Source organism: Sycon ciliatum, chromosome 1 (genome assembly GCF_964019385.1).
Source record: "Sycon ciliatum chromosome 1, ocSycCili1.1, whole genome shotgun sequence".
In the NCBI taxonomy this organism is placed as follows: Eukaryota; Metazoa; Porifera; class Calcarea; order Leucosolenida; family Sycettidae; genus Sycon; species Sycon ciliatum.
This window is the reverse complement of record NC_088643.1, coordinates 13,065,278-13,126,240: the sequence shown is the minus strand read 5'-3', so window position 1 is coordinate 13,126,240 and position 60,963 is coordinate 13,065,278. Positions and strand designations below refer to the sequence as shown.

Sequence of the window (60,963 nt, the reverse complement as noted above, 5' to 3'; positions counted from 1 at the left end):
CATAGTATTCGCGTTCGGCAGACACCATGGACACCATACAACAATGCCTGCTTCAGTGTAGCTGCACGGTCTAACCCACCGAGCGTCGGCGCATGGTAATCCAGCCGATCGCTGAATCACTTGCCGGCCTACTCAAATCGAGCTCGGCTCGTGGCTGCAAACATTGCGCGCAGAACTGCTGAACGCCGACTAGCACCAGAAGACGGCCGTGTACAAGCCAGGCAATTTGACGTGTATAGTCCCACGAGGAATTCGTCCACGGCGCGTGGCTCGTCCAGAAACCAGCCGAAATAGATCAAAACAAGTCACTGGTAGTTGAGCCTTTCCATCTTATCTGCTTCCAGGCTGTCGTACACCTTTTTCAGTCGTGAACTACCCCGTGCTCGTTCGGCGTATCTCGACCGTCTGCCCACGCAAACACTGCAAAGTTACCTCCACTCGAAAACTCTGTGTGGGGCCGAGATACTAGTAGTCGATAGCAATACAATCATATACATGTATGCAGTTTTTCCATTACCGGTATGTGCTCCATGATGTCAAGGCCTAGCTTTGGTTGGCGTTACACAAGGTACACAATAATTATGTGGATGTCATTTGGCCCAGTACGTACATGTATGAAGACAGACAACGACTGGTGCAAACTCAGGACAATGGTGAATTGAGCCATAGACCCTCCCAAACTGTATCATGGTTATAATGGACTCTCTCTCTCTCTCTCTTTCTCTCTACCTCTCTCTCTCCTCTCTCTCTCTCTCTCTCTCTCTCTCTCTCTCTCTCTCTCTCTCTCTCTCTCTCTCTCTCTCTCTCTCTCTTCTTATAGCCCGGCCACTCCTTGGGCCACAGCCACATGTTTAGAAGATTGGGACATGAACCGAGTGGTTACCAACGATACGATCTTCGAAATCATGGTTGCCAGGAGGGAAGGGTGAGATAGAATGCGAGAGAGTAGGAGGCAGGATACAACAGTATCATGTACAACAATCTGCAGCGAGGAGGAGCCTTATGCACATCCGACTCACTTCCTGTCACTTTTCGATATCCGACACGCGCTCATCATCACAAGCAGAGGACGATAATTATTAATTTTCATCTGCTTCGTACAGTGTGCTTGATAATGTACCAGGACCAGCTTCAGCGCATGTTGACAGAGTGGTGTCAATGGGGTGGAAAGTGGTGCGCCGGAATACGGCCTGGTTGTATGGCATCGTGACAGGACTGATACTAACCATCCCCCTCCGGCACATCTGTTACACGATATCTTGCCATCGCTCGTATCCGTTCTCGGCTGCTTGCACAATACCTGATACCCAGTATTATGTACAAGAATGGCAGAATCTTCGCCCCATGGTACAGGCAGTACATAATGATTATGACTGAGTGGACATGATTTCTCTGCTCTTTTGTGTGTGCAGCAGCTGAATGAAGCCGGGTATTGCTATGGTTCTTCTTATGATGAGATGACTATAATTATGGTACCGTGGTTTTTGTATCAGCGTTTTCCATTTGAGACAATTTGTTATCGTTGTTGATTACTGAAGTATTTATTTTACATCGCATGTCAAGCGGGCAGTTCTGCCCAATATTTGAAAACGATGACAACTGGCAAGAAGACTAAGAAATGAAGAAAAAGAAACAAACGGAAGACAATTGACGATTGCTTTTGGATTTGCCAGCAACCCAACAGGGCAACGCGTGCTTGCGTAACATATGCAAACGTGTCTACCTTCTACGCTTTGCGCTGATTTTAGGAAGATGCTTTGTGGCTCGCTGGACTTCGTTGTGATCGGCTTGGGCAGTGCCATCACTCGGAGCTCCAGTGACGAGACCTAACAGGGCCGAAACAGCTAGTTGTCATGCAATTAACGTTTTTTCTTTATTTTACTATGATCACAGCCCAGAGGCAAAGACAAAAGGGTTGCATAATTGTTTAGCTGATGATTAAACAATGCAACACAATATGGAAAGGTCACAACACTAAGAGACAAGATCAAAAGGAAAGCTTTACAATAATAAACCAGTTAAAATAATAATAATAATAATAATAATAATAATAATAAAACGTAGCCTGTAAAATGTAAAGAGTCACTGAGTACAGTTTAATTCAATATCCATGTCCAGTATTTATAATAAAAATAATTTGCTGCAATTTATAAATTCTCACATGCGAGCAACATGGGCCTCAGCAACAACCAGCTCAGCAGACTCCGGATGCCGAACCGATCGAAAGGGTTGCATAATGGGAGCATAGTGATTCTTGAGGCGTGTTGCCCTCAGCCGACCTGGGACTAAAGTGAATGTAAGAATATTCAAAGTCGCCATTACCAATAGACGCCTGAAACTGAAAGGCAGCTACATGTACATGTATATGTACATGTATATGATTGTATAAGGCCATCATCGATCTGCAGCTCGACACGGACTCATGCACATGTGATGTGAGCATATGCTTCAAAGTACGTGTACATGTAGCCAGGCCACAGCTCATGTAAAAATGCAGTCGTTCCTATTCGAACGTAACTGTTCTGCCGCACTGCATAGCGGTGAGTAGCAATGTTAGTGTGTTCCTGTGGCTTGCGGGTACATGCGGCTCCCATCGGCGTAGACACTTGGCTAGCTAACACCTCGACTCGAGATCGCGCGGGTCTTCCTCTCCCCAACTTGTCACTATACACGGCTGTCTGACGGGCAAACAGGCACCATCTAGATTCAGATCCCTGATCTGCTCTCCAGCATGTCTCTTTGCCGTACTCTCTTCTATTTCGTCGTTAAACATACCGCCTTAGCCGACTGAGGAGCTAGGGGGTGGTGTGAGGTGCAGCAGGAGACGATGGGCATTGTCTTCAAGATGGCGGTGATGGAGCTAATGGTCGCTTCCCTGGTGTCACGACCAGCCGCGACGCAACGGCCGCGTAACAACAGCTGATTTCGATGTCACGCCGGTCGCCTGATGAGCCAGCAACTCTCCTTCTCTGAGCATGTCGTGGGGATCAGCTCACCTTCTCTGGGGACAGGAATCACGAACTAATGCGATGTCACCAGTGATCGAGTAGTACAATACCTGATCTCTAGATGTAACCGACGTTGCTTGTTTACCCATGCTTGATTTGCGCAGTACATTTCTTTTACAAGATAGCTACAAAGTATCATGGTGCAAACGCTGCCAAAAACACACACGGATACACATAGCGATGGCATCCAAAGCAGTGCAGCTCCGAAGGCGGGGCAAGAGCAGGACAGTCATGCATATGTCGGAGGCAGACTGCAGGCTAGCCTACTGTGGACTTTGTAAGGATACCGGTACATGCATTCATCCTACGCCTGACGTCACTGAGCTCAGAGAAGTCGGAATGGATGCACTGAAACCAGCATGAAAGTGTACATAATCCGAAACAGGCTAATGAGACCTAATAAGGTGTAAACAGCTACAGCTAGCTGTCTGGAGTAGAGGTTGAGTAGTCTAAGTACATGTATGGTAGGCTGAGTGGGCGGACATGTATACCCCCCCCCCCTCTCTCACTCTCTCTCTCTCTGCTTCTCTCCATCTATCTCTATCTTTCTCTCTCTCTGTCTATCTCTCTCTCTCTCCTTCTCTCTCTCTCTCTCTCTCTCTCTCGCTCTCTCTCTCTCTCTCTCTCTCTCTCGCTCTCTCTCTCTCTCTCTCTCTCTCTCTCTCTCTCTCTCTCTCTCTCTCTCTCTCTCTCTGTTGTTGTTGTTGTTGTTGTTTGAAATCTTTTATTCTCACGATGGCCTGTGGCCAATAAGAAGTTGTTGTTGTTGTTGTTGAAATCTTTATTCTCACGATAGCCAGTGGCCAATAAGAGATGAATAAGAGTGGCCAATGAGAGAGTTGTTGTTGTTGTTGTTGTTGTTGTTGTTGGTTGTTGTTGTTGTTGACTTTATTTAAGAGCAAATAATATTGGGCACGACTACTGCTCGTATCTGACTGACACAGGAGTGCGAAGACCGTCGTCGGATGGGGCTTTGCAAGCTCCTTGGGAACACTCGTGCTAGTCGTTGGATCGCTACCGGTTGTGAGTTCCTGCTTTGCATCTGCACCCTTCGCGTTCGTGTCCTTTCGCCATCATATCGACTATGACAGTGGCGTGTGGTCACAAGAAAGAGAGAGAGCGGCAACGACACGTAGCGGTGATAAGCGGATGCACGGCGGCCATAGCTCACCTCATGTGAGTCATGGGGAGGCCAAGGGGGGGGGGCTTATGCGGCGGTCGTAGCTCAGCTTATGGGCTTTAGCATGGTGGAGACACGGAAGAGCGGCGATTAGTGTAGCGAGCACATCTCCCGCTCCCGCTCTGCTTCCTGCTCGCTCCATGAGTCCATGTGCGCGAGTTGCTTGTGGTCAGGAAAACAGTTGATGCAATGATGGCAGCTGCGGGCGCTTGCATGCGATCATGATGTCTACAAAGCATTCATCACGCAAAGGTAGGAAGTCAGGAAAACACTGAATACAGCATGTACGTGCTTGCTGTTATCATGCGCAGATGCGATCCTCCCGACATCACAACACCATAAAGTCGCGGTTTTCTGTCACGCAGTTCGCGCGACTTTGACTTTTCTTTGTGTTGGATCCCTTTCGGAAAGCCTAGTCGTAGAGTGAGACTATCCTTTCACTCCTGATCCTGTAACTGCAACAGTCACTAGCCTAATTGTATGCCTAACGGGCTAGCATTGCAACAGTAGTTGATAGATAGGAAACAAGCTACATTGTCTATCAGCATACAAACATAGATCCCCTAATCATAGTAGTCTTTGTCCTGCACAAAAACGTCAGCTTTCACGTGCACATGCGTGCTGGGTCTTCCAAAACGTAATTTATAACAGTTTTAGGCCGATGGAAAGTGAAAAGTATGTTACAGTGTGTGCATACTGAGTGTTCTATACTGACCTTTGAACGGTTTCACTGTAGATCTGCATGTAGTTTGTTCAGCAATCCATGTCGCGCGTCTCATCAACGTACGTGATCAACACAAAGTGATCAACGCTAGTCTAGTGTAAAAGTGTGCTGTTGTGTGCTCAGTTGCTCACAAGATTGTGAAACAAGTGAAAGAAAACGGCTAGTTGCTAACGCCAGCAATCAAACAGGCAGGAGCTGCCTTCACATGCATTTACTTCGAAGAACAGTAGAACATGTATCTTATGTACATGTACACTCAAAGTCATCGCCGGATGCAGACAGCGTGAGAACCCTCATCGTATCACCCAGGGAACGAACCAGCAACCAGTGAGATTTTTTGGACCCCTCCACATCCGAATTTTCTCCACCTGTATAGAAACAGGAAAGGGGTTTGTTCCCCACACTGGAGCTCCCAATTTCCGCCGACTTGACAGTTGACACTTGACTGACTGGCGATTTATAGAAACAATAAAAGTAAAAATATCATGCAAAAGTGCCACGTCCAAGTCAGGAATGCCTCAAAAGCTTTTAAACTCCTTTTAAGAATAATGTTGTCCCACTTTCAGTCGCGGTGATAACTCTCCAGTCGGTGCGGCGGGCAACGCCATGGTGTGACAGAATGCCACTTCGGTAAACGCCCATGGGAATTCCCAACGGACGCCTCTTATACTAAGTCAGTGCGATAGTTACACCGCGCACAATGTCTATCTACATGTAAGTCAACCTTCACGTTGTAAGCGTTGCCCTGTCGTCACCTCCATCTTTAATCGGTGGTCTTAATTTCGCTGTACATGTACAAGCAACCTTTATGATTGTGTTCATGTGATTTGCCGCTGAGCTTGGAAGGTCGGTTCACCGCTTCTCTTGGGCCTGGCGAGACCTGTAAAGTGCAATGCCACCTCTTTTGGTCACTGCTCCCCTTCGCATGTACATGTACGGAGGCAGTGCATTGTCATGTGGGGCTTGGCCCAGGCTTCCGCGTTGCGCCTGTCATTTCCCAAGTGTGAAGCCGACAGCCCGTCATCGTCACCCAACCCTGCATGCCTGTCCACAACGGGGAGGTTAGGACACGACGGGGAGGTTAGGACACGACGGGGAGGTTAGGACACGACGGGTTGTTGGTTATACCCAGTTCACGCCCGACATACTTGTAGGACTTCTGCTGTTCGCCATGAACTACTTTGTATTCCTGTCATAAGGCATTGTTGGGGGAAGAACAACAGAGGTGCACGCGAGGTCGGCCCGCGTATTTCTATCCTCTTGCTGTTGTTATCTCTTCGGCTTCTTCTTCTTTAATTAAAAGCTGTTGACGGACACTCCCTTGCTAAATTAGGGCCTATGGAGAATACATATAAAAAGAATAGAATGGGATGCGGAGCTTGGGTTGGCTGTGACTCAGAGTTTCACGCCTGTGGCGATCATCAGACAGCAATGATTACAAAAACTCAATGAATGTTCTTGATATAGTGTGGTAAGATGCTAGTGGAATCGGAGAATTTAAGCGCAAATAAGGTCAAGCGGTGATTCTATGCATGTACTTGCAAGATCAGCGCCAGACATCAGGTGTAATCCTGGTTTTAAGTAACTGGAGGTGTGAAGTTAGATAGGTAGAATTTGTTCTCATGTCTGCACTTGGCCACTAGCTCCGATCGCTTGTTGATGTTCACCCTTCTGTCAGCATGCAGACAGAGAGGGCAGCGCTTGGTGGCATTGAAGTATGCTGGTGTTTGGACGACAACTGACCAACTGATGCTGTACCCGGCATTCTTGCGCTTCATGTCCCAGATGAGCTTCGACAACTCAGTACTCTTCTTCATTCTCTCATGCCTCATTGACGTCATGTGTCCGTCGTATCGCTTCGAGAAAGTCATTTCCATTAGGCCGAGGTACTCATTTCGTTCGTCTTTTCCGGTTTCTGTCACGCTGGCCTTGTATACAATTGACTGGATCTGTCAGTTTCCATGCATGGGGCAGTTAACTTTATCCCTGCAGTTGCATCTTTTCTCTGTTCTCTGTTGATCATCTTTCTGCTTCTTCCGCAAGACCGAATTGTTGTGCGCCTTTAGTACACCAGACATGTTCTGCATGCAGCTGTAACTTACTTTTACTGTGTTACTGTTGAATATTTTGTTTAGGCGTGAGCGAGGTGGGAAATGCTTCTCGACGAGGTGCAAGAATCTTTGCGCGACATTCGTGGCTACTGTTTTGCTGAACGGAGGATTGTACCAGATGATCTTTCGTCTGCGGCTTTTCTTCTTTTTCTCTCTCCTCCATGTACACGATCTGCTCGGCGTAACCGCAGGCCTTGAGCGCACTGTTGTACAGAGGTGCCGCCTCCTGGAAGATGTCTCTGTTGGACGAAATATCTGTCAATCGTCTGCTGATAGACTTGGGTATTTGTTGGATGATGGTTGGCGGGTGGTTGGATAGTGTGTGGACGTACATCGGCGTGTCATTTGGTTTTCGATAGGGGCGGTAAGTCTCGTCGGCTAGATTAAGTGTTACGTCGAGGTAGTTTACGACCTTCATGCCGGCATCCTTTTTTGTAATCATTGCTGTCTGATGATCGCCACAGGCGTGAAACTCTGAGTCACAGCCAACCCAAGCCCCGTATCCCATTCTATTCTTTTTGTATGAAGCTCTGCACCCCGGTGCATTGAGCACTCTTTCGAGGACCACACCCAACTTTCCGTGTGAGAATACATTATACGTACAGAGAACAAATACGTCACGTTGTTGCCTGTCCCCAAGATCGGGTGGAATGAGTACTGGCCGTCGTCTTGGATGTCCGAAGCAGCCTATCTGACTGCCAGAAGCTCTAGATATCCATCTGTCCGCGGAAAATGTCCCTGCGGTTGACGACGCTGTTCAAAATTGTTGGCAAAACAATTGCTAGGCGAAGACATTGTCATAGATTCCGCCCTCTCCTGGTCTCACCATGCTGATCATGTGTCGTCCAAAGTATGCCGATCTGTCGGCATAATGTCAAGTCACTTATCCCATTTGCCCAAAAATTGCCGGATTAATTTTTATAAATCATACATTCTTCCCCTCTTCACGTACGGCTTCCCTGCCTGGTCCACCATTAACAAAACGCACATAGGTAAATTAGAAGTTCTCCATCGCCGTATACTGCGCATCATATTTCGTACTGATCGTTATATCTCAAATCTAGACTTGTATGCTGCTGCATCCACTACCACTCTGCAACACTACCTTGATGCTTCCAAGTGCACCCTGGCACATTCAATTTTCCTTGACCAGCACCCTGCTCATTTACAGTCCCTTAATTGGTTCAATTCAGGTGGCACCACCCGAAACTGCGTTCGTCTCCCCCTAGCTAGGTCTACCCTATTCGTAAATTCCCCTTCCTTTTCCTCCTACTCCACGTGGCTCCAACTGCCTCCCGGTGTTAGACAAGCTCCAGATATGCCCAAATTCTGTACCCTCGTCAGACAGCACTTCAGTATCTCCCAGTAAACAAAGTCACAGTCACCACTTCCGCTGCATAGCTCGCTGAGCATCCCATTGCTTTGTAAGTTGCTAATCCCTTCCCACTTTGTGTACGTGCTCTTCATTTTCTTTTTTCTCTTCTTCCGTGGTTGGTCTCACCCTCTCTTCAATTCAATTGGCTGTCTTGACATGCCACGAGGTGCAGAAATAAATAAATAAATAAATAAATAAAGACGTATTTCAACTTCACCTCCAACGCTGACTAGTCTGAATGACGATGTCAACAGCAGTTCTTGCTATTCTGGTGATTAGTCTTTCTATCTGCCTGTCTCTCTCTCTTTCTCTCTCTCTTTCTCTCTCTCGCTCTTTCTCTCTCTCTTTCTCTCTCCTTCTCTCTCTCTCTCTCTCTCTCTCTCTCTCTCTCTCTCTCTCTCTCTCTCTCTCTCTCTCTCTCTCTCTCTCTCTCTCTCTCTTTCTGCGTCAGACAGTGAGTGCGAAATATAGACGACTGGATTTCGTTTGTGAAATATTGAGTGTTTTCTACAATTTCTGATCAAATTAGTATGCTGTCAGCTGTACCAGCCCACATCCCATCGTACTAAGCGAGCAGGCAAATCCTGATACTTGCCTTGGGATTTCATTATGTGTGATGAGAAGAGAACTCGATTCACTTCTGAGAAATTCAATTTGAAATGTGTACTAGGCTCGCCACCTTGGTGTATTCAGCACTCTCACGAGCCACCACAACTCCCTCCGAGTTTGCCTGGCTGCGCCGCTCTCCACCCTGGGTCGAGCTCTCTTTGTGTGCTGCCCGTATTCGAGAATGGATCGACCGAAGCCGTTTCACATTGACTATTCGATGAAGAACATCCCGCTGCCAAGCGACAGAAATTATCAGCCCGGATCATCCATTTCGCGCTATGATCCAAGCTTGCAGCGGCTGAGCCTATATCAATCTTATCTTCTGAAAATGGTAGTCAAGTTGCTGTCTGATGATCGGTTAAAACCGTGAAACTCAGAGTTACGGCAGAAACGCTTTTGATTCCTCTCAACGACTCAAGTGTGTGTACTACTACCTGACTACTAGTACTAGGCTCTGCACCTTCCTTGGTGTATTGAGCACTCTCACGAGCAACCACAACTCCCTCCGAGTTTATCATTGTACATGTATGTGCAGAGTGGTGTACAGAAAACAGTAAGCCATGACTCGGCATGAGTAAGGTAACGATGTTACGTCGTTACTGGTTACGATGTTACTGGGTACGGCGTTATTACTGGTTACGACGTTACTGGTTACGACGTTACTGGTTACGACGTTACTGTTTACGACGTTAATGGTTACGACGTTAGACTGTGGCCGAGTGTAGGCTGTCTTGTTATATCAGGCAGCATGTTGATCAACACGCCTGTAACTAATAATTATTACTTACTACTATACTACTGTAGTGTAAGGCTGTGGATCTACACTGAGACTAGTAGTAGTAGTACTAGTAGATCTACTAGTACTAGTAGTAGTACTAGTAGTACTAGTAGTACATGTACATGGAGTAGTAGATCTACGGGGGAAGCATAGTGCTACGTCACTGCTAGTGGTAACAATACATGTAGACTGCAGATCCGATGAACCGGTAACCAGGGGGAGGACGTATCGTACCGGCACGGAAATGCGACGACAAAACGAAGCACTCAGTGACTCTATTCTAACGATTAGAGGTGCTGGTGACTTCGTGTCACTGTCAAGCTCTCGACTTTGCTGTCCGCGTGCCGGTGATGTGCTTGGCTGGTAGCTTCTAGTAGCATCCGTAGCTAGTGACAGCTCAGCAGCTCTGACTGATGTCCTTCGCGGCTTCGGCGAGGATTCCGGCTGCTGTCCACATGATCAAGACGTACTGCGAGTTTGAATGGAAAAAATAGAACTCGACGCCTTCATTCTGATCGAGTTGCACCACTGCTTTCCTGGTTTGAGACTGACGATGCACAGGAACCCGCCATCATGTGCTCGACCTAGGCTATGGGGAACAGCTTGGGAGGGATGGAAGAACCGACCTGCCGGTGTGGTTACCACCAAGTAGACCAGTCAGCGACAGAACCGAGCTATCGGTTTAGTCTTGCCGCTTTCCCACAAGAACATTACTCATTAGCTCCGCCACTAGATATCGCTTGGACTTTCCTTGCAACAACTCCGGAGCTGATTCAACCGACAACGAGGACTCCCCAACGCCGATCGAAGCATATGCGCGCTGTGGAAACTGGTCTCGTAAAAAATGTTCGCACGGCACAAGGAGTGGAACTGAGCAATCGGCGTGTTACAACACCACGAAGTCGGCAAAACCGTGCCCTGGTCGATCTATCGTGACCATGCGACCACTGAGTCTAAATTTCGAGGGGCTGGCGTTGACGTTGGTGTTCAGTGTGGCCTTGTGTGGAACCTTACCGAGGGTTTCATCGGAAGGTGAGTTCACCCCTGACCGACTATGGCGAACTGCATGCAGCCATTCTTCAGTTGAGATCTCAGTACATGTACTCGTGTGAGCTGTGCAAAACTACTGCGGAGTAGCTGTGCAAAGCTGCTCTGGATAGCTGTACCAAGGTCCGTATCTATCATGGATAGCACCCGCACCAAGGTGTTTACCTATGGATAGCTGTGCCAATCTACTGATCCTATTAAGGAGGATTAGCAAGACGAAATTCGCGTTCGCGTTCGCACTCCAAGAAAAGTCAAACTCAGTAACGGAATTCACGTTATGAGAAGGATTAGCAAACAGAATTCGCACCTGCATGACGTTGACACGACGTACATTGTGTACATTGTGTACAGCGTGGTAAATTTATGACTGCCCTGACACGAATCCACGATTCGTGTTCCGACTACTTTTCCGAACGAATAATGCGAAAGTTCGCAATCCAGTTCGCGAACTGAAAAATGTTTGCGAACACGAACGCGAATTTCGTCTTGCTAATCCTCCGTAGTAATTATTATGACTGTGGGGAGCTCTCAGCTCTAGCTAGCCTATGGAACACTGACGGAGTAAAGCAGTATGCCGACCCCCGAAGCCTTCTTGATGATACCTGTGCCGCAGCTGCGTGGCAGGTCACAGCTCTGTGCGGACTGTAGGTAGTTCAAACATGGCTGTCTGATTTAGCATCCTATTGCCAGCATTGGCCAGCACTGTAAAAGTTTAGTACTGTATCAGATTCTAGGACCCATGGCTATGTGTATTCATGTAGATACCATGCATTAGATATCAGACATCAGTTGACAAACTTTGTATGGAGAAGGCAACTTGAGAATGCCAAGATGCTTCACAGCGATGGCACTTGTACTGGTGTTACACTCATCACTTAGGCCTGTGGGACTGCCCTTTCAAAATTTAATAATAATAATAATCACTTCGCCCCGTAAGCAAATCCGCAGACTGGCGATATATGCATCGTGCCCAAAAGTGAATCTGCTGACTCACCACCATGACATTACCCGTACTACAGTCTATACTCATTCAGTTCACTTGCGTCGTTTAGCAGCGTATAGCTGGCACCACACCCTGTATGGTACTCGGTTACTCAGCCAGTATCTACAGTGTACTGTAAATATACAAATTTTCGGCAGCTATTTAATTTCGGCTATATTCGGCACCGACCCAAAACGCCTAAATTAAAACGCCGATGAAAATTTTCACAGCATCTGTCGCACTATCATGCCCTCTACCCCACGCCGAAAATAAATCGCCGCCGAAATGTCAACAATCGTGAAGTGCCGAAATTTTGCAGCGCCGAAATTTTGTATATTTACAGTATTCAATCATGTGTATGTGTGTGTGTAAGAGGCAATCTGTGGGTGTACATCCAGTGCATTTGCAGCTTTGTGCACTTATCTTACTAAGGGTGTACATCGTGCATTGTACATGGTATACAATGTGCATGCATGATTGTGTGTGTTTTGTTTGTACAGGTGTCGACGAGGTTTGCGCTCACCCCCAGGCTCTGCTAGTCAGCGATGCAGTGTCCGCACACGCACACCTTACGTCGCTCTCGCATTCCAGAATCCGCCGCGTCGGCTCACGGGAAGCCGTGGCGTACACGGCGCGTCACGCACTGTTTAACTACACAGGAGTGCCGCCGGATGCGTGGGTTGCATCTTGTTTACAATACAAGGCACGGCCGCAGTTTCTTCAGATTACACTGCCACAGCCGCGCGTGATCGTGGCCATCGGCACGCGTGGCTGCGAGTCCCTGAAGTGTTGGGTGACATCTTACAAAATGTCTTTTGTACCGACCCAGACTAAAGTTGACTTGGCTTCTAAACTGTCCATGAGGAAAACCAGTGCCTTCACAGCACTGTTGTCGGCTAATGGCAGTACTGCATTCGCGGGCAACCTGGACAGCAGCACTCTCGCAGTGCGCAGGTTTCAGCGTGGCGTGTTTGCTAAGATTCTGCGTATCTACCCGAAGACCGTCAGCAGCAAGCTGATCTGCTTGCGCTTGGAGCTGTACGGGTGCGTGCCGGATCCAGGTGACTCACCAGGGCCCTCTGCCTCTATGGCAAGACCACAGAGTGCTAGCCGCAGAGTACAACCCGTAAGCATGCGTCACCCAGACACCACAGCTACAGGGGTCCAGTCCGAGAGAACTCAAACAATCCCCAGCATTACAGTCGATATTCCTCTGTACATAAGTGTGCCTACTGCCGTAGAGCCAATTACTACCGCTGCAGAGCTCCCCTTCGTCAAGACTGGTGCATCACTCGCTGACCCTGACGGTATGCTGTTTTTTTGTCTGTGTAACTCTCTTACTTTAGATATACCGAGCAGCAGGCGAGGAGTAGGAAAGGGTGTAGGCTGGTAGTGCATGGGATGTGGTAGTGCATGGGATGTTAATCTGCCCTGGCCAACACCAATGCCTTCAAATCGTTCTATAGTTTGGGGAATGCATATTATGCAACTCTGGCATTTCAAAAAACAAAAGAATTTGGCAGGTACTGGATTGCAGTTTGCCAAGCGCATTGCCACATTTCTAAAATCTACACAGGAAGCTGTGTCGCTCCGGGTCTTCAAAAAGACCAACACATTGGCAATCAAGCTTCTTTAAAATTGACTACTGTAGTCTTTCTTCTCTCTCCATCTCCCCCCCCCCCCCCTCCATGATAAAAATGACTCGTGTAACTTGTTTACCTACCTGTAAGGAAGATAGCGGTGGAGCTGACTTGCGTAGGCTTTCCCAGCAGCACGTTATCCGTGAAGCGTGGTGCAGGTCTCTGGGCACAAGTAAAAGTATGTGTTTGCAAACAGGTAGCAGAAAAGTTGAATAATGTCTATCCATGGTGTGTTAGTGCGCATGCTTGATTTTGAATTTGTATTTTATTATTTTTCTTGGGCATTCCCCACAGACCCTAAGCCAAGGTCTTCTTACAGGGTGCCCAAGATGAGTAAAGGCTGATGATGTTGTTGTCCTTGCAGGTGTGGAACAAGCGGACGCTCAATCTAAGGAAGTGCCTTACATGATGATTGCGGCGTTCAGCAGCTGCGCAGCATTCGTCCTTTGTGCAGTGATGGTGACGCTGTTGGTGCAAGTACGCAGTATGGTGCAACTTGGCTCTTGCATGTCTTCATCACAGGCATCTGGCAGCCCCCTGCAAAGTGATCGCGCTGCTTCAGGGTAAGCCAACTGTCGCAACATAAGATGTCAGTTACAATCCAGGCACGGTCATTCACCGTTGGCCACTGCTCGTGGCCTCTATTGCAGATGGATACCCAGCCTAGCTTCATTTCATTGCTTTTCTATGGTCTTGATCAACATAAAGGGTGATGGCATTCCTACAGATGTGGATAAGTCTGTCTGACTGACTCACTCAAACTGCAATTATTTGTAAATGATTTATGGCCAATGCAATCTATGCCGGATGGCAGGTATGTTTGATGTTTGGAGGTCGAAGCATGGGTACTATGCTTGGGTAATGAATGATTTCCCATGCAATTTTTGAGTTAAAGATGATTGTCGTCTAGTCATGCAGGTAATTCATAAAATAGTGAACCGCTGCCACCCCTGAACTTGGCCAGTTTGTCCTTTACCGCTCTAAAAGATGTCGAGTCTAAATGGTAGGTCATTCCAAGATTTGGGCATCATTGCCTATTTGGTCTGCGATACAAAATAAAATCTCAAAAACAACAACAACAACAACAACAACAACAACAACAACAACAACTTCTCTTTCTCTTATTGGCCACTGGCTATCGTGAGAATAAAGATTTCAAACAACAACAGCAACAACAACAACAACAACAACAACAACAACAACAACAACAACAACAACAACAACAACAACAACAACAACAACAACAACAACAACAACAACAACAGCAGCAGCAGCAACAGCACAACAATTGAGCATTACATTACCCTGTAAGTTGAGCAAGGCCATTGCTAAAGCAGTATCTTCAGGTTATAGTGGCACGTGCTTGTTGGGTAAAGAGCAGCATGATTGGGATCCAAATTTCCACTGCATCCACACCAGGTTCGAATTTTGAAGTGCGCAACCTATGTTGTGGAGTTTGGGGCCATGACTACTTATACACACACAACAGAGGCGAAAGGCTGTGTTAGCTGTAACTTAAAGTTTCACACATCGAGCGATCATCAGACAGCAGCATTCACCTCTGATGATCGCTCGATGCGTGAAACTTTAAGTTACAGCTAACACAGCCTTTCGCCTCTGTTGTGTGTGTATACTGCTCTGTACATTCGTACATTGAGCATTCTACCTCGAGCTTCCAGGACCGGCCTTGTTTGTGACTACTTATATGTACATACTGTTTACTACATCTGGTGAACGTCCAGTTACCAGGGGTACAGAACCCTCCCCCCCCCCCCCCCCCATATGTTGGGCACCCTGTAAGAAGACCTTAGGGTCTGTTGGGAATGCCCAAGTAAAATAATAAAATACAATACAAAAAATGTTCTTGCTGTTAACCCCCCCCCCCCCCCATGTGTTCTTGCTATTAACCCCCCATGTGTTCTTGTTGTTAACCCCCCATGTGTTCTTGTTGTTAACCCCCATATGTTCTTGCTGTTAACCCCCCATGTGTTCTTGTTGTTAACCCCCCATGTGTTCTTGTTGTTAACCCCCCCCCCCCATATGTTCTTTCTGTTATGTATTTCCCATAACTCCCCATGTAGGTTCTTAGCAAGACCAAAACAGCCTAGCTCAAAGGACTCTGAGAATGTGTACGCTGACCCAGCCATGTCCAGGACAGTGCTGGCTGCTGCAAGCAATGGTGGCGATGACACCGCTGATGACTACATGACTGTTAGACCGTGAGTGTGAATAGCAAGAATGACGTCATCATTTTTAAATACAGTGAAACTTGTCTAAGGCGACCCCTCAAGGGACGAGAAAAAGTGGTCGCCGTGGCCAGGTGGTCTTCTTATGCAGGTTCAGTGGGTCACGTGACCATATCCACATGTGATACTGTAAAAGCCATTATTCTAACGAGGCGCATACCGTATTTTCCCCAATAAATGTACAGTCCTTTTATTTTTTCAAAGGCGGAAAGATTGATTGCCTGGGTTGGGCGGTAAACTAGTGATAATGATACTGTAAAGCTGTAAATACATGCAACCATGGTAAGAATCAGTGTACAGAGACACAAACGGGTAACAAAAAAGAAGTAAGGTAGGCCCTAGTACCTGTACCCCAGTAATGCCCATCACACCATTCCGGCATGTACTATTATTAGAGACGTGTCCTTTTATAATTTTGATCCACACCCAACATGTACTACAATTGGAGACGTAATAGTAATGGAGACGTGTACGTTTAATGGGGAAAATACGGTATAATTATAACGATTTCCCAAAATTGACTGGTTTACGTGTATCAAATGTAACGATGCTCACTCATTCTCAACGCTCAATAGGACAGTATGACCTCTTCACTCCTGCTGTGGTCTTGCGCTACTGTCGCTATCGCCTTCGATGACTCGGTAACACTGCCCTGTTATCGCCTCTATTCTCACCTATATCCGTTAACTCTCACAAAACGACTCAATACCACTGTCCCAATGCCACGTCTTCACTTCGCACATATGCACTAACTTCCACACTAGCATCAAATGTCTAGGCCTGCTCGTAGAGAATTCGATAGTGAATGCTGCTGTCTGATGATCGCTCCGATGCATGAAACTTTAAGTTACAGCTAACACAGCCTTTCGCCTCTGTTGTGTGTGTAGGACAGTATATGTATCGATTTCTGTATAACGATTTCTATTTTAACGACAGATTTCTCCTCGTTAGAGTTACCACTTCGTTATATAAATTATATTATGGCTTTTACAGTACATCGCATGCTACTCTAGCATGACTCATGTGCCTGGGGTCCTCAGACCTGTCAAGTGTTGTGCATGCACCATGCACATCTACACTTCCTGCACTGATGTGTAGATCTACCATGCATGGTGCACCATGCCATGCATACATTTACACGTACCAGCACTGTGCAACGCGGTCGCAGGTGGGTGGTCGTCGGTCGCGTTCAGCGAGTGGTCGCCTTATCCGAGCTGTTTTGATTGTGAATGCGTCCGTGACAAGGAAAAGTGGTTGCCATGGTCAAGTGGTCGTCATATCCGAGTGGTTACCATTACAGGCTTTACTGTATTTAAAAAAAAAGCTAAAATTTGGTTTAGTTGGTGGACTTTTAATGCATAACTTGTGTCCCACTCTTTTCCATGTTTTCAACTAAAGCAATAACAATGATTGTTACCGCTTTCTAACCATTGGGCAGTACACATATAGCCGAGTGTAGTGAACTCCTGTTGCCGCAGGCACCCATTTTGCCCGTAAAATGTGTACAGACGACATCATTACGACACGGAGCATGACATCATAAGCATGACATGACTGGGCATGACGTCATAATGACATGACTGGGCATGACGTCACCATGACTCTGAGCAGTCTATTCACAGTATTCAGTCACTATACTTAGTCCTTCTGGTGGTGTGGTGGTGTTCTCTGCTCTTGGTTCTTGCAGACGTGCGTTGACAGAGTATGCGAGTATGGGCATGGCGCCAGCGCAGCGAGTCATCACGTCGGTACAGCCGGGCGTACACGACGAGCATGCAGCCTGGCGAAAAGCCAGTGTCCGTCAGGTCACGGCTATGCACTGCCTACAGCAGGCACACACTGCTCAGCAACACTGTGAATCACGGCCGATGGACGACAATGCCCTCTCCAGCAGCGGTGATGAGTGCGGGGAAGACAACGGCATTGAAGACTGATGTCATACAATTAAATAGCTGGCTTATCCTTAAACTGAACAAGGTATCATTTTGTATCCTTTCGTCACAACTCATACAAACACAAGTATTGAGTAATTGTATTTTTTTTAGGCTCATTCCCCAAGCTATGCGAAAGGGGTTCCTTCAGTTTAGTAGCATCTGGCGCTAGCCACGGTCCACAGCGCTTCAATTACGTGTGTATTTGTGCATGGCATAGGGCTGTCGTCACGTGACATGCCATGCCGGGCACACTACCCCGTACATGCCCCGCGCAGTACCGTCAAAGCCAGCTCAGTGGCCACCATGTTCGAATAGGTCTTTCAAGGGTAGAATCGTAACGTGAAGCAACTTGGTAGAAACCACTAGAATGTGTATGTATGCGAAGCGTATCGAGGAAATGCATGCAGGACGATAGTGGGGGTTAGAATCCCATGTTATGTGTGTATGGAAAAGATCAAAAAAGTAAATAGACTAGGACGATGGCGTATTATAATAAATACAGTCAGACCTCGCTTATCCGCTCCTCTTTTATCCGGATCCCTCGCCATCCAGAAGAAAATCGTTGGTTACTGATTTACAGCATGTGTCATGCATACATACAGTATGTGTGTTCGATTATCCGGTTCCCTCGCCTATCCGGATATTTTTGTGGAAAACAGATGTGTGCGGCTAAGCGAGGTCTGATTGTATTTATTATATCTACTTGGTAGAATGTACCTATCTGAGAGTTAGAGTTTGGAGTTATGATTGTATGTGTGTATGTTTATGAGCTAAACTTTATTTATTTTTTAAAATTGAAAAAGGAACGAGAGGGCTTAAAGAGCCCAGAGTCCTCGCTATGTTTTGTTTTTGCATAGGTCATCACGCGTGTTTTTCGAAATGATAGAATGCCTTTGCGATACGATTATCGGGTACATGTTTTTGTATTGCAAGAGATTTTCTATCATTTCGAATTACACGCATGATGACCTAGGTAAACTCAAAGCATAGCGAGGGCTCTGGGCTGTCAAGCCCTCTCGTTTCACACTGAAGGTGGACCATGCGGGGGAAATTCGGCGAGGATTAATAGAAAGACGTTCACAGCACAGGGAACATGTGTTTAGACTGAGAATGTGTATGCTGGCAGCGTGGAGTGTCGGAATTCTTAGAAGCATTTCTCCTTTCCTTGCGACCTGTATCATGTTTGTGTGTGGGGGGGTCCTTATGAAGATGACTTACTTGATTTACATGTAGAACGAGTTCTATCTCGTCGTCTATGAGACAACCAATGTGAAATAAAGATAATAATAATAACAATGATGATGATGACTGCATCATAGCTCAGTGGTTAGAGCATCGCTGGCTACAAGCGAGGGTCCCTGGTTTGAGTCCTGGTGGTGACAGTCAATTTTTTCTTGAGACGTTTCCCGTTTGTGTCTTTTCCCTAAAACCAGTTACTAATAATAATAACAATATTCACTGGTTTCAGGGAAAGACATAAACGGGAAAAGTCTGAAGAAAAATTGACTGTCACAGCCAGGACTCGAACCAGGGACCTTCGCTTGTAGCCAGCGATGCTCTAACCACTGGAGCTATGGTGTAGTCGTCATCCCAGCAGAGACCATTCAGCCGGCATTTTCTTCAGACTTCGTAACTCACCCTTCCTGTGAATCCACACAGGCGGGTGGGACGCAGCCCTCACTGATAACAATGATAATAATCAGTGGAAAGTCGTGACTGAAGAGTAACCATGCTGAACAATGATTAAATATACATTCAATGATGTGTTGCGAGAACAAAAGTGTCTGCAGGTGTATGATGATTTTAGTTTTTCTGTTCTTTGTCGTGCACGGTATGCTAGTCAGTTGAAAGTACTTGAGGCTGTTTGTATTCGTTTGCATAAGCCTGATCTTTGTAAGCAGAAGAAACATGTAGTTGCGTTTAACTTGTTTTCGTAGGTGCACAGCATGATTGTTCGTCTCACTACACAGTTTTAGCGTTATAATTAGTTTCTCACCCGCCGTTGCACTTAGCTCTCACTTCACTTCTATTGTCTCACCTTCCCTCATTCTATTTTGGCACTGTATTTTGTTCTCGCAACACATCATTGAATGTATATTTAATCATTGTTCAGAATGATAATAATAATAACGTGCGACGTTCCCGTCAAGGGCATTATTAAAGCCCTCTGAATCGTAATTTCACTACTCTTTGATGATGCAATGTACTCCAAACAGATGCATACAGCTATGTGTGCTCATTATAGTACCAAGATTATAAGCCCCCAAGAGTGTGCAACTCTGCATATGGGGTCTACAATGGCAAAAACTCACATCACGCTGTCCCTGCGGGAATTTGCGGAAAAAACTCTCGAAAAGTGCGGAATGATGTAGAACTTGCCAGGAATTCGCGGAATTATTTGCAGAAAATTGCGGATTTGGGCCAAATCACGAAATTTGTTGCATCGTATACATGGTATCAACTCCGGAGTAGTACTAGTCATACTGTGCAAATAACCTACAGGATCATGGAAAGCACTGTGTGAAAAGTGCATGACACATGTGCGATATAGTGCAGAAAACAACAAAAAACGCGGGAAATAGCGGATTTTGCTGAAAATCGCGGGTTTGGGCCAAAATCGCGAAATTCGTTGCATCTGTGGAATCGCGATTTCCTGGAGGGACAGATCACGTGTCTGAGGTACGTTTTGTACTACGTACGACTAAGAATAGCGTGCGTGCAACCCGAAAATCTCCCATGATTATGCTGGCATACGCGCAGTGAGTTTCTGCCGGGCAGCACTTTTATTATTTCTCCGCTGCTCACTAGAATTTAGAAACGGCCTGCAAACGTACAACTAGTGGGACACTACACCACGTGATGTGAGTTTTCGCCGTTGGCAAACCCCATAGAAAGGGTATCAGGAGTTGGACACTCTTGGGGGCTTAATATACTCCTGATAGTACAGTGCAGGTATTGAACTGTCTGCAGCAGATGTGTGGTGTACAAGTAAAAGCTACGGATTTATTTACAGCAAAAAAATGTGTTGTACGAAAACTTGTTTGAATCCCTTTCTTTCTCTACACAATTTCTTCACATTTTTCATCGTTTTATTGCACATTGTCTCCACAGTTTTACAATACATGAATACAGTGTACACAAATGTCGATCCAGCTTGTATTACTGATTGCGGTTAAAAAATGTGTATATTATTATTATGTACAGTTGTGCTCAATGAAATCCAGTCGTGTCACTTCATCATTTGTGAGAACTAGACCTGGTCCAGTGAGAAGGCATTCCACTGCCTGTAATTCTGGTGAGGTAAAATAAAGTAACAACAACAACTCAAGTACGCCATGCCGGGCGTTGCGCAGCCCTAGGCCTGTGAACACTGGGCTGTGAAATGGTGCAAGGCACAAACCTGAGTGACACGACTCGACTGCATTGAGCAGCACTGTACTTTGATCTGTATGATAATTCTCCGGCCACGGCTAACAGACTGAACCCTACAAAACAACCAAGGTCAAAGTCAATAGCTACCAAAAAGGGACTCTCAAAGCCTCGAAATGTCTCCATAAAAGCTATCACTAGGAATGAAGTTCACAATAAGTGCCTAGCATACCATTTGCTTCAATTCTCTCTGCACACAAACCACAAAACTACCCAAATACATGTACAGTCCTGCCAGGCGCCGAAGAACGACCAGGCTAGAATTTCATTATGCACAGCATACCAATGCACGGTGACGTCACTCAACTGCGCATAGACTATAATACATGAGAATTGGAACCGTCTAGGCTAGGAGGCTGACCCCCCCCCCCCCCAGTTTTTCGCCGACCGACAGTATTGTATGAGGGTTTATCACTCTCTTGCTATTGACCGCCATAGAAGTTTGTCATCTCTGAGGCTGCAGCCACACAAAGTAGAAAACTGAGTCCATGTTTTGGTGAAAGAGTGCTCGGAAAATTTGCCGATTCTGCTTTTCATTCTGCTCTTAGTCATATTCTCCTCACTAAAGACCATTATTCGGCTCATTATTCTGCTCCTCTTGTATGACAAATCCGCATATACAATAATGCTATGCGCTCTGCTGGGCCTGATGAAGGCAGCAAAGTAAAAACAGGCTTAGCAAGATGTCGTCAGATTGGTACGAAATAGCTTCACCTGCTGCCTCAACCAATGAAGCCGGGTGCCGGTGGTCATATCATTAGCTAGTGAAAACATAAGGAAGCTCCTCGTTCAGGTCATGCATGGCAGCGGTAGCGTCGTTGTCGAGCAAAGAGTATGTCAGAGGTTCTGATCCTTCCAAATTCTCCAGTACTGGTCTGAGCTTGCCCACTTTGGCCAGTGGTATACGTGCTAGCAAGAAACTAGCAGCTTCTTGCTGAAATGCCAGGAATTGGCCCACAATGTAGGACAGTTTAGGCTGACCAAAAACTATGATATTTATCTAAGAAGCCGCTAAGTCAGTTCTTGCAAGCAGGTATCCCACTGGTCACTTAAAGTGGGCAAGCTCACACCAATACTGGAGATTTGGAAGGATCAGAACGTCTGGCATACCCTTTGCTCGAAAATGACGCTACCGCTGCCATCATGACTTGAATGATGAGCTTTCTTCGTATTTGCATTGGCCAATGATGTGACCACACCTAGCTTCACTTGTTGCAGCGGCAGGTGAAGCTACCAACCTGACGTCTTGCTCAACCTGTTTGTACTATGCTGCCTACATCAGCTCCACTAGAACGCACAGCATATGGATATAACGTTATCATGTGGATTTCTCGTACAAGAGGAGCAGAATAATGGTCTTTTGAGAGCAGAATAGAAGCAGAATGACTCTCGATAAAAAGCAGAATGTGGAAAACTTCCTAGCAGAATCCACTGACCCCTAGCTGCATCACGAATGGCAAATACCACTTCAGGCTACTATAGTAGTTATACATTCAACTGCACGTGAAAAGTATCTAGAAAGGGAAAAGTATTGGTGTGCAAGAGATAGGAGGAACTGGAGAGAACTGAATTGTCTCCCAGGCTGTGAATGACAGTGTTCTGTGAATGTGATTACATGCCCCATGGCATAGGTGGAACAGTGCTGTGAAGTTTATAGTCAGTGGTTCGCAGTGAACTGACCACTTGGGAGAGGGAAAGGAGAGGGGTGCGGGGGGGGGGGGGGGTGCGGGTACGTGAGAGAGAATTACATGTATGATTTATGTGTAACAAGCTGAATCTCCGCGACTAGGGAAACTGATAAAAGACGTATTCCAAGTGACAGCCAATTCTGCTAGATTAGTACGTACATGTAGTGGTATTTCTACCGATGATGTGCAGGTGCTGGTGTTGCTGCTGGTGTTGTTGCTGCTGTTGTTGCTGCTGCTGCTGCTGTTGCTGCTGCTGTTGTTGCTGCTGCTGGTGGCCGCTGCTGCTGTTGTTGCTGCTGCTGCTGGTGGCCGCTGCTGCTGCTGTTGTTGCTGCTGTTGCTGCTGCTGGTGCTGCTGTTCTTCTTGCTGCTGCTGCTGCTGCTGCTGCTGCTGTTGTTGCTGCTGCTGCTGTGGTTGTTCTTGCTGCTGCTGCTGCTGTTGTTGCTGCTGTTGCTGCTGCTGCTGCTGTCATTGCATCACGAAGGATATTCGTCCAAAAAGGAACATGAGCATAGATGTTGGCTGCTATGGAAGTGAGACGATAGTGACCTGCACTGCTCCATTGCCTTCCTTGGAATACACATAAAATGCGAGTGCATCACAGATACTAAGCTCTTTTGATGCTGTCCACGTTTTATCGGTTCGTAGATTAAAGAACGTCAGGACCTTACTCTTGCGATCGGCAGTAAGCTGGATAATATCTCCTTCGCTAAACTTCGCAGGCCATCCGTAAGTGGTTTCTTGGCGTACTTGTTTGGTTGTCCCTTGTTTGAAGCAGGCCGGATCACAAACGCCAACTGCAAGACCACCATCACTCTTTGCCTTATCCACCCTCAAGAGTACTCTCGCAACTTCGTCTTTCTTGATAGTTGGTTCGATACAAGCACTTTGCGCGCCGCTTGGTTCCTTGGCGTGGAATGTTTTCCTGTCCTCTTCTGGGATCTGACGCTCACAGTTGCTGTGAGGTTTGCTGAAGTGATAGCCCATTCGGGGCTGGTGGCGGCCGATCGAATTCGATACGAAGGCTTGCTTTACAACTGCGATATATTTGTTCAATCGGCCAGTGTTGTCTCCAGGTTGAACTAGTTCTTGCACGCTGTCACCTCGAACTGGTTCTTGCACGCTGTCGACCACTAGCTTTACTTCTTGAAGAAGTTTGGCACTCAATAGCGTTACTTCTTGAACCAGTGTGGCAATGCCCTCGAGGTAAGGCAATGGCACTGGATGACCAGAGGCTGGGTTTTGGTCAAATTCTTCACCAGCATCTTTCTTGTATTTATCCAATGTGTACTTGATCCATTGGTACATTCTGAGGAAACTGGTATCATCATTGTCGGCTTTCGACAAATCGGACATTCGTTCGAGGTAGGTCTTCTTCCGTTTTGATATCTTAATTTGATCGTCCAATTCATTAACATGTCGATGGTGCTTTGAGTTGAGATAATCAAATAGCTCCTTTCGCCCGTCGACCACTACCTGTGACAGTCTGGACAACTGCCCACTCATCTTGCCGGTGGCAGAGATGAATTGATATTCAACAGTTTCTTTCTTCTGTACAGCAGCCATGTAAGCTCTGGTGGCGTTACCCTGGTACGCTGGTATTTGCTCCAATTCCTTCGGTAGAATTTCACGCATAGTAACAGCAGCGTTTTCAATGGTGACTACGGAATGACCTTTATGTGCATCCTGGTCTTTGTATTGATCACACAGGAAAACGTGGCAAAGGAGACAGTAGGAAGTGATAATATAGCCAAAATGTTTCGGGCACGCAGTTGCATGAGACACCTGCTCTGATCTGCTTCTGGTTGGTGCATCTGCACAAATGCCCGCCGGTCTGTGGTCTTTGCCAGACCTAGACGTCACGTGGGCTTTGTGATGCAGTTCACAGTAGAACTTGGTCGGGTAGCACTCACCGCATTTGAACATAGCTGCTTTTTTCTCCACACATTCATCACAGTCAACATTTGAAGATCTGGTGCTGGATGAAGAGTCGGCACTAGCAACAGCACTGTTCTCCATTGGAGCTCTGGGTAGCGATTGCAACTGAGATTGTCCACGTACCCGAGGCGGAGTGATCTCCGTGCAGTCGGGGATCGGACAATGAATTGTGTTGTCCTCCGCTTTGGTAAGTGGTTCAACGCACAGCGCACATAGCGTGTGCAGACATCGAATCAGCCTACCGTCCCGTGGTGGCTTACCACACGAAGCACACTTCAAACCAGCCATGGTTTGATCCTGTTCTATTTCGCCAGCAGCAGTCGCCATTTCACCAGTATGCCGTAATTTACATGAAGCTCAAAGGCAAAACCTAGCTACTAAACTCCCCAAGCTGGTGAGGAATGATCAAACAGGCCCACGGGATAGCTCGGCGGATTATGCCGGCAGCGCAGACTAAGAGTGGTTGGGCGCATGCGCACAACGAAACTTCGTAAGATTTCGACCGTCCGGGTTCGAGTAACGAAAGTTGCTACGACGATCCGTCAAAATGCGAAACGAAACAGAGTAGATCTACTGTATAAGTACAAATTTTCGTTCGCTATATTCGTTAGGCACGAAATAACTAAAGTTAGTTTGTACCAAACGTAAAGTTTTTCTTTCTGAACGTTCGGCCCTCGACGAGGGAGCCCTACACACATGTGTAGGGCTCCCTGTCCTCGACCAAAAACGAAACTCTAGTACGTAACAACGTGACGTGCGCTGTTACCGTGCTGTGCATGCTCAGCATGTAATTGAATGGAAGAAAACAATTACTTTGATGTTTTGCAGCTCTATTTCGTTCCCGACGGTAACCAAATCTAGATGTAGGAATCTGTTGAGCAGGTGAGTGACACATGTCTTCCCGAAGGCTGTCCAGGCTGCAGTGGTGATGAAGAGGACACGATCATCACCCCGAGATCGATTGTAGCGAATTGGCAAACTCATGGTGAATTAATTGTTTCCACTCCAAGGCAATGTCGAGGTATGAAGGGTGCTTGTACTGCCTTCCAAAGTGAAGAGGAGATGAACATGGCTTTGCATAGCTGTTTTTCTATGCCAACGTACCTACTCTTGCTGGTACCGTAGTGGCATAATTGCAAATTTCGTGGACGAACAACTCGAGTCACTAGTGGCTAGTGAGCAACACTAACAGGTGAGATTTATCAATTTGACTAAAATTGTTTTTGTTTGAGAACTGACAGTGGCAGTCATTTGACTCAGTAGGTGTCTTTGCTGCTTCTTTCCCTTCATTGGTAGGGTTGTGCTTGAATAGTACAAGTGCTTGAAGTAAAATAAAATAAATAGAACATGTGGAACATAAATCTAATCAAGCATCAGTACATGTGTTGCGAATTTCAACTTCAAAGCACATGAAATCACAATGATCACTAAGTTTATGGAATCAGGAAGATCGCTAGGACACCCTAGGGCCCAGGCGCGTGCACCGCGTGGTTTTCTTGGAGCCCGGAAACCACCTTTTTTGCATCTGCTATGAAGTGCATTCTGCAAACACTCAAATATTTCGTAACTCGGCTTTCCCTAAACAGAATTGAGTAATCAAAAGGTCTATTCGCATTAGAAAGTTCTTAGCTGTCGGCTCCAATACATCCGAGGTCGATCCAAGGTCGAATAGTGGAGTTACGGCACTCGACAGGTATTCTATGTCCCATTGCAAATTTTCACTTCCGCACTTGGGTGGCAATCATATTATTGTCATAAATATTTCCCTCTATTGCACGACAGTCCAGACATGCATAGACATGTTTGACGTCAGGCACAGGTCTTTAGTGGTTAGCTACAAAAGAAAGGAGCGCTCTACGATGAATACTACATGTACAAAAATACCATGGATATTAGCGAATTGTCTCAATTTCCGGTTGCGAGTGTCTTCCCAGGGCTATAATAGTGTCACTGCAGACTCAGACAGTGACATGGATTGACCTGCTTTCTTTTTTTGGTGTTTTCAAGACACGGTTAGCGCTTCGGCTTCTGAGTCCTCCCTTCTGGCGCAACGATCGACTTGGGACGTAACCCTAGTTGGAATCTTACCGTTTCGTTCTCCCGCTAAACAGAGCGTTCTATCGTCGAAACGGTACCAAACTGACGGTATGTTGGGTGTTGGGTACGAGTACCGTTGGATCTAGCGCGTGAATGGTAAAATACCATGTGGCATGTCTACACACACAAAAAACGGTACAGGCCGACCGTCGAAAATAGCATGAACAGTAAAATGCTAACCATGTGTAATGGCATTTTATATAGTTACGTTGGTGTTTGTATTTGTTGAAATTTGTAGGGGATGGGTATTTCCGGTAGATGCTATAGAGATCGCTCTTGACTTTAATAGCTGCTTTCAGTGATGGAGTCATCCAGGGGCAGGGTTTGTGCGGTGATTTCCGACGAGGAGGTGAGGATCTTCCTATATATAGGTCCAAGGCACCTTCAAGGATGTCGGTGAATGCGGAGACAGCCGTGTCGATGCAGTGGGAGGCAAGGACCTGAGACCAGGGTACATCTGCGAGAAAAACATTCATGGCATTCCACATGTTATCCGTGGCACTCAGGACATTGTATTTTTGTGTAGATGGTGGGCTACGGCAGGTGCTGGCTGCTGTGGGGGAAGACTTTGAGGAGGAGAACTCAGCCAGCAGGACGGCATGGTCTGATGCGCCAAGAGGAGCCAGGTGTTGAATGTGGTTGAGTTGGTTAGGGATGTTGCTCGCGATAAGGCTAGACAGCTGCCAAGTCCATTCGAGCGGAGGTGGGTGGGAAAGGTTACCGATTGGGTCAAATTATAGCATGAGAAGAGGTTGTCAAGACTCAGACCCTATGCATCCGTTTGGTCAGTTGAGCACCAGCCGAAATACCTACAGTTGAAGTCGCCTGATATCACAAGGATCTCGGGCTTCCTTTGAGTTGATTGCAGGGCTATTTGGAGGCGGTCGAGAAAAGTCGAGAAGTCATCCGTCGACGGGGAAGGAGCACGGTAGATACAGGCTACTGTTAGGTGGGTTGTTGACAGGTTAGAAGGTGAGACAAGCTTATGTTCAGCGAGTGTAAGCCGAAGTGCTAGCGCTTCCAAGCCCGGTTGCTGAAAATCCGGTAGCTGATCAATGGAAGTACACAGACCTTCACGAACTAAGATTAGAACTCCTCCGTGTGGGTCACGGTTCTGTCTATTTTCTACAACACAGGTCAGTCTCGACGGAAGCATTCATAGTGTGGCACGTGGAAAGCTTGTGTGGGAGTTAGCCAGGTCTCTGTGATGCATACTACGCTGGGTGTGTGATCCTCACAGATTTGAATGAGTTCGCCAGACTTGTTTGCTATGGAGCGAGCATTAAGGACACAGATTGTAAGTCAGTGAGTAGCAGCACGTACAGAATGGGGGAAGAAAGGTGGGGCAAGAGCGTTGAGAGGCGCAGGGGTTGAAGTGGAAGAGGGGGGATAAAGGTTACGCATTGGAAGCTGGCTTCGTCACTTTGGGGCTGTCTGCAAAACGCCCCTTGCGTACTGAGTGGCTGATGGCTTCGGGCCAGAAGGCTCTGTCTAGTACACGCTCTTCATGTTCTGCAGCCACAGTGACTCTGGCATACGATGTGCCAAGGTATTTCGACTCCATGACGGAGCAATTTAATACCTCCACGTCCCTCGCTTCGCACCAGTCTCTGATGGAGTGAGCGTTGCAACCGCTGTTGATGCTTCCAACGATTACTGGTTTCGTTTCTACCCTTTCCATTGCTGCCAGCTCCCAGTCTTTTTCAATGCACAGCACCACCTTGAAATTTTTGTGATTTGATGTACACATACTTTGAAGTTGAAATTCGAATTACATGATCAGATTTTTGTTCCACATTTTCTATTTATTTTTACTTCAAGCACAACCCTACCGATGAAGGGAAAGAAGCAGCAGAGAGACACCTTCTGAGTCAAATGACTGCCACTGTCAGTTCTCAAACAAAAACAATTTTTGTCAAATTGATAAATCTCACCTGTTAGTGTTGCTCACTAGCCACTAGTGACTCGAGTTGTTCGTCCACGAAATTTGCAATTATGCATTACGGTATCAGCAAGAGTAGGTACGTTGGCATAGAACAACAGCTATGCAAAGCCATGTTCATCTCCTCTTCACTTTGGAAGGCAGTACAAGCACCCTTCATACCTCGACATTGCCTTGGAGTGGAAGCAAATTCACCATGAGCTTTCCAATTCGCTACAATCGATCTCGGGGTGATGATCGTGTCTTCTTCATCACCACTGCAGCCTGGATAGCCTTCGGGAAGACATGTGTCACTCTCCTGCTCAACAGATTCCTACATCTAGATTTGGTTACCGTCAGGGAACGAAATAGAGCTGCAAAATATCAAAGAAATTGTTTTCTTCCATTCAATTACACTGCTGAACATGCGCATATGCACAGTATGGTGACAGCTAAGCAGTACGCACGTCATCAAGCCATATTTCCAAATATGGAAGGTGTTATTTATGAAATTTGACACGGTTCCTCTTCTCTGATCGGCTCGAGACATAGCTCATCGGAATCACTCAGTGCCCAATTCTCCTTCGGATAAGCCATACATGTACTTATTTTTGGCGTTCAGTCTCCCTTTAATTGATTGAGAAATGAGTTCGAGTTTGCAGAGTGAATGGTGGGAAGAGAGCGAGTCTGCTCTGAAACCTTTTTTTCATAGGTATTTAAGGTACCGGTAGTACGGAAAAACACGCGGCAAAAACGTAGATACTTTGAATGCTTTCGTCAGTGAGTCCAGAAACAACGAAGTACGCCTCCAGCGGAGAGTAGACGAGCTCGCCGGCCTGGTCTTGGATTTAAGGGGGCAGCCTACCCATAAATTTCATATGGCATTCAATTGACCGTAACTTTGGTGTTTCTCAATGGATTTGAGTGAAATTTTGACCACACACTCCTGCCACTATGCTGGCCCTCAGGACATGATTTACAAGTTCTTGCGCCTCACTGACAGGCTTTCCTGGCCGGAAAAACTCAAATTTCCGGCATAGTGCCACGGTGTGCGAGCCACCCAGGAGCCAAACAAATGCATTTACAATTTTTCACATTTTCGTGCTCATTCTGTTCGTGCGCGGGACCCAAACCTAGAACAAGTCCAGAAGCAGCCATGGGTGATGGGGTAGGACCCCTCAACGAGGCCCTGGAATCTGTCACAACGGAACGAGTGGGCGTTCTCTCACACACTCCCACAGACCCAAGTCAATTTTTGAATTTTTTTAGGTTTAGCACGTGCTACGAGGTCGTACCTTTGATACAACATCCAGTGCTGGGACCTCCACAGCAAGCCATTTCCACAGCGCTGCACACCAAACCCAGGATACCCTCAGAAACCGGCAAAGACTACCACTCACGTTTCACTACTGCCTAGTACTGAATCCTACCTGACTTCTTGACACGACTCAAACTTGCCAAAGTCACTAAATCAACGTCAACTACAATAATCAAGCCACACATCTGCAACGTCACGAGGGTGCTGGCAAAAGTCCTGCTGCACGGCGGCGGGCTTCGCCCGCCGCCGTGCAGCCCAATACGTGGCTCAAAAACCTGATTTTTTGGACTTGGAGCAAAATTCTGCACACTTTCACGTGTTTCCATGATACGACAAGTTGTGCACGGTCTGCTCACATTCAAATACAGTGCTGCCAACAAATGACAGCGTGCAACAAAAAAATCTTTCCTTGCAAGGGCACATTTTTGGCCATAACTCTTGAACGGCCGGTCAGATAGGGACACAATTTTCAGAGAATTTGCAGCTATTCATGCTCTTTCAACTGACGTAGCACTCAATATGAATTTACAAATTCGATTTTTCAGCGAATTTTTGGGTATTCTGCCACCTTAAGGGGGCACATCACCCAAAAATTCGCTGAAAAATCGAATTTGTAAATTCATATTGAGTGCAACGTCAGTTGAAAGAGCATGAATAGCTGCAAATTCTCTGAAAACTGTGTCCCTATCTGACCAGCCGTTCAAGAGTTATGGCCGAAAATGTGCCCTTGCAAGGAAAGATTTTGTTGTTGCATGCTGTCATTTGTTGGCAGCACTGTATTTGAATGTGAGCAGACCGTGCGCAACTTGTCGTATTATGGAAACACGCGAAAGTGTGCAGAATTTTGCCCCAAGTCCAAAAAAGTCCAAAAAATCACGTTAAAAAACCACGTATTGGGCTGCACGGCGGCGGGCTTTGCCCGCCGCCGTGCAGCAGGACTTTTGCCAGCACCCTCGTGACGTTGCAGATATGTGGCTTGATTATTGTAGTTGACGTTGATTTAGTGACTTTGGCAAGTTTGAGTCGTGTCAAGAAGTCAGGTAGGATTCAGTACTAGGCAGTAGTGAAACGTGAGTGGCAGTCTTTGCCGGTTTCTGAGGGCATCCTGGATTTGGTTTGCAGCGCTGTGGAAATGGCTTGCTGTGGAGGTCCCAGCACTGGATGTTGTATCAAAGGTACGACCTCGTAGCACGTGCCAAACCTAAAAAAATTCAAAAATTGCCTTGGGTCTGTGGGAGTCCGTGAAAGAACGCCCACTCGTTCCGTTGTGGCAGATTCCAGGGCCACGTTGAGGGGCCCTACCCCACCACCCATGGCTGCTTCTGGACTTGTTTTAGGTTTGGGTCCCGCGCACGGACAGAATGGGCACGAAAATGTGAAAAAAATGTAAATGCATTTGTTTGGCTCCTGGGTGGCTCGCACACCGTAGCACTATGCCGGAAATTTGAGTTTTTCCGGCCTGGAAAGCCTGTCAGTGAGACGCAAGAACTTGTAAATCATGTCCTGAGGGCCAGCATAGTGGCAGGAGTGTGTGGTCAAAATTTCACTCAAATCCACTGAGAAACACCAAAGTTACGGTCAATTGAATGCCATATGAAATTTTTGGGTGATGTGCCCCCTTAAGGGGGCACATCACCCAAAAATTCGCTGAAAAATCGAATTTGTAAATTCATATTGAGTGCTACGTCAGTTGAAAGAGCATGAATAGCTGCAAATTCTCTGAAAACTGTGTCCCTATCTGACCAGCCGTTCAAGAGTTATGGCCGAAAATGTGCCCTTGCAAGGAAAGATTTTGTTGTTGCATGCTGTCATTTGTTGGCAGCACTGTATTTGAATGTGAGCAGACCGTGCGCAACTTGTCGTATTATGGAAACACGCGAAAGTGTGCAGAATTTTGCCCCAAGTCCAAAAAAGTCCAAAAAATCACGTTAAAAAACCACGTATTGGGCTGCACGGCGGCGGGCTTTGCCCGCCGCTGTGCAGCAGGACTTTTGCCAGCACCCTCGTGACGTTGCAGATATGTGGCTTGATTATTGTAGTTGACGTTGATTTAGTGACTTTGGCAAGTTTGAGTCGTGTCAAGAAGTCAGGTAGGATTCAGTACTAGGCAGTAGTGAAACGTGAGTGGCAGTCTTTGCCGGTTTCTGAGGGCATCCTGGATTTGGTTTGCAGCGCTGTGGAAATGGCTTGCTGTGGAGGTCCCAGCACTGGATGTTGTATCAAAGGTACGACCTCGTAGCACGTGCCAAACCTAAAAAAATTCAAAAATTGCCTTGGGTCTGTGGGAGTCCGTGAAAGAACGCCCACTCGTTCCGTTGTGGCAGATTCCAGGGCCACGTTGAGGGGCCCTACCCCACCACCCATGGCTGCTTCTGGACTTGTTTTAGGTTTGGGTCCCGCGCACGGACAGAATGGGCACGAAAATGTGAAAAAAATGTAAATGCATTTGTTTGGCTCCTGGGTGGCTCGCACACCGTAGCACTATGCCGGAAATTTGAGTTTTTCCGGCCTGGAAAGCCTGTCAGTGAGACGCAAGAACTTGTAAATCATGTCCTGAGGGCCAGCATAGTGGCAGGAGTGTGTGGTCAAAATTTCACTCAAATCCACTGAGAAACACCAAAGTTACGGTCAATTGAATGCCATATGAAATTTTTGGGTGATGTGCCCCCTTAAGGGGGCAGCCTACCCATAAATTTCATATGGCATTCAATTGACCGTAACTTTGGTGTTTCTCAATGGATTTGAGTGAAATTTTGACCACACACTCCTGCCACTATGCTGGCCCTCAGGACATGATTTACAAGTTCTTGCGCCTCACTGACAGGCTTTCCAGGCCGGAAAAACTCAAATTTCCGGCATAGTGCCACGGTGTGCGAGCCACCCAGCAGCCAAACAAATGCATTTACAATTTTTCGCATTTTCGTGCTCATTCTGTTCGTGCGCGGGACCCAAACCTAGAACAAGTCCAGAAGCAGCCATGGGTGATGGGGTAGGGCCCCTCAACGAGGCCCTGGAATCTGTCACAACGGAACGAGTGGGCGTTCTTTCACACACTCCCACAGACCCAAGTCAATTTTTGAATTTTTTTAGGTTTAGCACGTGCTACGAGGTCGTACCTTTGATACAACATCCAGTGCTGGGACCTCCACAGCAAGCCATTTCCACAGCGCTGCACACCAAATCCAGGATACCCTCAGAAACCGGCAAAGACTACCACTCACGTTTCACTACTGCCTAGTACTGAATCCTACCTGACTTCTTGACACGACTCAAACTTGCCAAAGTCACTAAATCAACGTCAACTACAATAATCAAGCCACACATCTGCAACGTCACGAGGGTGCTGGCAAAAGTCCTGCTGCACGGCGGCGGGCTTCGCATAAGATTGCAATACCAAAGAACAACACAAACAAGATCACTTACTTCGTTCTCCTCCAAGTGTGTCCTCCCCAGCCAGGCCGTCTCCTGCATTTCCCTAGGCGGAATGTAGCCTACGGAATGGTTTCTCTAGACTAAGAGAAGATGCTTGGTATTCGCCATCTCTCCTGAGATGTGTTCAGCCAAAATTTCAAAAACATACGACATTATTTCGTTCGCTAATCTCCGCTACTCGTCGTCTCACCTGGCTTCAGAAGATGTTACGAGAGATAGGAGAGTCTCCAGCAGGCAGCGCATCCATCTTCAGGAAGTGGAAAGAGCAAACGGCATGGTCCTTGGTTGAGGTAAATGCTGAACGTTTGATTTGTCCCAACCAAGATTTCAGCACTTGGTTCGTCACGATTTTCGCTTGCCAGCTAACGTCTCCGCACTCCAGCTTTCCCCTGTCGGTGTCACGTCCCAGTACACAACGGAGAGGACTACTAATAAACAGTTCACGGCACTAACAGCATTGAACACAGTACTTCTTTCACTTCGTGAATACAAGAAGACAACTGAAAATGACACAATTCTGCAGTGATCGACCTTCTCTCTCACGGAGCTAAGCAGAATGTGCGTCATCACCTGTAGTCGCCATGGAAACGGGATCGGGAAATCGGCGATATGGCAAGTTTCCCTTGCCGTACGCAAGCGAGAGATATACCATCGGAACCGATATCCAATTGTCTTTCATCTGAGCCCTACTTGAAAAATCGATGCACTTCCCCTTTAAAAGTAGCATTAAAGGCCTTTTTTGGAAACTAGCATTGCTCTAGCATTGCAAGCAGGTTTTATGGGGTAAAAAGCATTAATTAAAAGGGGCCTGGGGGCTAAAAACCTTTCCAAGGCATACGCTGCAATGACCCATATGGTAATGATTGAACCAATTATGGAGTTTTTTTTGTTTGTTTGAAGTTTTATTTTACATCGCAAACCAAACGGGCATTGATGCCCAATATTATGATGGCGATAGAATAAAAAGTGTAGCTCGATAAAGCTTCACTTGCGAAAATGAGAAAACAGTCAAAAGGAAGTATTTGTACCGGTAATTACAAGTCAAGTTCGAACGAAGTAACAATCAGGGAGAAATAGGAAGATGAGGACCTATGCCAGAGGGAGGTGCTATTCGGCCATATTAACCGTAGAAAAACACTTTCAGCAATCTTTTAAACGGGGTTGGACGACGAGCGGACGTGAGTTCCTGTGGCAGGGTGTTCCAAAGCTTCACGGCGGAAACCAATGGTCGGCTGTCGCCAGATGTTCGCCGAGTTAGCGGAACAACGTATTTGCAATTGAGTCTGGGCCTCTTCTGGCACACAGCAAGTGCACAACAGGATTCAAGGGTACATATATGCCATACAGTAACAAAATGGGTACTCTTGGTCCGGCCACAGTCAAAATACCGTTACCATGGTTACCGCTAGCGTTATCGTCTCAATGCTAAGGGTGCCTATTTGGAAGCGCCAAACCTACGCTACACACATGCCGTGATCCACGCGACTTGGCATTCTTGCGTCACAAGGCACGTGATTTCACGGTGCATCTTGCAATATGATTCAAAAACTGCGCTCAGGCCTTCAGTCACTTTTGCATCAACAGTCGCACAAAAAATTATTGGTGGCGCAAGGAGAAGCTTGTCGTTTGGAGTGACAAGTGATCACCGCTGCTTTTCCTTGTCAGAGTCAACACTACACTTTGTTCTACGGCCTTGGGAGTAGTGTTGGAGTAGAAATTGCTGAGGAGACGTCGCGGAGGGGCGAGCTTTCCTGCGCAGGTATGACTTTGGCCGTATTTCAGCATGGTCGAGTGGAAAAATTCAAAAAAGTTTATTTCAAGAAAACCCCAAAGGGTGCACCCTTAGCAAGCCTCAACACTGACAGACCACCTGGAAGTGGAGCTCATGCTCCAGTACAACCGTGGTCGGCTCGGCCATGAGCTGTGAGTTCCCAAGCCGTAATGGGACACGAAGATAGTTGCCAGACATTGTCCACCGTGTATCGACTACTAGTATCGCATTTCTATCTTTAATTTACCATGGTGCCCTGTTTCATCTGATCGTGTCTACAATGAAATTAGACACAAAACCATCCGAAAAAGTATTTCTGTACACCATTTTCTTTCCTTTTTATTGGTGCTGAAACTAGCATTAATGCTGCAAACGAGCACTCAACCTAGCATTAGCAACCAAAATAACTAGCATTGCCAAAAGCATTTTTGCCCAAAAAACTAGCATTAGCCGCTGAGGCCTAAGTAGCAGCAGTGTCTTGTGCTAATTTTTCTTATCAGGCCCTATGCGTACAATTATTCAAGAAAGAAAGAAAATATATCAGGAAGGAGATAATAATAATAATATCAATAATAAAGCCATTGCCGAGCCACCGTGCTCACAGCAGAGACTTCTGTGTGTGTTATTGTTGTGAAGTGGACCACAAAGACAGTGCAAAATTTCCAAACCAGCAGGTAAAACACGTGGGAACCCACACTGAACCCCGTACCCGTAGCGCCGCCACAGCGGCCACACCCTGGCACGCAACCAAGACAGTGCCCCCTGGGGACACAGAAATGGAGTACATGTACTCTGATGCAGGGGATACTGGACTCCTGCCTGTCAGTGTCAAGCCCGTTTTCGGTGCTACTGCTGCCAACGCTGGGCAGGACACCCTACCGGCCGCTGCAGGTAGTGTTGAACCTGAAACTGGCAACACAGAGCGAGAGGAAGTGGATGCCATAAATGACGACAGCTGGCAGCTGGTCGCTGCAGCCCCACCAAGACGCCGGAGAGCAGTAGTGTTTGTTGGCAACCTTAGCAGCACCTGCACAATGGAGGGTCTCACGGAGTTTGTGCACCGCCGGTCTGTAGCAGCCACAGGGAACATCATAGATGTCCACTCATGCAATGTACACACGGCAGCTAGCGGCAAAGTATCCGCCAGGGTCACCATCGATGCAGCTTGCCTGGCCACTGTGACCTCTGCCAACTTCTGGCCTCGGCCTCTCTACTGCAGGACATGGAAATTCAATCCACCCAAGAAGAGCAGCGGCAACGACAAGGCCCACAGCAGCAGTGACAGTGGCAGTGGCGACGACAGCAGCGGAAACGACTGTGGCAGCGGCGGCAGCAGCAGCAGTGACGGTGGCAGTGGTGACGGCAACAACAATGCCCACAGCAGCAGGGACGATGGCAGTGGCGACGACAGCAGCGGAACCGACTGTGGCAGGAGCGGCAGCAGCAGCAGCCGCCGCAATAGCAGCAGCGACAGTTCTCCCAAACCCGGCGCCGAGTTAACTCGGACCCCTGGGCAGAAGTCACGACCCCACCAGCGTGGTTCTCCCGCTGAAGACCAAGCTGCAAAGCGCGTGGCTCCAGTCAGCAAACAGTGATGTCTGCTGCCAGCCATATACCCCTGCTAAACCCCAATGCTACTCCCTTCCAGCCTCGAAGGTCCCGGGGCTCCCAAAGAACAACCAACTGCAACAACCTCAAACTGTTCGTCATGAGCCTCAACATCGGGTTTTTGAATATCTGCAGTCTGCGCTACAAGCTGCATGCACTGGACAGCCTTGCCCACCAGCACAACTGGGACGTCGTTGGCGTTGCTGAGACCTGGCTGGATAGTACAATCTCGGATGGCGAAATTTGTATTCCCGGCTATAGTGTTGTTCGCTGTGACCGACCCGATCGCCAGGGTGGGGGCACATGCCTCTATTACAAGACATCACTCCCAGTTATCTATCGTTCTGATCTGCACAATAGCCACCTGGAGGCTACCTGGATAGCTATTGGCGGAGGGCAACACCAGCACCTCGTTGGCTGCCTCTATCGCCCACCAAATGCAACTGCTGATTTCTGGGGCCACCTGGACACAGTCCTCCACAATGCTGCCACGATCACGCCATCAATGACACTGGTGGGTGACTTTAATATCAATCTGGTTCAATGCATGACCAGTCGTCCTCACCAGCGCTTCTGGGACCTTATCGGATCGTATGGACTCCGCAACTACGTCCAGTCTGCCACACGAGTCATACCCCGATGTCCGGATGGAACGCTGCTTGATTTAGTGCTCTCCACCGTGGGCACTATGAGTCATTGTGAAGTTGCACCCTGCACGATCAGCGATCACTTCCTTGTGCATGCAAGTCTGTCTCTACCCTCCTCGCAACACCCACTGCAGCGGAAATCAGTGCGCCTCACCCGCAAGATCCGTGCCATTAACCTTGCAACATTTCGTGAAGATATTGCCTCGTGCAGCCTCCACTCCTTTTCCCCTGCTGCAACTGTAGACGAGATGTGGAATGGCTGGCATGCCAAGTTTATGTTGGTTCTCGAAAGTCACGCTCCCCTGCGTGAAGTCAGAATCTCCACCAGGAGGACTCCCCCGCCATGGTCCGACCGTGATCTATTCCAACTGAACAAGCGCAAGAATAGACTTCACCGAAAGTGGCTACGAGATAAGACTAACGTGCATCTACATGAGGAGTACAAGCGAGCCCGTGCAGAAGCCTCAAATGCTTACCGGCGAAAACGCAATCAGCATCTCCAACAGCAGTGTCGTGATCACTCCTCCAACCTGCGGATGATGTGGTCCGTGATCAACTCTGTCACTAGCCGTTCTCGTCAACATCATCAGCCAACGTGCGACATCACAGAAGTCTCGGATGCCTTCCACAGCATTGTACATGATCCGTCCCGTCCGGCGCAGGTCCAGATTCCCATTGGTCCACAGCCGCAAGGCTCAATGCTGACCTTCCAGTCAACCACCCCAGATGAGGTCAAGCACCTCCTGGAACGGATAAATCCCTGCAAAGCCACAGGCAGTGATGGGATTCCTGGGTGTCTGCTATGTGCTTGCGCTGACCTGTTGGCTCCATCGCTTTCAGTGCTCTTCAGCTCATCGCTGAGGCATGGTGAAGTCCCTCTGGCTTTCAAACATGCTGTAATAAGCCCTCTCTTCAAAGCGGGCGATCAATCGGTAGCTGCAAATTATCGTCCTGTATCGCTCCTGCCGATCGTATCCAAACTACTCGAGAAGATAGTCCAGAAGCAACTTGTTGCACATCTGGAGCGATCATGTGCCATACCGCCGACTCAGTTTGCCTTCCGCCGTGAGCACTCCACAGAGGACGCCCTAGTTGTAGCAACAGATGCCATCTTAAAGGCCCGGGACGACAAGTTGACCACAGGCGTCTGCCTAATCGACATATCAAAAGCCTTTGACAAATTCAATCACAGCCAACTGGTCCGGGACCTATTCGATCTCGGCCTGGACAATGCCTCCCTTCGCTGGTTCTGCAGCTACTTAAGCGATCGAACCCAGCAAGTGCGCATTGGCCCCACCTACAGTGTTGCTGCTAAGTGCTCATCTGGTGTACCTCAGGGCTCGGTCCTAGGACCGATCCTGTTTAGCATGTACACCCGTGATGTCCCTGCCATAGCCCATCCTGCTCCATCTCTGCAATTTGCCGATGACATTGCCGTGCACTGCCGCAGAAAATCAGTGCTAGCCACATCAGCCTGCCTATCAGGGGCCGTCACCAACGTCGCTGACTGGCTCAAGCATCGACATCTGATTCTAAATGAAAAGAAGAGCCAGGTCCTGTCAATTGTACCACAACGCAATGCGGGTCAGCATGTCGCTGTCCGCTGCAACCAGACAGAGCTTCCCCTGAGCCCAACAGCAAGGTACCTCGGCGTGACCCTTGACGCCGCTGTGAAGTGGGACCCCCATGTTGACGCGATGGCGAAGAAAGTTGTGCAGAAGATTGGAGCATTGTGGCGGTCCCGCAAATATCTGAGCCTCAGTAGTCGCATCCAGTATGTGAGGTCAGTCATCATGCCTGACCTCCTATATGGGTCTAACGCCTTCTCTTCCTCCCTCAAGGTTTCGCAGCTTGATCGCCTTCAGGTCCTACAGAACCGAGCGGCGAGAGCGGTATACGGTTTGCCGCCTCACACCTCGGCTCAGCCTCTGCTCGAACGGATGTCCCTGTACAGAGTTCGCGAGTGCTACGCCCAGAAGCGGCTCGTCCTGGTGTGGCGCTGTGTCAATGGGAAAGCCAGCAGTGTCCTCCAGGACCTATTCTCACCATCAGCTGGCAGCACCACCCAGCACCAGGTTTCCAGGGGCCTCACTGTCCCCTCGGCACAGTCAGAAGCCGGCAGATCTCGCCTGGCCTTTCAGGCAGCCTTGGCCTGGAACGCTCTCCCAAGGAGTGTAAGGGAGATCAAGGCTGCCCAGTAATTTAAGCTTGCCTCCATCCCCTACACCTTGCAATGAATGCTCTGTCTGACGTTTCCCGTCCACACACCACGTCATTTACTCTTCTCTGCGTGCTTGTGCGCTTATGAACTCTTTGTGTTCCCTCTGTTGACGCTTCAAAATCGCTCTATTGACACTGCAAAATCGCTCTGTTGACGCTGCAAAATTGCTTATCATCTCCCTCCCTCCCTCCCCCCCCCCCCTCTCTCTCTCTCTCTCTCTCTCTCTCCCCGTAGCTCTCTCCCATTTGAAATTCGCTTCCATAGAATTGGGCACCATTGCCCGTTTGGCCTTGCGAAGTAAAATAAAAATCAACAACAAAACACGGAAAACCAGAAGTCGCAGTACGCAAAACTAACTACTTCGCAGACCCAGGTAAGTAACCATGGTAACTGGTTGGCAGCACTGTTGCTGGTAACTTCGTGTCAAACTCTCAACTACTTTGCAGTCCGCGTCCTGGTGATGTGCTTGTGTGTGGTAGCTTCTACTGAGTACTACATGTGTACATGACTACCATTAGTATTACCATTACTACTAATAGTAGTACAGTCGCCCCTGGCCCTCTCTAATCCGGCACTTGTTTATCCAGCACCCTTGCAAACCAGCACACTTTCTGGCAAAACGGATTTTTTCAGTTAATTTTCTACGCTTTAATCCGGCACTTGAATTCCGCCTCCAGCAGCGGTTTTCTGCAACAAATCACTCAAACTGTACATAATTCGATTTTCTAATCCAGCAGTTGTACATCGCACACTGTCAGGGAGCATTGTAACACACACAACAGATGTAACATACACTTGGGAATATCCTATGCCAGTGCAAGGGATATTCCCATGTGTATACATGTACATGGTCAAAACATACTGCGAGTTTGAATGGAAAAATAGGACTCGACGTCTTCATTCTGATCGAGTGGACCGTATGCGTTTGAACTTCATACTGTTCGTCTTCTTTTTGACATGCTCTCTTTCCATCGTCCTTAGCTTTTGTTTGTTGAGAGCTGTTTTGGCTTTCTCCTTTACCTCTGGGGGATGCCAAGTGATTGTTTTGAGAGGCTGGTGATGGCTGTGAGCGAGAGTTTGCCGATCGGCGTCGTCCTCGCTGTAGCGATGAAAATACTAGTTACTGCGCACCTGGCAGATATCACAACACGTCGGAGCGTCCAGGAGCAAAGGAATCTTGGGTTTTCACTGGAATCTAGTTCCTCCAGCATCGTGTAGCCCACCGTCGGTGAATGGCGGTCCAGAAAGGTCGAACCTGGTCTTCTGCAGCATCTCGCAGTCCTGCGAGGCACACTGAATACGCGTGTCATGTATTCTACAAATAAAAATCACGAAGTAGTGGACTTTATAGTGATGAGTCTATCCTGTATGCTGCAAAAGACGCAGGAAATGTGACTGGTGTCCGTACACTGGACGCCAATATCATTCCAGTCTTCTCCTGCAGGATCTGTTTGACATTGACATACCGGTATGCAGTGGGTCGACATTGGCCTGGTTTGGCAGCTATCTGCCTGGGTGGATGTAGCAGGTTTGCATTGGCGCGTCGTCCAGTCCGACATTTTCTTGTAACTGTGGAGTACCGGCAGGGTTTGAGAGGTTGCTCGTGCTGTGAACACATCTCTACTGCCTGTCTCCGACGGTCCTGGAAGTGCCGTCTCGCCGCTTCCTTGCTCTACAGTCACGCCGTTATTTCGCTTTGTTTCGTGGTGCAGCTCAAAACCTGCCCAAACAACTGTGAGCTCGCAACATGGTATGGACAAATTGCACCACTCATGCTGGTTAACTAAAACCGGGATAGTCGAGTAAGCGAGTTCACTCCCTGGGCCATGGCAAGATCTGTTCAGCGCGGGCTATTCCAACCTCCAAGTGCATAGTCACCGATCGATCCATGCGATGGTGGTTGACCTACAAAGAGCCAAGGTCTACGAGTACTACTATTGGATGCTGTCTACATGCAGTCAACAAAATCAAAGTACCTCAGTATGCCCCAGAATAGGGCATGTGCATCCATAGCATGACACAACAGGGGTTCTGGCGGCACCTGTCAAACAAGCAGTAGCGACTAGTGCCAGCTACCTATTGGAGGCTAGCCGCTACAGTCTGTCACTGGAGATAATTATTATGTTCACTGTTTAGACTGAGCACAATCAATGATGCCCAATCAATCTGCCCAATGTGTGTTCTGTTCCACCTAATTATAACGTCCCATCGCATCAACCCTACTACACGCACATGTCGTCACTCTAGCATGACTTGTGTTATTATTGTTTATTTTGTTTGCACGATAAATAGAGCACAATAAACGTTAACTTGACCGAAGAATAAAGGCGACTGCAGATAGAGGAACACATCGAGGTACAGGTACTGGCATCAATACAGTATCAGAGAGAAACAAACAAAAATGAGAGGTACGCAGAAAAAACTCTCGTAAGCCCAAGGGGAAGTGGTTGATGAGGGATGAATGCACTCTCCACGCTCATCTACACTGCTCGTGGAAATGCACACATACATACAATAATATACAACATAGCAATAGCATGCACAGAACCGAACAATTTTATGTTCACACATGCAAGCACAGACCTGAACATTAGTACCAAAAGCCGGTACAGACAATATCCCCATACACACAGACGCACACACACACAATGTCCCATGTATGCACCCGTGGCGAGAAAAGCACGCAAATCTACAAATGCACTGGATGTGAACCCACAGATTTTCTCTTATAGCAACGATAGCGGATCTGATTCTGAATGAAACACACACACACAATACAATCATTGAATGCCCATCCGCAGATGATGGCATGTCCTGAAAGAACAGGCAGTGTTCCAGTAATGGGGAACAGAACTTCGAGTGGCGAGTGAGGTATACACACACACACGTGCATGCGCGGGCACACACTAAAGTATTCAGAAATAGAATCGACATTGTTGTATTCATTGGTTGGGGAATGGAAAGGAAAATAAAAAAATTGCTGTAGGTTATTGTTGTAAGGACACTGGGAGCACAACAGAAAGGTAAGCAACTTGCTTTGAAGCAAAGAAAGTTATTATTCCACGGATCTCAGAAGGAAGGAACGTTCCAGAATGCTGCACTGGCCACAGGCGGCCTGCATGTGCGCGGCCCCTGCAGTCGGTCCAGCTGCCGGCCTTGCAGTGCTGAAAAGAATGTGCAGTACAGCATGTCACATAGTATCGCAGCCTGGACAAATAGGCGCTGGGAAGTCCTAGTTATGTGCTCACCTACACCACGATGCACCAATCTTCTGAGCTACTTTGGCAACAACTTTGTCCACTTGAGACTCCCATGGGCTGAGCCAGTTGTTGAGGGCTGCACCGAGGTGGACGGCAATGACCGCTGATGGCAAGGCAATCCATGACACACAGTCACTAGGGCATCGTCAACATGGCGCTGAGGCTGGATCGATAAAATCAACCTTTAGGCTGTCGCAGGGTTGACAACGAGGCCGCTGTCTCGAAGCTAGTCAGTCAGCCTGCTCACCGCCATTGACGAACCAGTCGCCACCGCCAGCAGTGGCGGTAGGTTGTGAAAATTGTGGTGCAATATTGTCAGCAAATTCAGTACTTAGGATAAGATGAGTGACAAAGGGAACGTTGTGTTTGATAACATTGAAGTGAACAGGGATGATCACAAACCCTGCGCGTACTCCACCGTGAGTTACAAGAAAATTCCGGACTGGACGACGAGCAAACGCCAACCTGCTACATCCAACCAGGCAGATACTATTACGATAGCTGCCAAACCAGGTCAATGCCGACCTACTGCATAATGTCAATGTCAAACAGATCCTGCAGGAGAAGACTGGGGTGTTGGCGTCCAGTCACTGAGTGTATAGACACCAGTCACATTTCCTGTGTCTTTTGCAGCATACAGGCTGAGACTCATCACTGTAGAGTCCACTATTGCATGAGTTTTATCTGTACAATACATGGCAGGCGTACACGGTGTGCCTAGCAGGACTGCGAGGTGCTGCAGAAGACCAGGTTCGACCTTTCTGGACCGCCATTCACCGACGGTGGGCTACACGATGCTGGAGGAACTAGATTCCAGTGAAAACCCAAGATTCCTTTGCTCCTGGACGCTCCGACGTGTTGTGATATCTGCCAGGTGCGCAGTAACTAGTATTTTCATCGCTACAGCGAGGACGACGCCGATCGGCAAGCTCTCGCTCACAGCCATCACCAGCCTCTCAAAACAATCACTTGGCATCCCCCAGAGGTACAGGAGAAAGCCAAAACAGCTCACAACAAACAAAAGCTAAGAACGATGCAAAGAGAGCATGTCAAAAAGAAGACGAACAGTATGAAGTTCAAATGGTTTTGAACACTCGTACCACCAACTATCACTTTCAATAAATCGTGACGCCATTTTGTTTTAACATGAATATCGCGGATTGCACCACTAGCACTGCTTTCCTGGCTTGAGACTGACGATGCACAGGAACCCGCCATCGTGTGCTGGACCTAGGCTATGGGTAACAGCTTGGGAGGGATGGGAGAACCAACCTGCCGGTGTGGTTACCACCAAGTAGTCAGCGACAGAACCGAGCTATTGGTTTAGTCTTGCCGCTTTCCCACAAGAACATTACTCATTAGCTCCGCCACTAGATATCGCTTGGACATGTACATTTTGACTTTCCTTGCAACAACTCCGGAGCTGATTCAACCGACAACGAGGACTCCCCAACGCCGATCGAAGCAAATGCGCGTTGTGGAAACTGGTCTCGTAAAAAATGTTCGCACGGCACAAGGAGTGGACCTGAGCAATCGGCGTGTTACAACACCACGAAGTCGGCAAAACCGTGCCCTGGTCGATCTATCGTGACCATGCGACCAAGTCTTTAATTCCGAGGTGCTGGCGTTGGTGTTCAGTGTTGCCTTGTGTGGAACCTTACCGAGGGTTTCGTCGGAAGGTGAGTTCACCCCTGACCGACTATGGCGAACTGCATGCAGCCATTCTTTAGTTGAGATCTCAGTACTCGTGTGAGCTGTGCAAAACTACTGCGGAATAGCTGTGCAAAGCTACTGCGGAATAGCTGTGCAAAACTACTGCGGAATAGCTGTGCAAAGCTGCACTGGATAGCTGTACCAAGGTCCGTATCTAGGCTATGGCCACGGATAGCACCCGTACCAAGGTCTTTACCTATATGGATAGCTGTGCCAATCATAATAATTTTTATGATTGTGGGGAGCTCTCAGCTCTAGCCTATGGAACACTGACGGAGTAAAGCAGTATGCAAACCCCTGAACTTGGCCGAAGCCTTCTTGATGATACCTGTGCCACAGTTGTATGGCAGATCACAGCTCTGTGTGGACTATAGATAGATCAAACAAGGCTGTCTGATTTAGCATCCTATTGCCAGTATTGACCAGCACTGTAAAATTTTAGTACACTACAGTATCAGATTCTAGGACCATGCCTATGAATATTCATGTAGATACCATGCATTCGATATCAGACATCAGTTGACACACTTTGTAAGGAGAAGGCAAGAATGCCAAGATGCTTCACAGCGATGCACTTGTACTGGTGTTACACTCATCACTTAGGCCTGTGGGACTGCCCTTTCGAAATTTAATAATAATAATAATAATAATAATCACTTCGCCCCGTAAGCAATTAATCCTCAGACTGGCGCTATATGCATCGTGTCCTAACGTGAATCTGCCGACTCACTGCCATGACATTATCCCTACTACAGTCTATACTGATTCAGTCCAAGTGCATTTTGCAGCGTATAGCTGGCACAACACCCTGTATGGTACTCAGTTACTCAGCCAGTATCTACAGTGTATTCAATCATGTGTATGTGTATGTATGTGTGTGGGGGGGGGGGGAGAGGCAATCTGTGGGTGTGTATCCAGTGTCTGCTCTAGGATTTCAAACCAACCGGGTACGCGTATACCTGGCACAACTCTTCCAACCGGGTCAGAGCTGGGTCCGTTCAAGTGTGACCACTGCATGTATATATACATCAGGGAGCTGTACATAATAGGACTCCCCGGTGTGTATTCCCAACCAGGTCACGGGTGAACTGGTGTTCTTTTTCCAATCGGGTCCAAGTACCCTCCAACCGGGTCGCTGACCCGGCTGACCCGGCTCTGGAGCAGACACTGTGCACATCCAGTGCATTTGCAGCTTTGTGCACTTCTCTTGCTACGGTTGTACATCGCGCATTGTACATGGTATACATGTGTGTACAATGTACAATGCACGATTGTGTGTGTTTTGTTTGTACAGGTGTTCACGAGGTTTGCGCTCATTCCCAGGCTCTGCTAGTCAGCGATGCAGTGTCCGCACACGCACACCTTACGTCGCTCTCGCATTCCAGAATCCGCCGCGTCGGCTCACGGGAAGCCGTGGCGTACACGGCGCGTCACGCACTGTTTAACTACACAGGAGTGCCGCCGGATGCGTGGGTAGCGTCTTGTTTACACTACAAGGGACGGCCGCAGTTTCTTCAGATCACACTGCCACAGCCGCGCGTAATTGTGGCCATCGGCACGCGCGGCTGCGAGTTCCTGAAGTGTTGGGTGACATCTTACAAAATGTCTTTTGTACCGACCCAGACTAAAGTTGACTTGGCTACTAAACTGTCCATGAGGAAAACCAGTGCCTTCACAGCACTGTTGTCGGCTAATGGCAGTACTGCATTCGCAGGCAACCTGGACAGCAGCACTCTCGCAGTGCGCAGGTTTGAGCGTGGCGTGTTTGCTAAGATCCTGCGTATCTACCCGAAGACCGTCAGCAGCAAGCTGATCTGCTTGCGCTTGGAGCTGTACGGGTGCGTGCCGGATCCAGGTCACTCACCAGAGCCCTCTGCCTCTTTGGCAAGACCACAGAGCTCTAGCCACAGCGTACAACCTATAGCCACGCGTCACCCAGACACCACAGCTACGTGGGTCCAGTCCGAGAGAACTCAAACAACCCCCAGCATTATAGTCGATATTCCTCCGTACACGAGTGCGCCTACTGTCGTAGAGCCAGTTACTACTGCTGCAGAGCTTCCCTTCGTCAAGACTGATGCATCCCTCGCTGAGCCTCAAGGTATACTTTTTGTCTGTGTACAACATTGTAGTCAGTCTGTTACTTTCACGGCAAGTGGACGTACTCAGCAGTCAGGCTAGCCGTAGGAGAGGGTGTAGGCTGGTAGTGCATGGGATGTGGTAGTGCATGGGATGTGGGAGTGCATGGGATGTTTATCTGCCCTGGCCAACACCAATGCCTTCAAATCATTCTATAGTTTCGGGAATGCACAATGCAACTCTGGCATTTCAAAAAAGAAAAATACTTGGCAGGTACTGAATTGCAGTTTGCCAAGCGCATTGGCACACACCAAAGATATACACAGGAAGCTATGCCGCTCCAGTTTTCAAAAGGGCCAACATATTGCCATGATTGGCAATCAAGCTTCTTTTAAAAGTGCACTAGTCTTTCTTCTTCTCTCTCCTACTCCCCCCCCCCCCCCTCTCCATGATGAAAATTGTTCATTTTATCAACCTATTAGTAAGAAGATAGCGGTGGAGCTGACTCGCTCATGCTTTCCTAAAAACACGTCTTGCGTGAAGCGGTGATGCAGGTCTCTGGGCACAAGTAAATGTACGTGTTTGTAAACATGCAGCAGAAAACTTCAATAATGTCTATCCATGGTGTGTTTGTGTACATGCTTGATTTTGAATTGTATTTTATCATTTTACTTGGGCATTCCAAACAGACCCTAAAGTCTTCTTACAGGGTGTCCAAGATGAATAGATGTTGATGATGTTGTTGACCTTGCAGGTGTGGAACAAGCGGACGCTCAATCTAAGGAAGTGCCTTACATGGTGATTGCGGCGTTCAGCAGCTGCGCAGCATTCGTCCTTTGTGCAGTGATGGTGGCGTTATTGGTGCAAGTACGTCGTGCGGTGCAACTCGGCTCTTGCATGTCTCCATCACAGGCATCTGGCAGCCCCCTGCAAAGTGATCGCGCTGTTTCAGGGTAAGGCCACTGTCACAGCTTGAGATGTCAGTTACAATCCAGGCAATTATTTTCGAGAGGGCTTGTACCTGTGGTCACTGCTGCAGATGGATACCCAGCCTTCATGTTATTGCATTTCCATGGTCTTTTTTTAAGAACTTTGACACTCTACTGTAGCCTTATCATATTTTCAGTACACCCAACTCGTAACACACAAACAGTCCTTGGCTACACCACGTACAGTTGAGATTGTCCAAATTTTCACCCAGGAGGGCATCATCAGGGATATAATATTATATCCTATATCAGGGGCGGATCCAGGGGGGGGGGGGGGTTCGGGGGGTTCGAATGAACCCCCCTGATTTTTTTCGACCATAGTTCAGGTGTGACCACTAACCCATGCCCATGCGACGTGCGCACCCCATGCTATGGCCCAGTACAGTCGGCCCAGGCCAGAGCGGTCTGCTAGCTATGCAGCTTGGTAGATATACAATCATGACGTTTTACATACTGTAAATATACAAAATTTCGGCGCTGCAAAATTTCGGCACTTCACGATTTTTGACATTTCGGCGGCAATTTATTTTCGGCGTGGGGTAGAGGGCATGGTATAGTGCGACAGATGCTGTGAAAAATGTCATTGGCGTTTTAATTTAGGCGTTTTGGGTCGGTGCCGAATATAGCCGAAATTAAATAGCTGCCGAAAATTTGTATATTTTACAGTAGTCATTGTTGTCTTGTACGTAGATAATAATACGAAGTAAAGTAGCTCTGCACTGAATGTACAGCTACGCGTTCGCTTCGGAAAAAGAGCTGCATGCATTTGTTGAGCTGCTGCGGAAACTTCGAAAGAGTTTCAAATACTAGTTTCTGAACAGTGGCCGTGCAGTGCTGTAATTGTCGTCGCGGCTCGTGCTTTTTGAGCTGTCTTAGAGTTCGTTGAAGCGTCTAAAAGAGGCATGCTCAAGACCAGCTGCCATTGATTTTTGGTGACACTCCAAAGAAAAGTGTAGCCACTAGTGTCGAAGGTAAAACAAAGAGCGAAACTTTGAAAATCACCTTCAAGTTCACGTCCCATCATCCAATAATCAAAATTTCTCCGAACCGGGCACAATTATGACTGAGACACGAAAGATGCAGGAAGCCTGCCTTGTGGAACCTACTGTACAGTGGAGTCAACATCGGGCGGCTCGGAGTACAATATTACGGACAATTATTACAGACGAGCTGCTGGAGATCGAGAAAGTACCAATCAGTTATTCTGCGGCAAAGAAATTGAAAATTTCTTCCTTGTGCTGTGTATCTTCAATAATGTTTAGCTGCAGAGTAGATCTACTAGAGTGTTGAAAAATAGGGCTACTGAAGTTGCATTTGTATAGTAGCTGGCATGTTCAAGTACAGGATGCAATATACAGTACATGTGGGCTGCCATAATTAATTGGTGCTGTACCGATAACGCGAACGTGTGAACTAACTTGTTATACATGTGTATGTCAACATTTCGTCATTGTGGGTAGGGTGGGAAAAAATTGAACCCCCCTTGGAAAAATCCTGCATCCGCCCCTGTATATCCCTGATGATACCCGCCTGGGTGAAAATGTGGACAATTTCTATGGTCTTGACTAATTTAAAGGGTGGTGGAATTCCTACAGATGTGGATAAGTTTGACTGACTCCTCCAGTAAACTGTAATTATTTGTACTTCGAAGTACTTCGAAGTAAATGATTTACGGCCAATGCCATCTATGCTGGATGGCAGATATGAGGTAGTTCAGTGTGATGTTTGGAGGATGAAGCATGGGCACTATGCTTGAGTCAATCATGTATGATTTCCACGAAATGTTCAAGTTGGGCTGAAGATGACTATAGTCTAGTCATGCAGGTAATTTGTTATTAGTGAATCGCTGCCCTACCTGAACTTGAACAGTTTGTCCCTTTACCGCTCTAAAAGATCGCCAGTCTAAATGGTAGGTCATTCCAAGACTGAGCACTGCATGACCCTGTGAGCTGAGCAAGGCCATTGCTAAAGCAGGATGTTCAGGTTATAGTGGCACGTGCTTGTTGGGTAAAGAGCAGCATGATTGGGATCCACATTTCCACTGCATCCACACCAGTTTCGAATTTTGAAGTGCACAACCTATGTTGTGGAGTGTGGGGCCATGACTATTTATATGTACATACTGTTTACTGCATCTGGTGAACGTCCTGTTACCATGAGTACAGAACCCCATGTGTTCTTGTTGTTAACCTCCCATGTGTTCTTGCTGTTATTTATTTCCCATAACTCACCATGTAGGTTCTTAGCACGACCAAAGGAGCCTAGCTCAAAGGACTCTGAGAATGTGTACGCTGACCCAGCCATGTCCAGGACAGTACTGGCTGCTGCAAGCAATGGTGGCGATGACAATGCTGATGACTACATGACTGTTAGACCGTGAGTGTGAATAGCAAGAATGATGTCATAATTTATTTATTTATTTATTCAACATCTTATGGCTTCCGATGGCAGCCAAAACGGGAAGATGTGGGTGATAGCCAACCATGGTAAAAGAAGGAGAAGATTATTATACTGAAAAGAATATTTTAAAAAAAGAACATATGGATACGAGCTAAGAGTAACTCTCCATCACTGTAACTGGATACTATATACAGTCAGAAAGTGCAATAACTAGGCACAAAACTGACAAGAGTACTGAGACATTCGACGTCCTGACACCTAGCTTCAACACATCTCCGTAGTGCTAACTGACAGCCTTCCAACTTGGAAGGTTCAAGGTTATGGAAATACCAAAGAGGGGAAGGCAAGCGCAACGAAAACGAGCAAAAGCTACAGTCCCAACGAAACAAAGAATGTCGATTGTTACTGGACGATGACGAGACCAGTACGATATTTGACAAAGGGGTCTAACTACAATTCGAAGCAGCAAAGCAGCACACCACCCAACTTGAGTGGGTCATAAATATCAAAGATAAGTAAAGAAACTTGTTACAACTTGTTTTGCAGTCAACTTGTCCATCACAATGTCATGCATGAGGAGTACTGTAGGAGTTTGGCTTTCGGCTTGTACAATTCGTTTTCGCAAAGCTTCCCCTTTCTTTACTTATCTAATTAGCTGGCATGTTTGAACTCTGCACACTGTCTAAACACAACAGTTGTCCCTGATGAGCCTTAAGGTGAACTCCCGTTGCCGCAGGCACCCATTTTGCCCGTTAAATGTGTACAGACGACATCATCACGACACTGAGCATGACATCATAATGATGTGAGTGGGCATATGACGTCACCATGACTCTGAGCAGTCTATTCACAGTATTCAATCACCATACTTAGTCCTTCTGGTGGTGTGGTGGTGTTCTCTGCTCTTGGTTCTTGCAGACGTGCGTTGACAGAGTATGCGAGTATGGGCATGGCGTCAGCGCAGCGTGTCATCACGTCCGTACAGCCGGGCGTACACGACGAGCATGCAGCCTGGCGAAAAGCCAGCATCCGTCAGGTAACAGCTATGCACTGCCTACAGCAGGCACATACGGCTCAGCGACACTGCGGATCACGGCAGATGGACGACAGTGCCCTCTCCAGCAGCGGTGATGAGAGTGGGGAAGATATTGGCAATGAGAATTCACATCTCCCTCCGAACTGATTTCACACTTCCCTGACACTGTCCTCTTATGATAATCTGACGAGGTCTCCTTTTCACCAAGTTGTCTTCAGAGTTTTGAGTTATAACATTCATCTCGGTGTCACATTGGTGTTTAACACAAAATGTCACTTTCACTGAGCATGCCCAAGTCAGTTAGCTACAGTGCTGAAACTAGCATTGCAACTCTTCATTACTAGTACTCTTTGGCACATTGACATCTTTCGTTAGACAGGAAAACATGTCAAAACTGTCTAAAAAGAAAAGGTCGGGGACACTGGAATTTTCATTGGTTTGAGGGAAAGAACATTCAAGCGATGCTGGCGCGGATGCCGCGAATACTATTATTATTTTATTTAGGGAAAGATGCAAACGGGTTAAGTCTGAAGAAAATTACACTGGAATTGTTAGAAATACTAAGAAGAGATGACTGAAGCTCATAAGGTGTTATTGATTTCTCAAAGCAGGTGGCGTGCAAGTACATGAAATCGCATCAGGAGTGCCCAATCTCGTTTCGCAGATATCAACACATTATATATTGAAACTAACGCAATGTCTGACAATGCATGAAACTCAGCGATGAAAAATAATAGCTTGAAAGGCATTGTTGTATGGCACTTGAACGGTCTTCCCTTGGTTGACAGAAACCAAAACTCCGAAATGGAAGCACACAGTTTTAAAACAAAATCTTGTTGAAACAGAGACTTTTCAGTCGACTTTTCAGTCAAAGTGAGGGCTAAGCGGACAGTCATAATAAGGACAGAGACGTTTAGAAGCACAGCTGCAGCATATGAGCGGTAGCCAAGTGGAGGCAGCTATAAACTGATTACTGATAGTGACAAGCTGGATTGAGTAGTCATGGTTGGAGAATTGTCACACCCACACCTGAGTTTTGTGTTTTCACGTAGAATGCCAACACTCCTGTCTCGCATAGTTCAGACTTTGCAGTCCACTTCTTGCCAGATGTTTCATTGTGCAGCGACAGGATTTTGCGCTGACGGTCCACCATCAAGCAGACAGTATCAGCCTTTTTGAAAGGCATCGCAGCCGTGTCGTCTCCCCAAGTTGACACCTCATATGCCTGTCTTTCCTGCCCATTCTCGAACCGTGACGGGTCACAAACACCAATCCACAGATACTCAGCCATATCACCTACTCTCACACGTGTTGTTGCAACTGCTCCTTCGGCGATGAACGGATACATGCAGGCACTTTGAAATATACCGCCTGTCACTCGTTTCAATGTGCAGTCAGCATTTGAAAACACCAGATCACGGTGACGATACTGTGTACGACTGAAGCTGTAGTGTGTGTCTTCTGCAAAGACTCCCACCTTACGTAGGCTCTGAGCGAGCTTGTCAAAGCCGTGAACACTGATCCATGGCGTGGTAGGAGTTAACATGGCCAAGGGCACATCAGTCTCTGACTCAGACAATGCATCCAGCAGCCAGGGTTCAAGGCGTAGAAAGTCGGAATCGGCCACGTTGTCCTCCAACAAACCCTGAGTGCGTGTGAGGCACGCCTTCTTTCGTCTCAACTTCTCAACGTGACGTTCCACAACACTGGACTGTTGCCAGTACTTCTGATGAGCTGCTTGCAGCAACTCATCACGGCGCTCTTCCAACACCTTTTCCAGCTTGCTAAACTGCTCCTGAATCTCAGTTGACATGGCTTTATGGGCATTATCGATGGTTTCATTTGCAGCTTTTGCAGCTGTGTGGGCTTGGCCAATCTTGGTTAGAGCATTTGACGCTTGATCCGATGCTTTCTTCTGTAATGCTGTGCGTGCATCCCGAGCAGCATGCGCTATTGTCAGAACTCGGTTAAGGTGGCAAACGTGCCTTTTGCTGGTAACCCGGCATCTTTCACACAGGAACTCTTTGCATAGGACACACTGCCACTCCAAGCTTGAGGTAGGATGAAGAGGACACCTAGGTGTATGAGAATCAGATGTCTGCTCTGATCTGTTGCTGCTGGTTGCTGCGTCTTCACAAATACGCTCAGTTCTGTGACTTTTGGTGGATTTGGACTTGAGGTGACCCTTGCCATGATCCGTACAGTAGAGCATGGAGCAGTCATGGCATTTGAACGTAGCTGCTTCTTCCTCATCACATTCCTCACACACAACACGTGCAGATCTGGTAGAATAGGAGGCAGATGCATCCACACCAGCACTGCTCTCGATAGGGCAATAAGCTCTGGGTAGCGATTGCAATTGAGATCGTCCTTGTCCTGGAGAGGGCGTGATTTCGGCACAGTTTGGACAATGAATGGTGTTGTCGTCTTTGATATGTGGTTCAACGCACAGCGCACACAGCGTGTGCAGACATCGAATCAGCCTACCGTCCCGTGGTGGCTGATCACACGAAGCACACTTCAAACCAGCCATGGCTTGGTCCTCCTCTATTTCTTTAGCAGCGGTCGCCATTACGAAATATTTTCTAGGACTGGAGGGTAGTATTTTCCTGGCTTCTCACCAGGGAGTTGTAAAGGGTCGGTTTCACGACTCCCTACTTTTCATGATCTAATGCCTGGTTCACACTAGGCCGATTTTCCGGCCAATTCTCCCACACCGACTCCGACAAGAAATCGACCGACTTTGTCGGATGATATGAGTCAGACTAGCTGGTCACACACAGCCACGCTAGACCGTGGTAGACGCTACATTGTAGACAGTGGAAAAGAGATAGTTTTTACAAGAGCTACAACTAACTAATTACTTACTAGGCCTAGCCCTAAGCTAAGGCGTCTAGTAGTGTAGTACTACTACTACTGTACTAGTACTAGTAGCGATCCAGTGCAGCCAGTTCGCAGTCTGCACCGACGCTCTCCGCTGTCATGGTGAAAAGCCTACACTACACTGATTGGTCCGATGCCGCATGCGCACCATCACGGGCAAGCACTAAAGATCGGCCGGCTTTTCGCAAAATATCGACCAGTCGATACTTGGCCGAAAATAGGAAAATCGCCACAGTCTCGCAGATCTGTCATGTCAGAAAACATGGAAAAGGGTAGGACTTAGTCACTATAATCATGATAATAGTATAAAGCCAAGTAAAGAGACAAGCTTAGCCTTAGGTATCTACCGGTATTTTTGCGGATTTTCTTTCATAAAAGGACAAACGTCACAGGCTGCTATGCTCTTCGTAAGCTACCGCATCTCAGTGGGACACTTGGCCGTGGCCTTTGTACTGGAATCTGTGGGAGAGCCTTGCCAGGGGCTACACACCTGGGTACCGGGAATGGACAAATCCCTGGTGTTGCTCCCGAAAACTGTACGACAACACCGCCCACACCAGGCAATTTTCGCCCCAATCTTGACTCCCGGGATTTTTCGTACGAGCCCATGTCGACCGGAAAATCCAGGGAGTAGTAAAAGCTGGGGGTTTCACTGCACGACTCCCTGGTCTAACAGACCGGTACAATAACCATTTCTTCTTCTTCTTCTTCCTTTTCTTTTCCCTCGAACGAATGATTTGCGATTATTATTTAGGGGTTCAGCAATGAAGAATGTGACAACAGACAGACAACAGACCGGTCCTGGTAGATCTACCGTCACTCGCGTCAGTACACTACTCACGCTGGGAGCAGCTTCAAGCCATCTGCGCCTTCTCGATCGAGTGCAGAGACGCGCCCTCCACATTCTTGGCCCTGATGTCCTCCTCCAGAGTTTGGCAGCAAGGAGATTGGTCGCCGCCCTCAGCTATACGTATAAACTGATGTGTCTGGCAGGGCCACCGCAACTAACGTTCCTGGTCCCCCCGCAGCTTCCTCCACGAACATGTCCTCGAACTCGGTCCGACCACTCGGTGCGCCACGAGTCTCAGCTACAGAACGTCCTCCCGGCTTCCTCTCCTGATTACGTGTGACGGTGCTTCCCCTACAGCATCATTGACGAGTGGAACAACTTGCCCCCAAATGTGCTGCAGTCTCCGCCACGCCTGACGTCCCTCCAGTCGTTCAAGGGCAAGGCGCATCAGCACCTACGACAAAGCCGCTACAGACTCACTGTAACACCCCATATACCCACAATCAACTCCCTCCCCCTCACTTATCTATTTTACATGTGTTTCGTAATTGCTAATCCCTTCCCACTTTGTGTACGTGCTCTTCATTTTCTTTTTTTCTCTTCTTCCGTGGTTGGTCTCACCCTCTCCTCAATAGATGACTTGCACAAAGATCCGAGCCGCGAGTGAGACGGGGCAAGTGCACCCAGGCTACACTGCGGGCACCCTACATGCGTCTGTAGTGTACTTTTTTTTGTCAGCATGAATGAACGGTGCACGGCATGTACATGACATGTACATGATCAGTACCGTCACTGTCTTCAGCAGCTCATGAGTCATGTGCACTTGTAGGGTTAGTGGAAGTACATGACTGTATATTGTGTGAAGAGAAGCCAGGCGTCCAAACCAACCCAAAAATACTCTTGCCTTATTCTTCGGTGAAATAGTTATAAAAAAATTGTCTTCAATACTAAACAACAGTGAGCATAGAAGCAACCTCGATGCACCCAATAATATGGCATCCGGGAACAGCAAGTGTTGCACGAGGATCCCAAGAACACGTCAAGTTCCATGCTACCCGCCGCCATCAAAAGAACGAAAGGATAACTGTGCTAGCCTAGTTCATATTCAATGTAACGCTAACGGTACGGGATATAGGAGCCTGTTGGGAAGGCGTGGGTGAGCTGTAAAATCTTGTACGGTTCGCACAGCACAACATACATGCAGCAGTTATTGCGACGGTTAACGTCGATGGACGAGAGTCATGAAGCACAGTCCATGGGGGTTGACGTTTCTGGGCTTCCTTTCCGAAAGGAAAGTTTTATTTCTTCTCAAATAAAGCAGAATCATGCTGATTATACCAGTCTGTTATGAAGACTAGGAAGCAGCCATGGACATTGTGCCATACTAAAGGAACGACAGGTAAAAGATAAAGCACTTCATCTGAAAACTCAAGGACTATCCATAAATACAGCAAATGATAATCCTAGCCTGGTAATGTCCAACTCCGTCATGTGAGCCATTCGGTGAGTTATCATGGGAAGCATAATGTTCGAAATGCTGAAATTTGAACAGTTGCAGTTGTGTTCGTCGCCACACAATGCCATCGCCAGTTCACATTCGAAATGTAGCGATTTTTACGCTTGTGTCTCTGTACACGGCATGGAAGGCTGAACAGATTCAACTCTTCCACCGCTTCCTGATCTGTACAGTAGTGCGGTTGCGTTCCCGTTCCTGACACATCCGTCTCCGCTGAACCAGCATCATGAGCACTCCAATGGTTCCCGCCGCTCCTTCCGTATCGTCCCAGCGCGCCCCGTCAAAATGTGAATTACTGTAGGCAACGGAGCCAGTGTATGATGAAGGCGAACGCACTGTTTGATGATGCTCCAACAAATCCTTTCACCGTTGTATGGAATTTGTAAGAAGAGTAGTGGCTCAACTGTAGGTGTAACCCAGAAGGTACCTCACAGCGCAGTTCTGTTACGTCCACAATAATGAACATACTCAGCAGACTGTGATGTGTATCAGACACACTCTGGCATTATTTGTTCCACATTCTTCCAGGAGATAAAATGTAGTTCAATCATGTCTTCAGTACATGGGGTACCGTTGCCTCGTTGCAACTAAACAGGTATGCAAGTTACTTTCCCATGAAACCCAGTCGTCATTAAAGGGGAAGTATACCCTAAAATCAAATTTTCACCAGTTGTAGTCTTCGGGGTGCTGAGTCGAATGGTCTTGGTCCGAGGAAGCTGAGACGCTCCCTTCCTACTTGAATCCCAATCGAACTCGCGCACTTCCACCGAAACTGGGTGACTGCGCCCTACTAGATGGGGATTTGTATGCAAAATGTCACTAAAAGCGCCATTTCGTTCTTATAAAAGCACGGATGACCGCGATTGGCCCATATGTTGTAGTCTTTTGGACGCTGAGTCGACTGGTTTTGGTCCGAAAAGGCTGCGATGCAGCGTTCCTCCTTTATTCCCAATCGAACATGGTTGAAGAAGCGGTCACGTGCTCCTGCGTACACCAGTCACCTGGTCACCGTGCCTGCAGGGTACAACTTACTAGCGTGTTTGACCTTTTTTGGGTGCAGTCCTGTCACTCGAGTTGAACTCGAGTTGAACCTTGGTGTGAAAGTTGTCGCCTGCTGGCGCGGTGACCAGGTGATTTGGGCACCCAGGAGCACGTGACCACTTGTTCAACCATGTTCGATTGGGAATAAAGGAGGAACGCCGCATCGCAGCCTTTTCGGACCAAAACCAGTCGACTCAGCATCCAAAAGACTACAACATATGGGCCAATCGCGGTCATCCGTGCTTTTATAAGAACGAAATGGCGCTTTTAGTGACATTTTGCATACAAATCCCCATCTAGTAGGGCGCAGTCACCCAGTTTCGGTGGAAGTGCGCGAGTTCGATTGGGATTCAAGTAGGAAGGGAGCGTCGCAGCTTCCTCGGACCAAGACCATTCGACTCAGCACCCAGAAGACTACAACTGGTGAAAATTTGATTTTAGGGTATACTTCCCCTTTAACAGCTAATCATGGGGAGGTATAATGTGACTTTCCACCACTTCCTGATCAGTCAATCATAGTTTGCGAGCCTGCGCCAAACTGCTTTCTCACTAGAGCCAGGCATTGGATACATATTATGGCTTCAGTAAGGTTTACAATGCTATGTCTCTGGCCTAAGTCCAAGTCTAGATACAGCTGCTCAGAGTCAGGGCTGATGAAGTGTTCATATCGGAACAAGTGAGACTTCAACAGTAGCTAGTACACATCAGGCCTGAGGACCTCGCAGCGTTTCTCCAGCACACTTCAACGGTTCTCTCCTTCAACTCAGATACTACTTGAAGTACTACTAAAGGCCATCTGGCTCTCACACTCAGTCCTTCCACCCCTCATTTTCGTGGTTTGGGCTTCCACTCGAGACTCGGCAGGTTCCTGGCCTCTCCGCAGTCTGTCCTCAGGAGAGGGTCGCTCTGGAGCTAGTGCAGCCGAATCAAAGGGAATCGAGTTCTTTCTCAGACGTCCACAAACTTTCGTTGTGCTTGACTTCGCTTCCACTGCGGGAAAGTAGTCACACTTCAGGACCACGACGTGCTTGTTGCAGCCTCAGTACACCAATGATACTAAAAATAATAATATTCCCTCATTTTTCTGCCTCCCGGCCGGCCGGCTCGGAAAGGAACGTATGGAATGGGAGCCTCAGTTCCATCTCTCGTCTGCTAGTGCATTCAGGAGCGTAGCAGCGCTTCGGCATGACGATACAAGCCGAATCAAAACAACTCTACTCTCTAGCCAAAAAAACTAGCTCAGTGTTCGTCAGGCAAAAAGCGAAACTTCGAAAGTCACGAACTCAAAAGGTGGGGAAGTCAGAGTCAGAAGGTCCACTTGCCCCGTCTTGAACCCAGACAATCTTTATGCAAGTCATCTATTCAATTGGCTGTCTTAACATGCCACGAGGTGCAGAAATAAATAAAATAAAAATAAATAAATAATCCCGTCCATGGTGCGCTGGATAGCGCTAACGCCGAGACCCTAGGTCGGCGTTGCTAGTCCCGCCTCACCGGCACAGGCTCCCTGAGAGCCCCTACTAGTACATTGTCTGTCTTTCTCCTTTGTTGTCTCGATCATTATTTTCTTTTGTCTTCTTCTTCTCCTATCCTCTCTTTGTTATGGTCTATCACTATCAGTAGGAGGAGCATTCTGTAAAAAAATATAAAAAATTTTTTTAAAAAACGCGCGGTGAACTACACTCTACAAGTACAACTACAACTAACTTACAAGACAGGGGTTGAAGTACAACTATCTCTCTAGCTAGCTCTACACTACAGCGCAAAAATAAAACAAGATTGTACTGAGACTACCCCCAGGGGGGTTATTATACTCTTGCTACAATGTCATGTACCATGTGTACAGTGCTGGCAACTGAAATCCGACCCCCTAGCGTCTCGTACGAATCGCTAACGCGGCTAGCGCACCGCTAGGGGGTCGGATTTCAGTTGCCATGCCAGCACCGTAGATCTACCAGATAGTAGATCTACGTAGGGTCGACTCCCTGCCACGTAGATCTACTGTACTTGTATCAGTGCTTACTCAGAATCGATCCCTTCGCTTTCATATAACTGGGCCAGGAACCCGTTTGAACTTGCGAAGTAAAATAAAATCAATCAATCAATCATCAGAGCGACTTGCCCTTGCAACTGTGTAGGATTGTGTATCACTATCACTACGACACTAGACACTAATCACTATGTACTAGTCTGTCTAGACAGATGTCAGTATCATGATGTAGATCTTTGTACAATCATAGTCATTGTCAATACCGATGACCATGATGACGAACATGACAACATGAAGACGAATGACCACGATTTCGCCTAGCTTGTACAAGCGCATGATGCTTCTGCAGCAGAGATCGAGATCGATGTCAGCGTCCTGGACTTCATGCAGACTTCAGCTTAGGCCAATGTCCTCTTTACAAGTAGCACTGTAGAGTGTAGTGTCGCAAAGTAACATAGTTGTTCATATCACGGTTGGGACTGTGCGCCAGTGGTTCAGCCATCTTCAAAATTTATCGGTTCCTCTCCAGAAAGTCAGCACGGTTCCTGAGAACCGCAATGCGCTGAGTAGTTCCAGCGACCTGCCCCACTCTGTTCGTCGTGGTGGACCACTGAGTCTGTCGAGGTGTTGAAGATCTAAGTACTTCATTGACGGTCTCATTACTTCATTGAAGAGGTCAAAATGGTAAGTATTTCTATGCTCTGAAATGGAGATGGAACGCCCTTCGTACAAACTAACGGTGCAGATGAATGAAGCCTTTGTAGCTAGCGGTCTCAAACGTGTATGTATTACCATGCAGGGCCACTGTTCGCTGTGCGCGAGCTTTCAAGCTTGTGTGAACGTGTTGGTGTGCATGATTTTGTGTAGGTGCGTGTTTTCATGTGTGTGTGTGTGTGTGTGTGCGTGCGCGTGTGTGTGCGTGTGTGTATGCGCATACTGCTCCCATGCTCATGTGTGTTCCTCTAGGCCAGTGGAGGGACTCATCAGGCGACTGCCAGTAATGTCCAGGTTGCTATCAGATGCCGGCCATTCAACGGTATGTTATGCACATACACACCCCACCACGCACATGCATACCCCGCCATGCACACACACACACACACACACACACACACACACACACACACACACACACACACACACACACACACACACACACACACAGTCACACACCCATACACACACAGTCACACACACCCATACACACACATACAGACAAACACACATACACACACGTAAACACACACACACACACAAACACCTACATGCACATACACACACACACATACGTAATATACACACACACACATACACACACACATACACACACACACACATACACACATACACACATACATATACACACACACATATACACACACATACACACACACACACACACACACACACACACACACACACACAAACACACACCTTCCTTCCTTCGCCCACTGCCACGATTGGCTATGTGTCCCCAAACGGGGGCGACTTGAAGGAGTGCTGGCTTCGGGACGCGGCATGAGGCACTGCGAGTCCGGCGTGACGTGAACGGCTGTTTCACT

At 47.5% G+C, this 60,963-nt stretch overlaps 3 protein-coding genes across 4 annotated transcripts in view; 2 read left to right on the top strand and 1 right to left on the bottom strand.

Moving 5' to 3' along the window:
- The first annotated feature begins 10,133 nt into the window (after window positions 1-10,133).
- Window positions 10,134-51,659, top strand: LOC135814033 (uncharacterized). Of its 2 annotated transcripts, none has more exons than XM_065327084.1 (5): window positions 10,134-10,817; window positions 45,972-46,778; window positions 47,511-47,709; window positions 49,984-50,121; window positions 51,064-51,659. In XM_065327084.1, the coding sequence occupies exons 1-5, from the start codon at window positions 10,724-10,726 to the stop codon at window positions 51,326-51,328; spliced, it is 1,503 nt and encodes a 500-aa protein (XP_065183156.1). In that variant the 5' UTR covers window positions 10,134-10,723; the 3' UTR covers window positions 51,329-51,659. The 2 variants fall into 2 exon arrangements, with proteins under 2 accessions (XP_065183156.1, XP_065183164.1); XM_065327092.1 differs by lacking the exons at window positions 45,972-46,778; window positions 47,511-47,709; window positions 49,984-50,121; window positions 51,064-51,659 and adding exons at window positions 12,315-13,121; window positions 13,819-14,017; window positions 15,536-15,673; window positions 17,388-17,668 and having other exon boundaries at window positions 10,161-10,817.
- Window positions 51,660-52,067: 408 nt separating this feature from the next.
- Window positions 52,068-54,016, bottom strand: LOC135814024 (E3 ubiquitin-protein ligase TRIM56-like). The gene has a single exon (XM_065327072.1). It carries the CDS (start codon window positions 53,751-53,753, stop codon window positions 52,182-52,184), a length of 1,572 nt encoding a protein of 523 aa, XP_065183144.1. The 5' UTR covers window positions 53,754-54,016; the 3' UTR covers window positions 52,068-52,181.
- Window positions 54,017-59,716: 5,700 nt separating this feature from the next.
- The window catches only part of LOC135814013 (kinesin-II 85 kDa subunit-like), a 34,454-nt gene continuing 33,207 nt past the window's right edge, over window positions 59,717-60,963 (top strand). The window contains exons 1-2 of the mRNA XM_065327061.1: window positions 59,717-60,085; window positions 60,368-60,437. Coding sequence (XP_065183133.1) covers window positions 60,083-60,085; window positions 60,368-60,437 — 73 coding nt within the window. The 5' untranslated portion in view covers window positions 59,717-60,082. The remainder of the gene's footprint in view (window positions 60,086-60,367; window positions 60,438-60,963) is intronic.

What these genes read in the sequence shown, in the direction of transcription:
- LOC135814024 (XM_065327072.1), bottom strand. Translation starts at nt 53,753, where the DNA reads ATGGCGACCGCTGCTAAAGAAATAGAGGAGGACCAAGCCATGGCTGGT.
- LOC135814033 (XM_065327084.1), top strand. Translation starts at nt 10,724, where the DNA reads ATGCGACCACTGAGTCTAAATTTCGAGGGGCTGGCGTTGACGTTGGTG. An exon ending in ACCGAGGGTTTCATCGGAAG is followed by an intron (nt 10,818 to 45,971) that starts GTGAGTTCACCC and finishes TTGTTTGTACAG; the next exon opens with GTGTTCACGAGGTTTGCGCT. An exon ending in AGTGATCGCGCTGTTTCAGG is followed by an intron (nt 47,710 to 49,983) that starts GTAAGGCCACTG and finishes CTCACCATGTAG; the next exon opens with GTTCTTAGCACGACCAAAGG.